Source organism: Amblyomma mixtum, chromosome 10 (genome assembly GCF_055824585.1).
Source record: "Amblyomma mixtum isolate Tamu chromosome 10, ASM5582458v1, whole genome shotgun sequence".
NCBI classification, from domain to species: domain Eukaryota; kingdom Metazoa; phylum Arthropoda; class Arachnida; order Ixodida; family Ixodidae; genus Amblyomma; species Amblyomma mixtum.
The window spans coordinates 163,559,997-163,632,085 of NC_143021.1; the positions used below are offsets into that span (position 1 = coordinate 163,559,997).

Here is a 72,089-nt window from a genome sequence, read left to right on the forward strand (position 1 = left end):
CTTTGAAAAAGCATGCATTTCCCCTATTTATGTGAGGCTGGTTTTCTCGTGCTTTAACTTGCATCCAATAGCTCTAAACTGGATCCAAGCTTAAACAGCCAGCCTTCGGCAAATTTCCCTTGCCAATTCTTGTGTATCTTGCCTTTTCCTGCAATCTCGGACGTCCGCCAAGGCACTCCTTTGGGCCTCAGCTTTTCATTACTTGCATTATTACCGTCCCTTCAGTGTTTTGTCATATGCCTTCACTGACAGCCATATGGTGTGTGCCATATTGCAATCAATACCAGCATTTCAGTTGTTAAAAACAACAATTAGCATGCCCTGGATTGTCCTGTTTGCTAATGTTACTAAGAATGCAGTAATATTGTTTTTTATTGTCAGCATTATATTTTGCCAACTTATAAGGCCTTCCGATAAAGGTATATTCACTGTATACTGGTTCAAATACCTAATAATCCTCATACACCCACCCACAACCTAGGATATTTACACCATGACGTGTTGTTAGTATCACCGTCTTCCAAGTTACTTGCATTCAATTCCCCTGTGTGTCATCAACTTGGGTATTCTAATGGCACATGGCACAAATCTAACTTAACTAGAATCCTTGAATTAGTTCAGTCCTGAGCCGCTTGTTTTATTTTCTCAGGCCATTTTTGAAGGTCCAGTGTGACAGCACCAAAAGTGCATATTTGAATGTCTTCATCTTATGCAGGTTTTTTTTGCTCCTTACCAACACGTCCCCAACTAATCAGTCCCAACTTGTAGTCTCTCGTGCACTAGGTGCACTAACACTCTTGTGCCTCGTTTTGCTCATATGCCACTGAATTTCAAGATTCGTTTTTGTTCGTGCCACAGAAGGCTGTAACGGTCTTGCATCCTACAAGGCTGTGTATCTTACTGCCCTGCGAAGTGGTTACTACAGAAATAATGCTATAAATTACGAACTCACTGAGCTCCTACCTGGCACACCATTTTAAAGCTCGCTACTAAAGTAACGTCATTTAGGACCATTGAGGTGTGATAAATATGAAAACAAATAGATCTGATATAGTGCTCAGTCACTCGGTCACCTCGGCAAACCAGTACAATGCTCTCTTATGCATAACGTGTTCATTGAGAACTATCGGGGCAGATTTACACAATAGTAGCATTTGGGCTAACTTTGCGCAAGCTAGCTCTAGCTACCTATATTCGCTCACTGCAAAGCTAAACATGCATTAGTGCACCCACCTGTTGTTGACCGGGCTTCTCTTTGTGCTTGTCTGTTCTGCTCAGCTGAGCAACACACTGACTTCATGATGTGGCTCAGTGAGAATTCTACATCTGTATGCTTATGCATGTAACTTGTATATAGTCACATGTACTAAGGATAGTATTAACTGGGCAATTGGTTCAGCTTAAAAGCTCTCATCATCAGATTGCAGCAAAGAGATAGCAATAAAAGACAAAAGTCATCACTGCCTTTCTGTTTTTCTTCGTCATCCTTCGGCCTGACTTCAACTTGGTTTTTTTCCAACTTCCTTATGACTACTGATGGCTCAGTTAATTCGTTTCCTTGCAACCCAGACTGGCAGTGGAATAAGGATATTTTGCTAAGAAATTGGTAATTAGTAACTAGTACGACATCATTCTATATATAACAAGTGGTGCGGATATCGATTAACAAATACAGATTCTCTCTTTTGCTTGCTGCTTTGGGAATCATAGTTGCCCTTAAAATTTCTCATATTATTTTTTACTGATCAGAAAGGACGTACCTTCAAGATTGCTGTAGAGCTTTACTGGAGAACTTAAGCATCTATGGCCCACACATACTTCAATGGCTTATTTTTCAATTCATGCTGTCCTGAGACATCATAGCTCTTATTTCTGAAAATTAACTTTTTCGCATTCTGCTTGATATGATTGTGTTTGTTTGAGGTAACTGCAAAATATGAAGCAGTTCCCGTTCCCTTGACTATACAACGCATTCTATCCTAGTCTCCGCCAATATTTGCTATGTAAACTTTCCAAATCGGTTCTTGCATTTCCTTAACCTCTAGGCCAGTGTACTTACTCCCTTATCTAATTATGTATGGATTAATGAGGATGGCACATGTATACTTTTCTGAAATATGAAGCAACCACTTTGTTTTAAATTCATGGGAGAGTTATGAATGCTTTGTGGTCGTACGCACAATACGCCACCTTGTTTCTGTGCATGTCAACATTGATTGGCTCTCAACAGAACTTTCCACACTTGTTTACTATGCTGCATACTGGTTTGCACAATGTTCACTGCAATGTCACCTCAGGAAGCACTGGTAAAAGGAAGCGGCCTGCCCACTGTCACTGCAGAACAAAAGCGTGCACTTTAGTACAGTGATGCGCACCATATCCGCTTTGAAGCCACTGAGCGGTATTTCTATTTCGATTTTCGTAATGGTGTGAAAAACATGACGAAAAAAAATCAGAAAAGAAATCAGTATTATTGCGTCGTCATTTTTCTGTGATATTGTAAACACCTGCAGTTGACACTGATCTTCCATATTAGTAAAGGTTGGGAACATTGTAATTTCCTCATGTATAGATGCATTCATATCTGATGGTAACATGCTAAAATATGCTGATTTTTTCATGCATGCATAATACACACATACACATACACCTTTTCTTTAATGAGAGACAGTGGCGTGTTTGATGTCATTTGACCACACATACTATGATGTGGATAGAGTTGAAGTGCGGCGGGAGTGAACAGGGACACAAGAAGAATGATATACAGGTGATGCTGGATTTCCCACAGCTGAAGAACCAAGCTGGGCAGAAATGATCTGGTTTGGTTTGGTTTATGGGCTTTAACATCCCAAAGCGACTAAGGCTATGAGAGACGCCGTAGTGGAGGGCTCCGGAAATTTCGACCACCTGGGGTTCTTTAACGTGCTATGACAGAGCATTGTTAAAGGCTGTGAACAAGCAGTCCACATCAGCAGCAGCAGATGCCCTCTCTACAGATGCAACAACCAATCTTGTCAAGGTCACCTTGACGTCAGAAGCAGTAGCATGGACTAAGCCTCGGTACTATTCCCTTTTATCTAAGAGCACACAGAGGCATCTGCTCTACGTCACCTCTTGTGTAGGACAGTCCAGCATACACTGTTCGTGATATCGCTTTGGACAGTTGGCAGTATCAGTGAGGTGTTTGTTGCGGGTTGTCTCTTTTTGTTTCATGTTAACTATGCGTATCTATTCCTACAACAAATATTTTTGTTTGCATTGAATTGGCATCTAAGCTCAGTCAACAACCAATGTTCAGTTTTGGTTTTTGGCTGTCAGAACATGTTATCACCGAACACAATAGTCAGATTCAATTTAAGTCTGCAGTTAAGCTCTGCCATCTGGACCACCGCACAGAATTCTTCTGCGCCAAAAAAAGTAGTCCGCTGTCAAAACTTTTATTGTATACTACCATAAGAAGCTTATTACAAGAAAAAATGATAACTTCTAGAATTCTGATACCTGGATAGATTAATAAAGTCAAGCATCGAACAACTAATTTTGTTTACTGTTATTGGTTAGTGGAGTAATACAGGATGCCTCGGGCCATGACCGAGTGCTAACAACTGCTGTTTCTTTTAAGTTTTATCCTACTATACATGAGGTAAGCGGTATGTGAACCAGAATCATAAAATTTCAGTCACAGCAATTTCATCTTGCTCAGATGTTTGATGTGTGTTCCACAAGGTCACCATCCTCAAATCCAGCAAACCATTGTAATGAAATGCACCATTATTTTTTTACTTGCAGTTATGTTGTAGGTAGGTAGCCAACGTCTGTGTTAAGGTACTCCACTCAGGATGTCGGTTTGCTTCTGCAAACAATGGAAACTCACTAAAAGCATGTGTTTGATTTCACAGACGGTTACCAGTTGAAAATAATAACAGTCATATTCACCCGACATCACTGCTATCATTCAGCAGCACAGAGAACCCTATGCAACAATTTTGTGGCAACAAACGACAGAGTGCAGGAACCACTGTGTATACGCATGTATGGAGTGCATGCTGCACGTACTGTTTCTTACTTCAGAATGCTGGCCTTTGCCAGTTACCACCCAGCAGCTATTGCCCCATTTCCATCACTATGCAAGATCAATGCTCAAATGCATGTGCGGTAATTAGTATCCAACTGTACAGCACTGCATACAAGAATTCCCAGTAAGTGTCAGCAGTTCACCCATGATGGCTATCATTAATCCTGCTTTTCAATTATAACCTCAGGAATGTCTTCAGGTACTTTCCCTGGGCCTTTTCACACCTCTGTCCCATTATGGGGACAGTGCTTCTAATTAGCCCCCTCAGTTCATCCATCAATAACTGTTCCCTCTTGAGGCTGTTCACTGGTACATGTTCCTCCATAATGTCATTTTCCACCTGTCTTAGTTGTTTTTTGGGCTTCTCCCAATAAATGCAGACTTCATAATCTCTTTTGTCAGTTAAATTGTTATCCTTTGTCATTGTATGACCGTCGCAGCATTCCTTTCTGAAAATTTGACATCCTTCATTTTAAATACCCCTAGTATGCGGTCTTGACATTGCGCGCATCCATCCCGGCATCCGTGGGATTGGTACGCGTTACAGATTCCGCAAATATGTGCTTCCGAATTCGCTCACGCGGATATGTACAGGTCACAGCCTGCCTTAATTTAGTGCTACCATACTGTACATGCGCCCGTTTCTTCGCCCTCCATCACGTGCCCCAGTAGTACGGAAGCTCTTTCGCAGCGGCTCAATGCGCGGGCACAGCGGGGAATCAAGGCATCAACCCACGAGACGATTCACTTTGAAACCGGTTCGCATCTCCGTGGTTCGCCGCGTGGCGTCACCTTTGCGTGTGCAAAGTTCTTCGTCCTGTTGCCGGCTGAACTTCGGCACGCCATGGCTATGCCGAAGTTCAGCCTAGGTGCCGGTCGCCGAGGAGCAAAAAAAGACCACGTTTTCGCGCCGTCTAGGTTGCCAACAGGAGCATGCTATTGGACAGACGGCAATCCCGGGCGCGCCAATCGGAACGCTTTAAACCATCCGCCTCGTCCGCCAGCTCCAAAATGATCGTACAACACCCATTCCGCCCCACGCCCGAGCGAAGGCCGAAAGCGAGCGGTTCGCTCGCTGGTGGATCCGCCCAAAAACGATCGTACAACGGCCTTAAGCTGCTGAACCATCTATTATCGGATAGAACATTCTTCCGCAGTGTGCTTTGCCTGGCGCTAGGTTAATAAACGGTTTCCTAGCGTACTCTGTTCGTTGCCTACTTCGTCCGAACCCGCCGTGGCTGTGACTCTGCGCCACGGGTTGGGGACACGAGAACACCCGCGCATAGCTGGCACGGAAGCTCGCCTTCCCGGCCGGCTGAACGCGGAGTGACCCCATATCTTGGCACCCGAACGTGGGGCGAACTAGGCATTGAGCAGTGTACTTTGTTGGAGCGAACGACTGTCGACACGCTAACAAAGGATGGCAGCTGATAGGCCTGACTTCCAGTCTTTGTTCATGCTGTCAGAGCTAGCGGCACAGAGCCAGGGCTCCCTACTTGACTTGCCTTTGGAAGGCGTAAATCTTGAGTGTTCCACGCGGAATAGTCGAGTTGCATTCCCGGGCGCGTCGTCAGGACTTAGGCCTGGTACGGAGGAGGGCACCACTTCGGGCTCCTCGCCGCTCCGTGGTGCGAACAATGGGGCACCTATGCCTCATCATTCGACACCATCAGCGGCTGCGCCAAACTCTGGGGGCGTTAGTCCGCAGTCATCCGAGGTGCTCTTGCAGAACGCGATACAAGTTATGCAGAGCTTAGCGGGTATGTTGCAAAACAATTTGCAAGCCCCGGCCTAGGCACCCCGTCTTAGGATAGACGTACCTACCTACACGGGGTACCATGACAGAACAGGGGCTAATGAGTACCTCGACCGTCTGCTAGCGTCATCAGCAAGCGACAGGAATCGCAGACGCCGAACTGCTCGCGCGTGTTCTGCCTGTTTCTTTGACAGAGCAAGCGGCCCGCTGGTACTGACTAACCGGCAACCGAGCGAGGACAATGGAGGAGTTTAGCGCAAGCTTCCGCGACGAATTCCTCCCCGCAAACTACGAGTGGCGTTTGAGGAGAGAGCTGGAACTCCGCACCCAGCACCCCGACGAGTCTTTGTTAGAGTACGTCCGAGCGATGGACGAACTGTATCGCCTCGCTGACCCTCGCGCCACAAACACAGAGAAAGTTGAGCGTGTCACACGACAAGCGCACCCGACTTTCGCGGCCTACCTGAGAGGAGGAAGGTTTAGTGACCTGGTCGAGCTAGCAGCTGAGGCGAAGCGCATTCAGGGAGACATCCTCTCTGCGCGAGCGTATCGGCCGCCGCCACCTGCATCGCAGTCACTTGAGCCGCGCTGCGCGTGGAATGGCAGCTCAGCGCGTAGTCCGTCTAGAGCTGAAGCGACAGCACAGTTTGCTGACGAGCGTGTCCCGAGGGGTTGGGAATTGTCCGACGGCGCTTTGGACCCATTCAGCTACGCGCTGCGAACAACACACGCTGCCGCAGAGCGGAACACCTGTAGCCGTGATCGCGAGGCCGACACGCGGCCGCACGAGCGGCCCCCACCGTCCGCACCGCGAGATCGAGATCGAAACGACCGACCGGAACGTGGCGACCGGCGCCTAGCCCGTCGGAGCCCGAGCAACCGCTGCTACAGGTGTGACCAACCGGGGCACTTCGCCCGCGACTGTGGCCGCCTCCCCGCCCGTGACCAAACACAGTCGGGAAACGGCAACAGCCGCCGGTGATCGACCTGCGATCCCGCGCGGCGTACACAGAGAACCCCGGTTTATTAGCGCCCTTGGCATGTCGCGTAGGAAGTTCTGTTGACTTGCCAGCGCCGTTCATTGAGCTAACGATAGCTCGAAAGAAATTCACCGCGTTACTCGATACAGGGGCAAGCGCTTCTTTGTTCGGTGACGAGGTGCTACACCATCTCCGCCAGAACAAAATCCGGTTGAGAGAGTGCGATACCACTTTTCGCCTCGCGAGCGGCACAGCGCAATCCAGCGGTGCAGCTAGGATAGTGGTTCGCTGGGAAAGACGCGTGCGGCGACAACGCCTCGTTCATCTTCCCTGTTTATCCGTTCCTGTAATTCTTGGGCGAGACTTCCTAGCCAAGACAGGCATTGTGATAGACATAGCCAGCGGAGGCTATCGAGAACGCACCACCGGCGCCTTGAAGCTTTTTGCAAAAGCGCCCGCAGCCTCGCAGTCAATTACGGCTCCGAACGCGGAGCTAGCGGGGAGTGACCATGGAAAATCACCCCCGCCGGCCCGGAAACAAGCATGCGGGCGGATAGTCGCCGCTGAGAGAGGGCCCACAGAGAATGTTGTCGCGGTAGAAAGCTGTTCTACCGTGCCAGGGAGGGCAATGCACCCTTTGTTGTCGAAGGTGAAGAGCGTATCGGAGAGGGAGAACGCACGTTTGTCATCTCTCCTCTACGAATTCAACGCGACATTCACGGACCGGCCTGGCCTCACTACACTAGTGAGGCACAGAATAGACACGGGTGATGCACTGCCGTGGAAGTGCAATCCTAGACCAATCATCTTGGCTAAGAGAAAAGCACTAGACGGCGCCTTAGACGAACTTATCGATACTGGCGTTGTTGAGAGGTCTAACAGCCCTTGGGGCTTCCCGGTAGTCTTAGTCCCAAAGAAAGACGATACATATCGGCTTTGCGTGGACTACCGCAGACTGAATGGGGTTACGAGGAAGGATGCGTACCCTCTACCAACCATTTCTTCTCTAGTGTCCAACCTAGGTGGGGCGAAGTACTTTACTACGCTCGATGCTAGCCGCGGATACTTTCAGGTTGAAATGGATGAGCGTGATAAGGAGAAGACTGCTTTCACTTGTCACAGAGGTCTTTTCCAATTCAAGAGAATGTCTTTTGGCTTGGTAGGAGCACCCGCTACTTATCAGCGCCTAATGGACCGTGTTCTGGGAGATGCGAAGTGGCACCACGCGCTCGCATACCTAGACGACATCGTGGTGTACTCGAAAACGTTCGAGGAACACCTGCGCCACTTGAGGGACATCCTAGAGAGGCTGAGGTCCGCGGGAATCACTTTGAACCCGAAGAAGGCGCAGATCGCCGCGACCCGAATAACACTGTTGGGGTTCACGATCGACAAAGGCCGCATTCTGCCGTGCGAGGATAAACTCGAGGCTTTGCTTAAGTTTCCGTCGCCGTCAGATCTAGCTGGTCTCAGACGCTTCCTGGGAATGGCGAACTTTTATCGCCAGTTCATCCCGGATTGCGCAGCGCTGCAGGCACCTTTGACAAAGATTTTGAAGAAGGGCGAGCGCTGGAGTTGGGGTCACGAGCAAGAGGCTGCACTGCGCAACCTCCTTAAGGTGCTCGCGGACACGGCTGAGTTGCAGCTACCCGACCTAAACAGGGAGTTTGTGATTCAAACCGACGCAAACGACCTGGGCTTAGGAGCCGTGTTGCTTCAGGAGCATGAAGGCGTCCTCCGACCGCTAGCGTTCGCGAGCCGCTCACTGACGCCGGCAGAGAGTAACTACTCGGTGACAGAGAAGGAATGTCTCGCGATAGTTTTTGCTCTGCGGAAGTTCGACTACTACGTCGACGGGGTGGCATTTGTGATCGAGACGGATCACATGGCGCTCACCTGGCTGAGACGACTCAGCGAGCCGAGCGGCCGCCTGGCGCGTTGGGCCCTGTTGCTGCAGCGTTACGACTTTACCGTACGCTACCGCAAAGGGAAGCACGACGCCGTGGCTGACGCACTCTTGCGAGCGCCTGTCCAGAGCGAGGAAGGTCACGCGACCGACCGCCCGACAGAGAGAGAGAGTGAGGGTTTGTCGCCAGCCGTAGCCGATGTAAGGGACACGGGCCGACCGTTGACCCCAGGCGAGAGCGTGAACCACGTGGACTACGCGAGTTCCGTGGGGATCGTGTTCAGCAGAAAGGAGTTGCTCGAAGCTCAGCAGATGGATTCATTTTGTCGAAAAGTGTTCGACGGGCTCCGGGAGCCGGGCGGGCGGCCCGCCGCGCACACGGGGACAGCTGGTTTTGCTGTCGGTGCGGAGCGCTTGGAAACAGCTGGTAGTGCTGTGAGCGCGCTGGATTCTTATCTGCTGGATGCCAACGGCGTCCTGCTGAGGTATATCCCCTCCGAGAACGACACAAGCGAGGCGTTCAAGGTGGTGATACCGCGAGCGTTGAGAGCGGCACTGTTGCGTTACTTTCACGACTCGTGCATCGCTGGGCATGCAAGCGGCCCCAAGACTTACATGAAGTTGTGTCGCTTTGCTACCTGGCTTGGCATGAAAAGGGACGTAACACGCTACGCCCGCTCATGTCATGTGTGCCAAAGCGTGAAGCCCCGGGGTGGACCACCGCCCGGCCTCATGCAGCCGATTAACAGCCAGACTACCTGGCAAATCGCGGCGTGTGACATCATGGGACCCTATCCCACGACACCAAGCAGGAACAAGTTCTTGCTGGTGGTCACGGATCACTTCAGCAAGTGGTTTGAACTTTTCCCCGTTAGAAAGCTGACGGCACGAGCGATCATGGAGAAGCTGATGGACGTATTCACCAGGTTCGGTTTCCCAGAGCAGGTGATAACGGACAACGCGTCCTACTTCACTGCGAAGGTGTTCGTAGATTCGTGCGCTGCACTCGGCATTAAGCACAAGAAAACGACCACCTATCATGCTCAGTCGAACCCCACGGAACGAGTCAACAGCAACATCAAGCACATGCTTGTCGCGTACTCTGAGAGGCACAAAGATTGGGACTCCTATCTGCCGGAGATCGCGTTCGCTTTGCGTTCGACCGTTAACCGCTCGACTGGGTATGCGCCGTCTTCTCTCAATCTGGGTAGAGAGCTGCTAAATCCAATGGACCGGGTTCTAACGGACAGCGGGAAGACGCCAGTCGCTTCGTCAGCACGAGCTGAATACGCGACGCAGCTGCGCGCTAAGATGACGGAGGCCTTACGCAAGGCTCGCCGCAACCTGAGCACCGCTAGGGCGCAGCAGAAAGCACAGTACGACCGCTCGCACCGGGATGTTCACTACGAAGTGGGCGATCTGGTGCTTCGGCGCCAACACGTTCTGAGCGATGCTAGCAGACAGTTCGCGGCCTCGTTGGCGCCGAAATGGATCGGGCCGTTTCGCGTGCGAGAGAAGCTTTCCTCGCTCGTTTAAGGGCTCGAAGACTTGTCGGTCGAAACCGACAGGCGGACCGGTGCACGTATGCGACCTGAAACGTTACGTGCAGCGAGATGAGTGGGTTCAGGACACAGCCCGACCCGCGCCGCAGTCGGAGAACGAGCGCTGCGATCAGCCGGCGAACTCCGCGTCCCGCTATAACTTGCGCCGTAGGCAGAAATGAAATCTGCCTGCGCGGACTAGAGCGAGGGCGCAGGCCGACACGCAGTCTCGTTAGATGCATGAACGTACGGGCCGCTCATGTCGATCAATGTTACGTAAGACTTACTTGCGTTAACCCTCATGACTCGTGAGGGCCGAACAGCTACGTAGCACGCGCTGCGGGAGTTGGTTACATCTGTGTTGACCTTTTTCAGCGCAGATGGAAAAGAAGCAGGGCGCATCAGAACGACATCGTTCACCACTACCACCAACTAGAACCATCTGGAAGCCACCATCCAGCTTCGGCAACGCGCCGCGCCCATGGCCCGCCGCTACATCCAGCCCGCGACCTGAAGCCGCCACTCTGCTGCCACCTGGGCACACCTGCTACCTGCCACACCGCATCGGAGCTAACCGCCTGCCTAACGCCTGCCGACTGTACGCCGCTGCACGCGCCTAACCAAGAGCAAGCTGGCCAAACGAAGACAGAGCAGCCGCGGCCCCCATTACGACCTCAACCCTGAGCCCTCGCCAGCTAACCGGGCACGCCAGGGCAGCCCAACCGCCCGGCCTCTACCATGGAAGCGCTGCGGCCCTCGCCTATGAAGCCACCTGACCCAGTCTCTGAGGGTGGCGCAGCCACGAACCTGGCCTCCAAGCAGTCGAAGCCGGTGCCACGGAGGCGGTCAACCACCTTCACCGGAGCGGTGCAAGCGCGGGTAATCGGAAGACGCCGACCGACAGCAAGCTACCTTTCGACATCGGCATCTCGCGGGTGGTCAAACATTCGGACCAGCTGGTCGGTGCGGGCGTGGCGCGGACATCAACACGTGTACCGGCGGGAGCCGAAGAACTTCGATCCCTGGATGGCGGAGAAGATTAAGTAACGTTGCGCCTGCTTCTCTGTCCGGGAGGCTTGTTAAGGAGGGGAGGATGTGGGATATACAAATATCCTTCATCGCCCCCGCGCCGAGGAGGGGAGAGGGGGGCACCGGCCACTCTCCTCACTCTCAGCTCGGACGTGACGTCACGCCTACGCTCTGGCGTCTTAGGGAAGGGGTGAACGACTCCTCTTGATTGCAACCAGTTGCTCAAGGGGGAGGCAATGTCGGAGGGGTTTAAGGAGAGCTCGCGCGGGAACAAAGGCTCTCGAGTCTCTCTCGCCGCGGTGCTACTGCCGCTCTGCCCCGTCGACCCCGCTCTGCCCGCGCCTGCCCGGACTATCCTACGCCGGTCGACGACGACTTGGTAAGCTGCTGAACCATCTATTATCGGATAGAGCATTCTTCCGCAGTGTGCTTTGCCTTGCGCTAGGTAAATAAACGGTTTCCTAGCGTACTCTGTTCGTTGCCTACTTCGTCCGAACCCGCCGTGGCTGTGACTCTGCGCCACGGGTTGGGGACACGAGAACACCCGCGCATAGCTGGCACGGAAACGCCTTCCCGACCGGCTGAACGCGGAGTGACCCCATAACACACACGCACACACACACACACACACACACACATATATATGTATATGTATATATATATGTGTATATATATATATATATATATATATATATATATATATATATATATATATATATATATATATATAAATTCTATCCTCTATACACAAAAATTTATACAACATGTACCTACTTTACAAATGAAATCAGAAACATAGACAAATGCATTTATACAGAAATTTCTCTTCAATTACAATATGGAATGCCAATCCTTCATCTATTACTTCATACTGTTAGATTCTTAAAATATTTAACGAGTGCGGGTCTTGACGCTGTTCTTATGCCCATGTCTATGTCTTGAAGTCCGTTCAGGAATACTGGCAGGCGATATTCCAATCTACTAAAACCGTTATTTGTGCTCGAAATGGAGACTAGCCAAATCTTTCTGTCTCTTATGTTGTAGGGAACTTCCAAAGATTGTCTGAGATTGCACAGCGAGAGAAAGCATGCATTGTATTTTGTCAACGAGATTTTATACTGCATACTTAGGTTAAAATTGTATAGATGTACCGCAGGGAGTATATTATATGTTGAGAAAAGCTCCGTTGCATGGCCGTCATACGGTAAGCCTGCAATGTGACGGATTGTTTTTTTTTTTGCATTAAAAACAGCCGGTGTATGTTCGCCTCTGATGTCGTCGCCCAAACAAGGCTACAGTAATTAATATGTGGGGTAAATAAGGCATTATATAACTTCGTACAAAAGCTAGCGCAAAACACGACACACACAAGAAAGGTAGACAGGACAATGCGCTAGCTTTTGTACGAAGAAAAATGCACCAACTAGCCCAGCAACAAGTGTTACTTGAGCATTATATAACATCAGCTTAATCTTAGATGGAACAATACAAAGAAGTCTGCACAGAACGCCACAGGCCTTTGCCAAGTTGCGAAACATATTTGTTACATGTGCATCCCAATTTAAATTTTCATTAAATACTGCGCCTAAGGTTTTCACATCATCTACAGTATCTATTTTTTCATGCCCTAGTTTTAAACAAAAACTGTAATCAAGAATATTTTACATAAGTCGAAATAGGACAGCCTTCCTTTTTTTCGTATTTATTTCTAATGAATTTACTTTGCCCCATTCTAACAGTTTACTAAATGTAATATTGTCACTGGTCGTTCAAACGAAGCGAGTCGCGGGGACACTGGAGGACCAGGACCACAGGACAGCAGGCGCCAGAGACAGTCCAAGCGGTCGCGGCCGAGCTCACGAGCGATTCCCTCCGTGCTCCTTTCTCTTTGCCGGTGATCGGCACCCCGCTGGCTGAAGATCACGTGGAGTGGAAAATCACAAATAACACACATGACAAATAACACACAGGCCAGCAGACAGATTCCTCGCCCGTGCCTGCCGTGGTTTACCTCCCTGTCGCTCCTCGTTCAGCTCTCCCGTTCCGTGGCGAAGCCTTCGAAGACATCGACGATTGGCTTCAGCACTATGAACGCGTGGCCCGCCACAACGGCTGGACTGCGGAACATTGCCTGCAAAATTTGTATTTCTGCCTTTAGGGCACTGCCCGTCACTGGTATGAGAACCACGAGAACACCCTTACGTCGTGGGATACTTGCAAGGCACAACTGCGACACACTTTTGCTAATCAGCACCGCCGCCAACGTGCAGAGGACTTCCTGTAAACCAGGTTCCAGGGACCCGATGAAGCCGTCACTAGTTTCATCGAAGACGTGTTGCGGCTTAGTGCCCGAGCCGATCCCCGAGCCATGGAGGACAAGAAGGTGCGCATTCTTATGCGAGGAGTAAAGTCCGACATTTTCAGCGGTCTCATTCGGGATCCTCCCACAACCGTGGCCGGCTTTATATTCGAGGCGACTAACATCGAGCGCGCCCTGGCAGCCAGAGCAAATCATTATCGTCGGATTGCTGGAGTTTCTACTGTTTCCAGTCTTTGGCTGACCACCCGGCGGTTTACCCGGGTGGCTTACCCGTCGACGCCATGCACCTACGCGAGGTCATCCGCGCAGTTGTTAGGGAGGAACTCCGGAAGTGTCTGCCACACACCGCTTGCTCCTCTTCGTCCCGCCTCACGGAGGTCGTCCGAGAAGTGCAACGTGCACTTTTTCGTCGGTGCACCGTCACCCCTCCTCCTGCACAGCCCGCTGTGACGTACGCCTCCGTCGTCCGTCGCTCGTCGCCGCCACCGCTCGACCACCCGTCCCCCCCTCTGCAGTCACTGTCACCTCCTGCGCCTGTCTCCACCCCTCGTCTCCAACAGCGTGGACCAAGCAAGGCCGACGCGTGGAGGACCGCCAATGATCGTCCGCTATGTTTCAATTGCGGGGAAGCCGGTCACATTTATCGCCGCTGCCCTTTTCGTGAGCCCGGTCTTCGCGGATTCCGACGAGATGCGCCCCGCCCCAGGTACGGCGAACAGCCTCGGGAAATTGAGGAATTTCTGCGCCATTCCCCACCACCTGAGCGGCCTTCTCGTCCTGCGTTTCGTTCGCCGCCGCCGCACCGCCTCCATTCCCCTCTGCGCGACCGCCGCGGTAGCCTTTCTCCTCGTCGGGAAAACTAAGCCCGGCGATGCCTGGAGGTGGCGTTCCCGACCAAGAATCTGTAAAAGAGCCTCCACGTACGACGTCCCGCTCCCCCTCACCGATTGACGACCTTTCCGCCGATCCTATAGCCGCCTCTGCTCGCCCGGTGTACAATAATCTTGACGTGCTTATCGACGGCCACGCCACGACCGCCCTCGTAGACACCGGCGCCGACTACTCCGTAGTGAGTGGGGAGCTGTCGCGCCGCCTTCGCAAGGTACTCACGTCCTGGGATGGCCCACAAATGCAAACCTCCGGAGGCCACCTGGTTACCCCAGTCGGCTGCTGCACTTCTCGTGTTGAGATTAACGATCTCACGTGCCCCGTTACCTTCGTCGTCTTGCAGCGCTGCTCGAGAGATATTATTCTTGGTATGGATTTTCTGACTGAGTTCGGCGCTGTTATCGACCTCGCCGACTGTCGTCTCACCCCTCGTTGACCTTGCCTTGACCCGCCGAGCTCCAAGCCGACGTTCACCGAGGCGCGCATCTTAGCGGACCATGCGACTTTGCCGCCTGACTCGAGCGTGTTTCTGCTGGTCGAGTCCGCACCGGTTGCCCCTGGCGAAGTTCTTCTTGAGGGTAGTGTGCAGCTGCTTCTTGACAGGGGTGTTGGTGCTGCTAGAGGTGTCACGCGGCTTCACTCTGGTTGCGCCCAAGTCCTCGTCACCAACTATCGCAGCGTTCTGCAGCAACTCACCAAGGGCACAGTAATCGGCCTTATCGAGCGCCTCAGCGCCACTGTCGACGCTGAGACCCTGTCTGCGGCTCGTTCCTGTCCGCTCTCGCCCCAGCACCCGGTGCCACCTTTAGGTGTCAGCATTGCACCGCAGCTCTCTGCTCAGGAGAGAGACGAGCTCGTCGCTCTGCTGGGTGAGTTCCACGACTGCTTTTCTGCGTCACCAGGGGTTCGCCAGACGCAATAGCAAAGCACAGAATAATTACCGACGACGCTGTCCATCCTGTTTGCCAGTCACCTTATCGGGTTTCCTTAAAAGAACGTGAAACCATACAACATCAAGTGCGCGAAATGTTGGCCGATGACATTATCCAACCATCTCATAGCCCGTGGGCCGCTCCGGTGGTGCTGGTGACGAAAAAAGACGGCACCCTTCGCTTTTGCGTTGACTACCGGCGCCTCAACAGAGTCATGAAGAAGGACGTATATCCCCTTCCTCGCGTCAATGACGCTCTTGGTCGCCTGCACCACGCCCGTTACTTTTCGTCCATCGACCTTAAAAGCGGGTATTGGCAGATAGAAGTGGACGAGCGCGACAGAGAGAAGACTGCTTTCGTCACCCCGGATGGACTGTGAGTTCAACGTGATGCCCTTCGGACTCTGTACAGCTCCTGCGACCTTCCAGCACGTTAGGAACACCGTGCTCGCCGGCCTCAAATGGCAAACATGCCATGTGTACCTTGACGATGTCATTTTTTCAAACACGTTTCATGAACATCTGGTTCGCCTAAAAGCGGTCGTGCAGGCTATCAGAAACGCCGGCCTCACCCTCAAGCCTACGAAATGCCAGTTTGCCTATGACGAACTGAAGTTTTTTGGTCACGTCGTAAGTCACGAGGGCGTCCGTCCTGATCCCGATAAAACAGTGGCCGTCGCTTCCTTCCCGATGCCGTCGGACGAGAACGCCGTGCGGAGATTCCTGGGCCTCTGCGCTTACTACAGACGCTTTGTTCCCAACTTTTCGGATATCGCCGCGCCGCTTACTCACCTCACGAAAGAGTCCGTCCACTTCCAGTGGTGTGATGAAGAGCAGATTGCATTTGACCACCTAAAACAGCGCCTGCAGGCTTCCCCTGTACTAGGTCATTTTGATCAGGATGCCGCCACTAGGTACACGCTGACGCTAGTAACACGGGCCTCGGGGCCGTCTTGATTCAGCACCAGAACGGCGCCGAGCGTGTCATCTCATACGCCAGTCGTGTTTTGTCGAAGGCGGAAACCAATTACTCGACCACCGAAAAAGAATGTCTCGCAGTAATTTGGGCGATCACAAAGTTCCAATCGTATCTGTATGGACGCCCATTCCAGGTGGTCACAGACCATTACTCTGTGTTGGTTGACCAAACTAAGGGACCCTGCGGGCCGACTTGCGCGGTGGGCCCTAAGACTGCAAGAATTCGACGCTACGATCGTCTTCTGGTCTGGTCGTCCACACACTGATGCTGACTGCCTGTCCCGCGCTCCCGTCGAGTCCGCGCCTACTGATACGGAGGACTATGACATCTTCCTAGGAACTCTAAGTCGTGTAGATATCGTGACACGGCAGCAACTCGACCCCGAACTTCGCGACGTGATCTCACATTTGGAGGGTCAAGGAGGCGTATTTCCACGTTCTTTTGTACGCGTACTGCCTAATTTATGCCTTCGAGACAACGTTCTTTATAAGAACTTTGCCCTGAGGCCGAGGTCATGGCTTTTTTGGTTGTGCCCACAGATGTACGCGACGAAATTATGGAAGCGTTTCATGGTGACCTCTCCTCAGGACATTTGGGGTTCAGCCGAACGCTCGCGCGAATACGTTCGACGTACTATTGGCCACAACTCGACAAGACCGTTCGCCATTACACCAGGACCTACTGCGAGTGTAAACGACGCAAGACCCCACCCGTGAAGCCTGCGGGACTCCTTCACCCCATCATGCCACCGCTCAGACAAATCCAGCAGAGACCCCGCCGCGGTGGCTCAGTGGTTACGGCGCTCGACTGCTGACCCGAAAGACGCGGGTTCGATCCCGGCCGCGGCGGCTGAATTTCGATGAAGGCGAAATTCTAGAGGCCCGTGTGCTGTGCGATGTCAGTGCACGTTAAAGAACCCCAGGTGGTCGAAATTTCCGGAGCCCTTCACTACGGCGTCCCTCATAGCCTTAGTTGCTTTGGGACGTTAAACACCAATAAACCAAACCAAACCATTCCAGCAGATTGGTATGGACCTACACAGACATTTTCCTAAGTTGTAGTCGGGGAACCGCTGGATCGTTGTTGCGACGGACTACCTAACGCGGTATGCCGAATCGCGCGCTCTGCCGTCATCAACGGCTTCGGATGCGGCAAAGTTTTTTGTCGAGTCAGTTGTTCTTCGACACGGTGCCCCAGAGGTCCTTATCACTTATCGTGGTGCCGCATTTATGTCGGAACTTCTGTCACAGATACTGAGCTTAAGCCACACCACCCACCGCAAAACTACCGCATACCACCCACAAACAAACGGGCTGACCGAGCGCCTTAACAAGACCTTGGCTGACATGCTCTCAATGTATGTCGACATCGAGCACCGAACCTGGGACGAAGTGTTACCGTACGTCACTTTTGCGTATAACACCGCGGTTCAAGAAACTACCGGATTTTCAGCATTTCGCCTGGTGCATAGCAGGGAAGTCACTACCATGCTCGACGCTATGCTACCCCACCAGCCAGACGTCTACACTTACGCCGGTGCTCAACTCGTCGCCCACCATGTGGAAGAAGCCCGACAGTTGGCCCGCCTTCGCATCCAAGCCCGCCAGCAAGTCGGTGCTCGCCGATACAACCAAGGCCACCGTGATGTTCAATTCAATCCTGGTGATGGCTTGTGGGTGTGGACTCCAATTCGACGCCGTGGCCCAAGCCAGAAGCTGCTGAAAAGATACTTTGGCCCGTACGAGGTGATTCGCCGTGTAGACGAGTTGAACTACGATGTTCTGCCGATAGTAACGCGGGCGTCCCGCCGCGCGGCGGGACGCGGGCGTCCCGCCGCGCGCCTGCCTCTGAAGTTGTTCACGTCGCTCGCCTCAAAGCGTACTGTGACCGCTCGGAGCACATGGCTCAACTCTTCGCGCTTTACACGTTTTTCAGCCTCAATTTTTCGTCGCTGCGCATCGGAACGATGCGCCTTTCGGGAGGGGGGCAGTGTCATGTGTGTTATTTGTGACTTTCCACTCAACGTGATCTTCAGCCAGCGGGGTGCCGATCGACGGCAAAAAAGAAGAGGCTCGGTGGGAATCGCTCGTGAGCCCGGCCGCGACCGCTTGGACTGTCTCTGGCGCCTGCTCTCCTGTGGTCCTGGTCCTCCAGTGTCCCCACGACTCGCTTCGTTTGAACGACCCGTGACAATATTAGCTAAAAAAGATAATTCACTAACGTCCTCTGACTGAATAAAGAAACGTGTCATCGGCATAGACTACAAAGAATGCCTGGTCGCTTATTCTTACTATGTCATTTATATAGATTGTAAAAAGATTGGGTCCTGATATACTACCTTGGGGCACTCCACAAGATATATTGCGTAGAGCTGACGACTCCTCTTTTATTGAAAAGCTTTGTTGTCTCGCGGACAGATATGATTGCTGATAGTCATCAGCAAATGGGTTAACCGCTACATTTTCATCAATGGCAGAGACTAAATCGCTTATATACACCAAAAACGATAGGGGACTCAACACACTTCCCCGCGGAACACCTGAGGTGACCTCGAGTGCAGGGGAACTAAATCCTTCAATCTCCACATAATGTGTTCTGTGCTGTAAGTAAGCAGCAATCCATTTTATGAGTGGTGCAGGTACACTTATTATTTATAGTTTGAGTAGTATTTTATTGTGCGGAACCTTATCAAATGCCTTACTAAAATCGAGGTAAATTACGTCTACTTGTCCGGACTTATCTAATACGGCACTCAGGTATGAATAGCTGTAATTTAATAGTTAATAATAGCTAATAATAATGATTACCTGTAATTTAATCCATTTTCTGAGTAGCTCACCCACTTAGCAGTAGTAACTCGTGTTTAAAGTTTTACTTTCTCTGTATTATCTGCCAAATTTGTTACTGTGTATACTGTTTGTTCTTTTTTTCTGTTATTATTGTTTCCGTCGATTTTTTTAAGGTTGTAATTTTATGCAAATTGATGCAATGCCTTTTGCTGTTTGCGACTTTACCCTACTTGCTTTGCTCTAGGAAGTTCCCCGACTAGGTCGCTCCGACAGTCGTGTACTAAAGGACCCCCTGTTCGGATTTTATTGTACTCACTATTATTGTGTGCTTTACTGAATAAACTTTAAACTTGAATTCTCGATCGGGCCCGGCTGCAGTACAGGCTACTAACCACTGTTCGTAATTACAACCGGGGTAATCACATTTTTTAAATAGGTAAGATGACATACTAAAAATTATATAGCACAATGCAGTGTTTTTGCATTGCTGACAGAGAAAAAAAATGCACTTGCAGCCTTCCCGAAGCATTTGCACAGTAGTCGTCACTGTAATAAGTAAACGGCCTTCTCCTTGGCTCGCTACCGACTGTTACTGCAAAAGACACGCTTACCTATTCAAGATATAACGTGTGTGCGTGCGCGTGTGCGCGTGCGCGGTCGTGCGTGCGTGGGTGGGTGCGTGAGTGTCGGGATTCAGCATGCATTAAACATTCACAATTTAGTAAAACTGTCAAGCACAAATGCTGATGCACATTAGAAGTTGTGCTGTTTATAACTATTTTGAAGAGGTAAAATGGGTTGTAATTAAAGCAGTCCTGCATTTCACAGAACAGCGACAATGCAACAGTAGTGATATAATTTTGTCGTGTTTTCTAGGCCATTATTAAATCAAAAATAGAAATAGCACTGTGTGGCTCCAAAGGGGCTTAGACGTGCATCACTGGGCTAAAGTGCACGGTTTTCTTCTACCTAGTGACAGAGGATCATCAAGTTGTACTTTAGAATTCCTTCCTGAGCTTATATTGCGGTTGCAAGTATGGGAAGTTCTTTTGAAGGTCATGTCATTGTAGCCATGTACAAAACACGCTAGCATATACTCTATGCAACTCCAAAGCATTATCAAATGTCGCTGTGAATGCAAAGTGGGTGCCTTTATATTGCATAATAGTCTGATGTAAACCAGGGTTTGACGGAATCCCGCCTGGTCAGGTAGTGTCACAGTAGAATGTAAACTTGGGTAACTGACCACGTCAAAAAGGCGGTTAGTTTACGTATCGGAACCGCTACGGATTCCTTGTTCACAATCTTCTGAAGAAGGAACCCGTAGCGGTTCCGAAACGTCAACTAACCCCCTTTTTGACGTGGTCAGTTACCCAAGTTTACATTCTACTATGCATAAAAGTCCATACATGCCATTCTCATTAATATAAATATATCGAGATGTGGGAGCCAGTAAACTGGATTACAGGTAGAGTAAGTGCAAGAACCAATTTGGAAGGTTTACACGGCAGCGGCATCGTGCGTAGTCTGCGAAATAATACTTGTACAGTCAGGGAAACAGAATACGATGACCACTTTATTTGGTTATCTCGAGGAAACACTAACATCTCGATCACGATTTGTAAAATTGGATATCGAGTATGGGAGCTATGATGTTGCACAATAAAATGGGATTAAAAATAAGCCGTTTCAGTACGTGACAGGCTAGAAAGCAAAGAAAGCAAAAGTGAACATTGCTAACTGTTAAGTGATGTTCGTACCACTTAACGTATGTTGAATTTTCGAGTGCTGTTACTTGCTGACTATCAACATCTTCAGCAAAATGTACGTATTTCACTGGCAGTCGGCTTTCAAAGAAAAAAAATTAACTGAGGCATCGGCAGGCATCACAAATTTGGAAACGACCAATTTGACGTTATGCTGATCAATGCCGAAGACAAACAAAAGCAGTGATGGCTTTTGTCGTGTCTGGCATATCTTCGCTGCAACTTGAAGTTGACGGCTTAGATGTTCGAGATAAACGAACAGCCCTGTTGCAGAAAGGAAGATTTCAAGAAACGGCAGCATGCTTGGAATCTGCCGACGGCTGACTAAGCTTGGATCCAGTTTAGAGCTACTGGATGCAAGTTATAGCAAAAGAAAAGCAGGCTTACATAAATAAGGGAATCGCATGCTTTTTCAAAGTAACGAAAAAATTCCCGACGATTACTTTACTTCCTAATGCGATATTTGAGCGCAGCTCATCAGCTGTTTCAACCTTTCAGTGGACTGAGGCAAAGAATTCGAGCAAGACAGGTATGTACAATTACAGACAAGTTCTTTTTCCGACACATCCCTTCTTAAAAGAAACACTCCACTAACAGTTCTTGATTGTATAAAGGAAGCTTTGTGGTCGGAGAAATAGATGGATATATGCTCGACTTGCTGCACCAATGCCTGGTTCTCAAAGACGAGGTCTGCCGCCGCGGTGGCGCAGTGGTTATGGTGCTCGGCTGCTAACCCGAAAGACGCGGGTGCGATCCCGGCCGCGGCGGTTGAATTTCTTTGGGGGAGAAATTCTAGAGGCCCGTGACTGTGCGATGTCAGTGCACGTTAAAGAACCCCAGGTGGTCGAAATTTCCGGAGCCCTCCACTACGGCGTTTCTCATAGCCTTAGTCGCTTTGGGACGTTAAACCCCATAAACCAACCAACCAATCAAAGACGAGGTCTGTGTAAATATGACGGGGAAAGCCTTTAGTGCCTCATCAGAAGGTTGTCAGCAGAGGTGTGACGCTTCTGACGGGTGTCCACCGAGATATGTGAGAGTTAGTGCGTAATTTCCTTTCCTTAAATACCATTTAAATTTTCTTCATTACGGCCCTCTTTTTCTTTCTTCTTTCGCTCCCACTTCCTTCCTTCCTGTACGGTGCGGCTCAGGTGTCGAGATGACAGAGAATTACTGCGCCATTTCCTTTCCTCAAAAAGCGTTGTGTTCAAAGGGCAAGGCATCACGCCGAACGGGTAGTGGTGTTCCGTGGACTCCCTGGCAGCGCTACAACACGCTGTCGCGTTCCCAGATGATGAAACGTTTTTGCACCCAGTAGCTCTTTGAGAGCCAGGCATTGATGCAGCAAGTCGAGCATATATCCATCTATTTCTCCGACCACAAAGCTTCCTTCATGACAATCAAGACCTGTTAGTGGAGTGTTTCTTTAAGAAGGGATGTGTGTGAAAAAGAACTTGTCTGTAATTGCACATACATGTCTTGCTCGAATTCTTAGCCTCAATCTACTGAAAGGTTGAAACAGCTGATGAGCTGCCCTCAAATATCGCATTAGGAAGTAACGTAATCGTCGGGAATTTTTTCATTGCTTTGAAAAAGCATGCGATTCCCTTATTTATGTAAGCCTGCTTTTCTTTTGCTATAACTTGCATCCAGTAGCTCTAAACTGGATCCCAGCTTACAGTCAGCCGTCGGCAGATTCCAAGCATGCTGCCTTTTCTTGCAATCTTCTTTTCTGCACCAGGGCTGTTGGTTTATCTTAAACACCTAAGCCGTCAACTTCAAGTTGCAGCGAAGATATGCCAGACACGACAAAAGCCATCACTGCTTTTGTTTGTCTTCGGCATTGATCAGCATAACGTCAAATTGGTCGTTTCCAAATTTGTGATGCCTGCCGATGCCTCAGTTAATTTTTTTCTTTGAAAGCCGACTGCCAGTGAAATACGTACATTTTGCTGAAGATGTTGATAGTCAGCAACTAACAGCACTCGAAAATTCAACATACGTTAAGTGGTACGAACATCACTTAACAGTTAGCAATGTTCACTTTTGCTTTCTTTGCTTTCTAGCCTGTCACGTACTTAAACGGCTTTTTTTAATTCCATTTTATTGTGCAACATCATAGCTCCCATACTCGATATCCAATTTTACAAATCGTGATCGAGATGTTAGTGTTTCCTCGAGATAACCAAATAAAGTGGTCATCGTATCCTGTTTCCCTGACTGTACAAGTATTCTTTCTCAGACTACGCACGATGCCGCTGCCGTGTAAACCTTCCAAATTGGTTCTTGGACTTACTCTACGTGTAATCCAGTTTACTGGCTCCCACATCTCGATATATTTATATTAATGAGAATGGCATGTATGGACTTTTATGCATAGTAGAATGTAAACTTGGGTAACTGACCACGTCAAAAAGGGGGTTAGTTGACGTTTCGGAACCGCTACGGGTTCCTTCTTCAGAAGATTGTGAACAAGGAATCCGTAGCGGTTCCGAAACGTCAACTAACCGCCTTTTTGACATGGTCAGTTACCCAAGTTTACATTCTACTATGACACTACCTGACCAGGCGGGATTCCGTCAAACCCTGGTTTACATCAGACTATTATGCAATATAAAGGCACCCACTTTGCATTCACAGCGACATTTGATAATGCTTTGGAGTTGCATAGAGTATATGCTAGCGTTTTTTTATACATGGGTACAATGACATGACCTTCAGAAGAACTTCCCGTACTTGTTTTCAACGGTGCGTTCTGGCTTGTGCAACTGCAATATAAGCTCAGGAAGGAATGCTAAAGTACAACTTGATGACCCTCTGTCACTGCCGCCGCGGTGGCTCAGTGGTTATGGTGCTCGGCTGCTGACCCAAAAGACGCGGGTTCGATCCCGGCCGCGACGGCTGGAATTTCTTTGGAGGAGAAATTCTAGAGGCCCGTGTACTGTGCGATGTCAGTGCACGTTAAAGAACCCCAGGTGGTCGAAATTTCCGGAGCCCTTCTCTACGGCGTCTCTCATAGCCTCAGTCGCTTTGGGACGTTAAACCCCATAAACCAAACCATAAACCAAACCTCTCTCACTAGGTAGAACAAAGCCGTGCATTTAAGCCCAGTGATGCACGTCTAAGACCCTTTGGGGCCACACAGTGCTATTTCTATTTCTGATTGAATAGCGGCCTGGAAGAGACGACAAAATTAAATCACTACTGTTGCATTATCGCTGTTCTGTGGAATGCAGAACTGCTTTAATTACAACCCATTTTACCTCTTCCAAATAGTTATAAACAGCATAACTTCTAATGTGCATCAGCATTTATGTTTGGCAGTTTTACTAAATTGTGAATGTTTAATGCATGCTGAATCCCGACACGCACCCACGCACACGCACACGCGCAGGCACACACCTTATATCTTGAATAGGTAAGCATGTCTTTTTCAGTAAAAGTCGGTAGCGAGCCAAGGAGGAGGCCGTTTACTTATTACAGTGACAACTACTGTGCAAATGCTTCGGAAAGGCTGCAAGTACAATTTTTTTCTCTGTCAGCAATGCAAAAACACTGCAGTGTGCTATTTTTATTAACCGACTAATAATTTTTAGTGTGTCATCTTACCTATTTAAAAAATGTGATTACCCCGGTTGTAATTACGAACGGTTGTTAGTAGCCTGTACTGCAGCCGGGCCCGATCTAGAGCGCTACGTGCTAACAAAGGGAGGGCGAAGGCAGCACCCCGCTGCTGCTGGCACACTTTAGTCACCCCTGAAGAAGGGAGTGGGTTGGTCCTGAAACGTTGGGAAAATTAAAATATTGGTTGGCGTCAGTTTGCTCTCAACAACCAGCTATTTGTTTTTGTTTCTTGTAACGCTTGAAAAAGGAAAATAACGAAAAATTTTACGAAAAGGCAAGGATATGGAATGAAGGGTTGGTTATGCAGACAAAAAATTAGTGAAAGTCAATCCTTTGACTGCGACGTAGCATCGGAGAGGAGCATATTGCATTATGAAAACTTACTTCCACTTCCGCAAAGCCTGGCGACTTTATGCATAGTAAGACGCGTAAAAATAGTAATATAATGTTCAAAATTAACAGTGATATTCAGAAGTTGAAATATATTTTGTCATCAGCTCACTGTTTGTCGCCTGCGAGGAAAATTGTTTGTTTTTTTGTCTTCACCACTGTATACTTTCCATTACAGGAAGGGGAGATGGTTTAAAAACACAAAATTCAGCATTGAAGCAATTCACACGGGATATAGAAACGTTTTCTTTTCAGCAATTTTGGCGCGAAATGAGAAAAGAGGATTCCGTTCTTGAGAAACGCCTGGAATGCATGACAGTTGCAAGAATTCAGCTCTAGCTCTAAACCACGTTGTTTGGCTTGGTCGCTTTGGGGAACCAAAAACAATAAAGCCAATAATCAACATGATAAATGGCTCAACAGTGTTAAGGTCCGAAACATACCTAAAGAAACAATAAATGAGTGAAATACCCAATAAGTGGCCATTGTTATTTTAGACATAATCACGCGCATTCTTTTTATGTTCACATCTCTGCTATTGCTGCGAATTTAATTTTTTTTTGCGATCGTGCACCCGCTGGTCTACCTATCCACGTTTTTGTGTGAAACGCAAAGCATCATCAATTTTTACTTTTCTATACACCCTAGTTTCTGAGCCAACAATCACATATGCAAAATAACATTTCCTTCAAAACCATTACACCGGAAAAAGCAGAGGTCCCAAACCACATTCACTGTGGTTTGGGACCTAAACCACCTTAAGAAGCTACTTCATCATCGCACACCTGTACCTAGGGAACTGCCTCCTCTGCTGTCCGAAGCTCTGTTCACCGGCCCACCAGAACCCTGCCCGCAGTTATTTCTGAGAAACGCGGCCCGCCCACATCACACCTATCGCTATCCTCGCGAGGCCTCCACCCTGTAGGGGCCCACACAGTAACGGAACGCGAGGTGACGGTCGATTAAGCGTGGCTACGCGAAATGCGAATTAAGTGCGTTCCCACTTCGGTTCTAGCTTTGGTTTCGGTACAAGGCAAGGTTGAAGAGGGCAATGCAACAGCGATGTATTAGGTACCCGCCTCTAGATCACGTTGATGACGACGACATCGAAAGGGTACTGCGAGAGACGCAGGTAATTACGTGGGATGTTCGGCTGCGGTGATGACGTAGTGGCGAAATGCAACGGCAAGCGAAGCTGATCTGTTTTTGCCGCCGCGGATAAGAGACCTACTCGCGGACGTACGGTTTTGCCATAGTTTCGTATAGTTGGCCATAAAACCTGCTGGCCGGTTGCCAGCTGCTCACCGTAGCAAGTGGTCACCTGTCGCAGGCATCGGACGAACACCGGCGAAATATTGACGATGTATTTCAGTGCTATCGCACTAAAAGGCAGATTCGAAGACCATCGGGGACGCCCGCTGCTGTCCATCTGTGCCACCCAGTAGCCACATTCTCAATCACTTCAAAAAAAAAGGCTTCCCCCCCCGCCCCCCCCCCCCACCCCGCCACCATCTAGACACCTGCCCTCTCCCGGCCGCCCTTCAGCCTAGAGAGAAATTATTTCGTCTCTGTGAAGCCAAGGATTAGAGCAAAATCATTCATTGGAGTAAAGGACACAAAATAATCGAGTGTAAATCAAACTGCTTTCGCAAAGCTGTCGGATGAGTTGTCAGATCTTGCGGCGATTTGATACTTAAAAACTGAGGACTGAAACCTAAACTCGCGAAATTCAGTTAAGAATCTCCTTAATCACATTTACACAAGCTTCTTCTAAACTAAACTATAATGCAACACAACTTTTTTTGAAATATAGGAACAGAAAAACACAAATGTTCCAACGATTGAGAGCCTCACAATCCTCGCGAACAAATTCCGTTCCTTCCGCGGTGCAAGGAGCGTCTCGTGGAAGACTTGCTGATTTGTATTTAATATGGAATGTGCACTGATATGTCTCATAATGTTTTCGCTTAAGGTGTTGCACAGTTTTACAGCCACTTCTTATTACAGAAAGAAACGGTATTTTCAGACCAGTTACCGTGTTATACTCACATAAAGTAGAAACAGGCAACATACTATTCAGCAGGAAGAAAACTCGAGAGCAAATTTCAGAGGAATGTGTCCCTTAACTGAAGATGCAGACTCCAGAAATATCTTTAAACAACTCCGAACAAACAATTGCGGTATCCGGCCGTGGGCACATCTAAGAGCTAAAGATCTGCTGTAGCTCTTTGCTCTAACTCAAAGTCCGTACTAGAATTAAGCTAAACTGCAATATAATCAAAGTCGAAGGGAGCTCTGAGAGGAAGTATGGAGCTAAAGAAATCTCTAAAGCTCTTTGTTTCCTCGCTTCGCTCGTTAAACTTTAGTCTGACTGTCGCTCTCTTTTCTCTCGGCCGAATCAACCTGTGGAGTTTGTGACCTAACTGGGCTTCGTCGAGAACAACTAGGCGGAGCATTTTGTCGGCGAAACATGCGCCTGTAATCCTCTGACCGTTCAGAATGTCGTCTCACGTTCATCTCAACACAAGCGGCTGACGGCAGCGACTTTCAGGCGAGCACACGAACACTGGGAGAGCCACCCGAGAACTGGAAGTTGCCCATAGGCACCGCATCTTGACCATATCCCTCTACAGAAACAGTGCTGAAGTTCCATATACAAAAGGGCAACAAGAGAATGGACAAACGTTTTAATTCTATTTACTCCAGGACTACAAGCGCGGCAAAAAGAACAGCACAGGCGATACAGCAAACGTCATATAGCAGAACACAAAATGAAGCAGAGGCAAAACGGAGCAGGGGGGAAATAGAACCAAAGAAAAAAGTCGAACAGAAGGAATAAAAAAAAGTGAATACCAAAAAAACCCTACTCATTCACAGGACAGCACAGGCAGTGTACAGCACTGCTACAGAACAGCAGAACAGCGGAAAGTAATTAAACACCCAAACTCCGTTACACTATTTCATGGTGATTTGAACTATCTGGCAATCGAAGGGACAACGTTATCTTTTGGTCTGCAAAATAAACACCCAGCTCACCCATAGCACGAGCGGCGGACCGACTGTAAATGGACAACCGGCGAATGTAAAAAAAGTAGCGCTTGCATTTTGCGCGCTCCCACCTCGCCACACCGGTAAACTTAGAGCTTATAATAGCCTACCAGGACTGTGTCACGTGATCCATGCCCCAATTGTCCCTAACCCTGGGCTATTTTAGCTCAGTCCCATTTTTTCAGCCTCCCTTTTCTCCTGCCCTGATGTCATTCACTCGCCAAATTTCCATCTTTCTCCCCCAACCTAGCGGTCTTGGCTTAACCAGGACATCCTCGAAAACTAATATTTCGTTGAAATAAAGTGTACTCGCACTCGCGGAGCAGTTTAAAGAGCAAAAGTTTTCGTACAAGAGGAAAAATTGCCTTCGCTGAATCAACAACAAATCATTCAAGGGTACAATTCCGCATATATGTGACAATAGCAATGGCTGTAAAACGATATAAATATTCAAAAGAGTTCATTCAATGCACGTAAAGTCCCTACAAAGACCCTTTCTTCAGCATCAAAGACCATGGGTTTAGAATCGCTTTCCTTGATAAAACTGCGCTCAACGAATGCACACATTTGCGTCGCAAAATAACGCTAATTGGAAGGTCCCGTGTTTGGAAAACTCTCTGTGCGCAGTTTCGCTAAGCACATCACTAACAGTAGCGTTGAACTTGGGAGCGGAACTTGAACAACGCGCGAAAAGGAAACAGCCAAGCAGAAGAGCCTCGAGGAAAGACGGGAGGTGGTCAGTCGAAGAAGGTACATTTTGTCGCCGGGTTCATATTCGAGAATAGGGGACACTCGAAGGCTTTCGCGAATGGCGCAAAGTTGGCCATCGCCTTGTTGCAGTCGCCGCCGTACAGGTTGTCGGCGGTTGTCTTGGAGCAGCTGATCAGGCACGCGGTGATGAAGAAGACCTTCTCTTCTGTCAACTCCTGAAACAGACGGCGGAAACACTTTTTCGAAAATGCGCACTTCCGCAAAAGCTCTAGTAACACTGCATTTACTTCTTTCGACCACGAGAAGAGCTTTGTAGTGCTATCATTGGTTTAGCGCGTCGTGTTAACATCGCCTACAAGTCATCAATAACGTGAAAACACCTGTCGGCTACAGTCCCCGCGGCAGCCATGGATAGCCCGGCAGTATCCCAGTCCTGCGCTAGTACCTTGAAGCCTACCATGCAGTTGAATGATTTTTTTTTCTCTGACATTATATGAGGAGTTAAAGTACCATATAGGTGTAATTGTAGTATCATGTTTTCTCCGCGTAATGCATGGGTCACAGTGTGCAGTTCACCTACGACCGCTAAATAACCTATAATTAATTTTTTTCTCAAAGGGTGTTTCGGTCTCACCATGGCTTGGACCAGTAAAAAGTGTTTGGGTAGGTTAACAAAACCAGACGCGACGTCTGATAATGGATGGCTGATGACGGATGCTCCCAATGACTCGGTTTTGTGCGTCTATGGGTATCTATGAGCCATCCTAGATTATGATACGCCTTTGCTGGAGTGCATTTATATCTACTCTCGTCAACGAGATATTCTTTGAGTTTCCTTTCCAAGGCTTTTAAAATTTTCTTCTGAATATTGCGTTCAGTTTCAATGCATTGTTGTACATTTGCCCCCCCCCCCTCCACCATTAATTTAGCAACGCAGTGTAATCAGTACACTGGGGGTTACTAAGCGGCGCTCGATTCCATTTATCACTAGGTAAGTAAACACCAAAACCACCTTAAACTCACCATCAGACTCGGCGAAATTGTTTAGCGTGTACATTGTTACCGATAATATGGATTCTGCAAGCCTCTCCACGCTACTGGAAAAATTCTCTAATTCTGCGCCTTAAGCAATGCGCGTTACTGCCGTTGTTGATGTGCCCGGTATGAGAGTAATGCTTCTCGTTTTACCCGCCTTATTTTCAACGCTACCTACAGTTGATAGCTGCAGATCATTATCGACGAGGTCTTGCTTAAAGGCAGCGTACGCCACCTCGATCGCCGGCACCTCGGGGAACACGCTGGAGTTGGCGCTCATCAGGCAGCCGAGCACACGCTGCTCGAAGACGGCTTTCACGCCGTCGCTCAGCCAAGAGGACACGATATTGCCGCGCGGGTCGACCTGCGAGGTGAAATAGAATCGCATACTCCTTTTCACTTATTTTGGATTACGGCTGCCAGCAACAGCAATGCGAAGATGCTCATTATGTTTTGAGTGGCCCATGCCTTAACAACACACTCAAAGAAGGCGGGCGCTGGAGCGTTGAGGGGGCCTATGTATTCTACCGTGCAAGTTCGATTTCGGCATCTACTATTTACAGTTAGTGCCTTCCCAGTTCTTGATGCAGCGTCGCGTAAGGCTTGTTTTCTGACCGTTTTCCTCAGTATTCCTCCGCGGTAGGGTGGAGGGATGTGTTGATGTCTTTTTACCTTTACATCGTCATTTTGGAAGGTGCCCGTTTAGTTTGTGGTGGGGCTCTTCCGGTTGTTTCATTAAGGCATTTTATTTTAGCGTGAAAGACAGCGGAAGAGCGCTCCTGCTAGAATAGCAGGCGCTTCACTTATGGTAGCCGTAGGGAAGAGACGTAGGACAGAATGGCTTAACAATTGACAGTTGTAGAACGCCGTCTGGCATGCTTATCGTCGATATCCCTCAAATCACTTTTCATAGGCAGCACCAAGCTCAGCCCTCATATGTGGGTCTTGTTGCTCCCTGAAGTGCGGCGCGAGCCTATAAGCGAAAACATATTTTGGAAATCTTAAAAAGAAGTTTTGGCAAGTAAACGAAGCGACAAGGAGAATTCGGAGCGGTGCAGTGAAAATTTAAAGTGGACAAAATAAAATTTATGCTCACGAGATTAACGTTGCAAAACCTAAGTGTTGGTGTATTAAGGATGTTGTGAGAAACAGAAAAAGAAGAGCTATTATTTGTTCAGAACGACTAGTTCTCAAATTTTCTTCGTCTCACGTGGGCACATAGGTCGCTGCGTGAACCGAGAGACTACGCGAGCACAGGAACATAGAGAGCGTTTCGCATCAGACTTTCTGCAAATTTACAAATTGCAGAACCTTTCCAGTGCACGTACATCGTCGAAATTGGCAGAATTTGTTGGGACACAGCGCGCAAGGTAAAAGCTTTTTAGAAATTCTAAAAAATGATTTCAATCACTGCACTCTACAAGCCTTTCAACAACTCAGGGGCCTAACAGTAATAGCTAAAAAGTTAACTTTGGAAATTAACCAGCCTTCTAGTTAGCGCGTCTCAGCTATATTCTGATGTACCAAGAAAAAGGGCTCTTCCAACTTAAAAAGACTTTTTAAAAATTGCAGAAAACCATTTTCTACGAAATCATCCAAGCAACAAGATTTCCTTCTCACCCGTACAGAGAAGCCTAAGGCTGTGATGTCCCGGAGATGCGGGGCCACTGGAGACAGCGATCACTTTCGTTGTCTAGCCAAAGGTGCGACCGTACGCATTTGGTTTGCCGCGCTTGCGTATATTTGAGTGCACTTTTTTATACGCAAACAATTTGTAGAGGCGTGCGTTCAGGCAGATGGCAAAAGAAGGCAGGCGGAATAAGATTCAACGTGCTTAGCAGTGAAAAGGGGAAAGTTTGGCGACGAATCCGCTTCGTGGCTGTGAATGCTTTTCTCTGCATAATCCAGATTAGTTAGCTTCCCTCTCTGTATCCGCATGGTTGCTCTTGGACCGAGCGGCCAGCAGTGCAACAATTAACTCCTGCAATTCGTTCGCGTTCTTAAGTTCTCTCAACATAAGAAGCTTACAAACGAAGTTCCTTGTGTGTGTGGCCCTAAGGAATACGGGGGTGGGGGTGTTAGCCATCCAAACAAATGTTCTGAGGATCCCGTCGAGCACAAAACACAAAACAACTGCTCGGAGTCGCCGTCAGCGTTAATAGCAAGCGGTCAAGGTCGACGTCTGAAGCAGCACCGATCGCAATCAGTAGCACGACGTGAAGTTTTTTTCCTTGTTGCACTTTCGGCACCTTTAAGAAGTGTCTCGTTCCAACAAGCGTTCTAGAAAGCAGTTCATCATAGCTACGATCTTCAAGACTGACGCAGTCTGCTTTTCTACATTGTCTGAATTTTTCTCACTGCTTTCTCACAGCAAATACAGCAAAAACCGCTGTGATCAAGCAGAAGGAGCGCACTTCTGGTACAATAAGATGTGGAATTCATTGAAATATTTAGATATTTAGTTAAAATTAATTAGCACAGTGAATGTAATTAGCTGCTGAAGCCTAAGGAAAACGTCTATGTATGCGTTAGTGTAGCTCTCCCAATGAAAAGAGAGCAAAAAAGCATTTTTGCGGACATTACCGGTAGAGTAAGAACTCGCATGAATGTCTGTTTCATAAAGTGAAATAAAGCAGTTAAGTTCACTGCGCATTCCAAAAAGTTCCAAAAAACAAAGATCGCATTTGGCTTATTTAAAGAAACTGCATGTTATAAGTGTACAGTAATTTTCCACCTCCTCCGCGAAATTTTCCACCTCCTCCGCGAAACTACGCCGAAATTTGGATTCCATCCAGTCCTGGTGCTCAAAATGGCAAATGTCTTTGAACGCAACAAAATGCCAATTTGTCTCTTTCACTCGAAAGCGTTCCCCATTACAAACAAATTACTCACTACATAATGTTCCCTTGCAAAAAGTACTTGATTATAAGTACCTCGGCGTTTATTTTTCATCTAACCTAACATGCACGAGGCAAGTAAAGTACACTACATCCAAAGCCTGCAGAATGCTTAATTTCTTAAAACCCCAGGTGGTCGAAATTTCCGGAGCCCTCCACTACGGCGTCTCTCATAGCCTTAGTCGCTTTGGGACGTTAAACCCCATAAACCAAACCAAACCTAATTTCTTAAAACGAAATTTCAACAAAGCACCGTCTAATGTCAAACAACTCCTGTATTTCACTTACATCCGACCAATTCTTAAATATGCCTGCCCTGTATGGGACCCCCAGTTTGCTTACTTATGTGATATGCTCGAGCGCGTCCAAAACAATGCTAAGAGATTTGTGTCCAATAATTACAGCTTTTCAACTGTGTCACGTCTCTTAAAAACCACCTTGGCTGAGGATCTTTAACTAACCGTAGGAAACATTTGAGATTACAAATCATGCATCGCATCTATTTTGGAAAGCTGAGCATTGACAAAGACCGGTATCTGCTTCAACCTCACTTTTTTTCTAGACGAGTTGATCATCAGCGGAAGATCAGAGAGATTAAATGTCGCACAGATGTTTACAAAACCTCGTTCTTTCCACGGACGATCAATGAGTGGAACAGGCTACCAGCCGGCGTCACTGAGTGCTGCACGGAAGGTCAATTCCGCGCATTCTTATCTGATGTGTGACGTGTCGCGCAGTTGTCTTGCGCGTGTCTTTTTCATTTCATTAGTGTCATTTTATTTGTGGAGCGTAGTTGTCTTTCTTCAGTGCATGTTTTTTCTCATCTATTAGTTGTGTGATTGTATTTCTGTTATCAGGTGTACTTTCGGCCAAATGAGCAGAAGTTATTGTGTTTCCCCCCCTGCAATAATGTCCTCGGGCGCTGCAGGTATCTGTAATAAATAAATAAATAAACTGGCTCCAAGGAGACAGGCAGCACATCAAGATGTCTTTCGTGTGCTTCGCGTCGTCCATGTCTACATCCTCCACCTTGCACTCCTTGCAAGCCGGGTATGCTGTATCGGCCTGGAACTTGGGAACAATAGCAGATTAATTATATTTCGCGCTTTCTCGGTTTCATTTAATCTCTGATCCCTAGCTGCTGATCCCAAGCTCCTGATCCCAAGGTCACGGAGTCGAATCCCAACGGCGACTGCCATGTTTTGAACCAGGCGAAATATAAAAACTGCCATCTGTTCTGTGATGTTAGCGTGCGTTAAAAACCACGGCCATTCTAATTTACTACGGCGCACTTGAGTACTGCGTCTCTCATAGCCCACGATTGGGCTGGGGGCATTAAAACCACATAATTTATAGTATTTTTCCGGCAAACCGGCAGGCACTATTTGAAGCATTTCAGATAACCGGGAACACTAAAGTGACCGAAAGGAAAAGTAGAAATTTAAAGGAATATGATGTCTCACAAGCGCAAGTTGGAAACTGCGAGAAGTTCTGGGTTAAAACTTTCTCGAAAAGTTGCCGAAGCAGATGTTTTGAAGTCGGTTTTCTTGGAGGTTCTTTCAATAGCTATGTACACACCTAATGCAAGGGTTTTGTCTTCTGATGGCATCTGACACGCTTCTTTCGTCGGACTGTCCCTAACATTTTTTTTCGTTGTGGCCGGAAAATATTTAATTTTTCTGTGACCTGCCTTGTTCCAGCTCCTCATGGCCGCGATATGATAACAGTATTTTCATCGCAGCATCGGGCGTAGCGTACCTTTACGCCTTCGGTGTCCACTGCTCCAACCAGCTCCTTGGCGTAGAAATAGCCCAACCCTCCGTACAGCATCGCCTTGGTGCCGGACTTGTAGTAGAGCGGCGGGACCAGAGCTCCCAGGGACAGGGTGAGCCGGTTCAGTACGTGCACGTACTGGGCGTACGGCTGAGTGATGCCGTCCCCGATTTGCAGCTCTTCCAGTCCGGCGTCAGTACCGACGAGGGCGCGCAGGCTGCGTCGTGTCTCGATCCACAAGTCGGCGAAAGAAGAGGCGTTGTCGGTGAAGTTCACGTACGCCTCTTCGAGACCCTGCGCCGTGAGGAACTTCTTGGCTGGCCACAGTACGGTGCGAACGCCCCTGAGCTTCTCCGCCGCGATTTGCCGGGTTATTTTGTCCAGCCACAACACAGCGGATGCCTTCTCGACGGCCGTCTGCGTGAAGGGCGGGCGCGCATGCTCTTTTTGGTGCAGATCAAAATGGAATCAGGGAACAGGAAATTATTCACGGCAGCAACACTGCCGTGGGCGCCGGATTCATTCTGAATCACAAGCGCGCGTCGAAAACAACCAGTTGGCTCAGAAGAGCAAGGTTCGGGACTAGTTAGTAATGCCCTGATCGCATTATCCATGCGCCGTTATCACCAGTGATGAATCGAGTAATTTGCTGCTGCTGAGCGACAGGTAGGGTGTGGGAATATCGGGCACCAGAGTGGTCTTTGACCACTCGGTGTCCGCGTGACCACTGAACAGGTCACATGTATTGACAGCTGTCAAAAGTGTAATTTTAATGTTCTGCAGTTATCGATTGGTTTGCATCTGTGTCTCGCAGTAATGAATTTTGTGCCTCTCATTGTTTTTAGTGGTTCACTAAAACAGTATTTTTGTGCTGGTTCGGTAAAAAACACCTTGACGAGTTATCCGGGTTTCCACCATCTGAGAAAGGTCCCCAACGAATCAGGCCTCAGTCCATTACAAAAGGAGGAATATTTCTTTACTGCTGAGATTTTGCCGGAGCCAGTATTGGGTCGAATCGTAAGGCTTGGCACGTTACCTAATGCCGTCTTCTTCATTGGTGTGACCTGCTGAGCTGCGAATCTCGTCCGAGTAAACATCCCTCATTCTAAGTGTCACATTTTTCGGTGACATATTTGACAGAAGCGCTCCGTATTATCTCATGCACGCTGACCCTGAAGACTACCTTGACGTTGATTCCTTACGCACGGACAAAACACCTGTCAGCAAGGCGAGCCCCCGCCTCGCGAGGCCTGGAACTCAACTTTCAGCAGATGACAAGGCCGGTGCGGGCCATGACGTCCATCAAGGCCAGTCAAGCATATCAGCACTTCAGAAGTGTCCCCCTCTTTTATACTCTTCACACCTCGGTCAACGCCATCTTTACACTGCGTTAGGTTTGCGGATGTCGAATATTGGTTGGCCAATTTTCACCGTGTGACCGGTTTGAGCCCTAGGGACCACGAACCGCGGAAAGTTTATTTTGCCTCGCAGCACAAGACCAAGACATGCACCAAAAACCACGAAGCTTCTTGTACCAACTCGGATGCTTTCTGCACTTTGTTGCGACCCATATTCAGCACGGCCAAGCGGAAGGGAAACAATGAATTCACTTTGAATCCTGGTGATAACAGTCGAAAAACAGCGCCAGCATGGACATGACGAGACTATTCAGTAGGGCAGAACCTGCCATGCGCGAGTCAAAGACAAAGAGGGTGCCCCACATCATGCATGATGGGAAGGAATAGTTCATTAAAGGCCTCACACACGACCCTCCAGTAAGCACCGCCCACTAAGGCGAAGAAACCACGACTATGATACGTTCTTTGCTGGAACGGGGTGCACAGTCCGGCCATTCAAGGAAATGCAGTAGCCACTTATTACTCCGCCTCAGCGCCATCCAGATCGGACGACGAGGGGCTTCCAGGTCTTTTTCAGTTTTTTTGTAGGCTATGACATGCAAAAATTCCGCTTAGAAGCTCCGAAGAAGGGAAAGCGCTACAAAGCGCAACAACGTTTATTGCAGCGCCAAGTGTATACATTTGCAGTACAGCGCGAATTCGCAGCAAAGAAAAGGAAACACAAAGAGTCACGCTAAAAACTGGCAGCGGCGCCGAACTGCATGAGGAAGCAACCTTCTTCGCTACAAGAAAGGAAACCATAAAGGTAAAATATTTTTAAAAAGCAAGATATCAGGAGGCAAACAACCGCAAAAGCAGAGCTTTTCAAAACTTCATAAGTTGGAGTTCCCAAGAAACGACGCTCTTTTCCCCTCAAGAACAACGATTGTGTGCTGACACAGTGGTCTGCTTTTTCGGCGATTTCACCAGCCTCACCTATCCCTCTGGATGATTTGTTGACACGCCTACGAACTATTGTGATTCTGCCCCAATAAAAGGACCATGTTCTTTGCACTGTTTGCAGTCACACCAGTGCGTGCCAAGATGACGAGATGCCCCGATGACGTTGTTGTTATGTTCCAGGAGCCTCTCATTCAGACATCTTCTCGCTTGGCCAATGTAGACTCGGTCACAGGGAAAAGGCATCAAGTAGACCACGTTTTCTGCGCACTTTACAAACGGTGTTGCAGGTGTCTAACAGTGCAGTTATTCCTCACAGTGCCGTCTTACACTGTTTATATAGCTTTTCTGGGGCGCCAAACAGTACATCTAGGTCTGTTCTTCCTCCTCTTTTTTTAGATAGTGGGTGGTGGCGTACGTGTAAGGTATTAGAGTCACATTTTTTTCTCCGCCCTGTGTCAGCCCCGCCGTTGTTTCGTACTACATTCTTGCTTTCTCTGAGCACGCTCTCGGCAACAGACTATAAGAGTGTGCACGGGTAGCCAGAGCCTATCAACCGAGTCAACATTGTAGAGAACGCACAATCCTGTCGATGCACACACGATTTCGCGAAAGCATTACAAAAGCAAGATTTAATTGCTTGATTAATTAGTCTCGAGTGGGCTGAACCAAAAAGAAGTACGAATTCGTTTCCTCGCGGTTCATAAGCCCAACACGCACGTTCACTAGAAAAGTAAACACCCAGGTCAAGAAATCTGAGGAAGTTTTTTACAGCAACTTCATGCGTCAAGGTTAGTGGTTACAGGCATTCTGAAAACACCGAGAAGATACTGAACATATCTGCCTGATCGGACAGATCTTGTGCGTTGGTTGTAACGAGATAATCATCAACATACCTGAAAATGCCTTCAACACTGGACCCTTAACATTGGCGCTTCAGTTTTCGGTCCAGCTGCGCTAGAAAAACATCGCTCAGAACAGGAGCAACGCAGAAGCGAATCCATGTCCCGTTTCTCTGAGTCACGACGGTGCCTTCCCGAACTGCGAGAGTTGATTTCAGGGTTGTAGCAAGCAATTCTGGAAGTTATTCGCAGACAAACCACCAGTGCTCTGAAACGAAACCACCCATGTGTGTCTATGGAGTTCATGCGGAATATAACGGTAAATGTCTTCAGCATCACCTGAGAAAGCCGATGGGTTGGCCTCGGACCTTTCCTTTAGAAACTGGATCACATCGTAAGAGTTCTTTACTTTAAAAGGGTCGTCAATGACAAGAAAATTTAAATTTTTCTGCAGGAAGTCTGCTAGAGACTTCTGCCATGTTGCACCTTCAGAGGTAACTACCGGCAGAGGGCAGTCCACTTTATCAGTTTTTATACTTTTACACTGCCTTTATACTGGAAAAGGCAGATCAGGAAATTTTTCTATGATAACTCAAGAGGTAGTGCCCTACTTTTTTAAGCTAGGTCAAGGTGTCTTAGAACGCGCAGCTACAAAAAGAAATTTAACGAAGAAGATGACATATGTGCAGTGTGTGGTCGATCTGTGGAAACAATTGAACACCTCATGCTCAAATGTGATGGTATCCATCCGGATGTCGATGCAGGCACAGTCACTCTTCCGGAGGCCTTAGGGTTTAAAGATAACAATGGTCTTGTAAATAAATCTGCAGTAGAAGTTAGCAAAAAGCGATTGGAGGATTGGTGGCTGAAAAGCAGGGATGTTCCATAAGGTTAGAAGTGCATGAAACCGTAGGTAAAGAAGATGGTGAATCTTAATGAGAATTGACAACACAGTTGAACAAAAATAAAGACCGAAAAGCTGAGCATGGTGGCAATTGCCACCACCCCGTTTCAAAGGGTGTGCTCCTATCCATCCATCCATCCATCCATCCATCCGTCCGTCCGATCATCCGTCCGTCCGTCCGATCATCCGTCCGTCCGTCCGTCCGTTCGTCCGTCCATCCATCCATCCATCCATCCATCCATCCATCCATCCATCCATCCATCCATCCATCCATCCGTCCATCCGTCCATCCGTCCGTCCGTCCGTCCGTCCGTCCGTCCGTCCGTTCGTCCATCCATCCATCCATCCATCCATCCATCCATCCGTCCATCCGTCCATCCGTCCGTCCGTCCGTCCGTCCGTCCGTCCATCCGTCCATCCGTCCATCCGTCCATCCATCCATCCATCCATCCATCCATCCATCCATACATACATACATACATACATACATACAGGAATTTTATTGCAAGATATATATACACAGTACATAGCGTGTGCCCGCAGAAGCGCAAGCGCTTGTGGGCGGGCCACGGCAGTCACAACAGCATGCGGTGAATACAAATTTAGCGCTGAAAGTGCACACTTTACAATCCATAAAGAAAAAGAAGAAGAAAGACGAAAAAAAAAGCAATAACACAAAGTCGAAATATTACATATAGTTCAGTCAACAAATTTAACGATTGAGAATTATGTAAAGCAAAGAAAATCTGCAGTTAATAAATGGAACACAAATTTAAAAACAATATAGAAATTACAAAGCAAATCAGTATTTCCTTTCTTTGAAACTTTCAAACCACGCTTGCAGTCCAGATTTCACAGCCGTCAACGAATCACAACCAAACATCTGAGCAGGTAGTTTATTAAAATGGTAGGGTATATAGAACTGTCGTGTCCTTTTACCATAATGTGTGTAAACCCTGGGAACTTTATAACGCGCTATATGCCTAAGTGACTCTGGTTTTTTATCTGGCTGTTTAAACTGTGCTGAAAAGTAATTTCTCAGAACTACCACCTGTAAGTACAAGTCATGCAGAGGAATAACTCCTGCTTTAACCATTCTGGTGTTATGGTCGGACTTCTCGTGAGCAGTGCCATACAATAAATTAGTGGAGATTCTGCACAGGAAACTATCTACCTTCTTAATCTTACAAGGTGCACAAGAACCATACACCGAAACGCCGTATCTAAGGATAGATTCTCCTAGAGATCTATACACTCTGATATTGGTGAAAACAGCGCGAAAGAAGAAGCCCGAAGGCGAAACGAGGAAGTGACAGGAAAGAGCGCTGACTGACAACTGAATTTATTGAGCGAAGGAGGCTTTCTTTATAAAAAGAAAGGGCTTGGAATGTGTCAGTGACGCGTCAAAATCGTTGTACAGGAGTGAACTTGCCTTTTTGGAACAACATTGCTAAATTTTTATTGTTGACTACGCGTGTTTCAATCGTTGAGTGCCACTGTTTCATCGTTTTATTGTTAAGGTCTGTGCATGTTTTAGCCATACGTTGTTACATTCAGTTAGTTTTTATTCTTTCCACAATTCCTTTTCGTCTTTTTTTTTTTATCGGTTTTACCCTTGTTACCTGCTGTGGATGTTTTATCGGTTTTTATGGCTCTTTACACCTTGTGACATTAACTGTTTAAGTTATCATGTATTTTTTTGTTACCATCCCCTTGAGATTCTGCTGACTTTTAGCCTTTTCACCCTGTTATGTTTTTATCGCTTTTATGGCTCTTTACACCATGTGACATTAACTGTGTATTGTCATTGAGTGTAGTTTTCATTTTGTTACCACCACTTTTGATATTCAGTTCACTGTTAGCTTTTTCACCTTGTTTTGTTTTGTTTGTTTTTTTTTCGCGTTTATGGCTCTTTGCACCATGTGACGTTGACTGCATCTGACTATCTTTGGCACTGCCTTCCTATATATTGCGCGAGTTTCGCTCAATAAATTCAGTTGTCAGTCAGCGCTCTTTCCTGTCACTTCCTCGTTTCGCCTTCGGGCTTCTTCTTTCGCGCTGTTTTCACCAATATCAGAATGGACCAACTAGCCCAGCAAAAAGTTCTGCTAGATCTATACACAGTCTGACGCAAGTTTATAGGTGTAGTGTATTTTATACGATAAAGCTGGACAGAAAGAGCACGGAGTCGTTTTAATAAATAGTCAATTTGGGAAGACCAACACATGTTGGAATCAAGATATAGGCCAAGATATTTAACACTGCTCGAGTAGGGTAGTAGCGAACATTCGCAATTGGCACAGTTGCTACCATGCAGTAGAACCGACTGGGTAAGATCAACATTCTTGTGCGGATTTCTGAAACATATTAACACAGTTTTGTTTATGTTGATGTATATTTGATTTCCAGATAGCCAGTCTACTATTTTATTGATATCGTACTGAAGTAATTTCAGTGCGAGTGGGCTAGATTCATGGGATATCACTAAAGCTGTATCATCAGCATACTGAAATAATTTTGCATTTAATGTAAGGTTAACCATATCATTTACATAAATATTAAACAAAAAGGGTCCCAAAACAGAACCTTGTGGAACGCCATACTGAATATCAGAAAAAGCACTAAATGATTCTTTAATTTTCACTACTTGCTTACGCTGTGACAAATAACTTGCAAAAAATTGTTGGTATGGACCACGGAATCCAATACTTTCCAACTTACTTAACAAAACAGAGTGCTCCACGGTATCGAATGCTTTCGATAAATCCAAAAACAATCCAAAAACACATTGATTAACATCCAGGTTACCATTGATAAAATCACAGCAATCTTCGAGAAGCTCAACCGCACCAATATTACGACGGAAACCATACTGTGTAGTACTCAAACAAGAATACTTGTCGCAAAAACATGTCATATATTGGTGCACAATTTTTTCCATCAGGATGCTAATGACCGGTAGTATGGCAATTGGTCTGTAATTTGTTTGATCTGTCTTTTTTCCCGACTTGTAGATGGGTCGTAGTAATGAGATCTTCAGACCTGATGGTATTTCTCCTGTCTTGAAACACCCATTAAGTATATGTAAAAGTACATCTTTAAGTTTGGAGTAATTGTTTGGCAAATCACGCAGTCTAATCTTATCGTAGCCTGGTGGTTTGCTGTCTGGTAGCGTCCTAATAAGGTTCCACAACTCATCTTGATCAACAGGAGGAAAAGCAGCAGAATTAATTGTTTTCTTGCCTTGGTACTGAATGGTAGAAACGACAGTTTGTTTTTTAAGTTCCCTAATGGATGATACAAACGCATCATTAAAAGAATTTGCAATGGTCGAAGGATCTGCTTTTAGAAAAGTACAATGCAACTTCTCATCCAAATTAGATTTCTTCTGTCTACCTAATACTTCATTTAATAGACTCCAAGTTTTCCTCGTATTGCTGCTACACCTAGAAAACTGAGCAGAAAAATATTGCTTCTTTGCTTGCCTCAGCATAGCAGTAAGCTTATTACGATGTGCCCTATACTGCTCTTACAAGGCAAGATTCTCGACATCTTGTTTATAGTCATTCCATAGTTTGTCCTTCTCATGAGAAAGTTTAAGTATATCATTCGTTATCCATTTCTTCTCTGGATTTCTTAACTTGATTTTAACCTCCTTCGTGGAACTGGCATATAGCTCATCAAACTTAGCTACTAACGAGTTATAAGCATCAATGTGGGTTTGACTTAGCAGAGACCTCCAATCAAAAGTTTGAACGTGCTCGTCCAAGCACTTGTTATCAATTATTTTTATCGTTCTAACGGTTTGACCAGGCGTTTCCCTTTCTTGCGCCAGAACACATAGCGCTGTGAAATAATGATCCGCCACCTTTCTTCGTATTACTGCAGCGTTAGCGACATTATTCGGGAGTCTGACTGCTATATGGTCGATGCACGACTGAGTAAGTCTCGTGCCCATGACCTCTTCCCTGGTAAAACTAGAAATCATATTTTCTATTCCATATGAAGCTAGTAAATCTAAATAGCACTCAACACCGGGTTTCTTTATCTCGGAAATGTCAATATTAATGTCTCCAGCTATTATTACATTAATTCGATTGTGGTGAGTTAAAAATTCCGCAAGTTCAGAAAAAAATACTTCGAGTATTGAGTTCGGAGGGCGATAAACTCCTAGCACAATAAATGTCTCGTCTTTGCAACTGAGCAAAAGAGCTACTACTTCCGCCGCAGTAAAAGCACAAGCTACTCTTTCAATGTGCCAGCATTCTTTAACAAATCCTAATACGCCACCACCCCTACCAGAGTCACGGCAACAAGAGAAAGATTGAAATCCTGGAAGAATAAACGTATCAGACTCATAGTCATTAACATTAGTTTCAGTCAAAAGTACAATATCAAGGTACCCAAGCAAATCAGACAAGTAGATATTTAATAAATTCCAGTGCTTCTTGATGCTCCTTATGTTGATATGAATAAGATCTAGTGCAGAATTGACTTGGGAGTTAAACAAACTACTTCTGTGTGTATTCCAGTCTGTAAATGAGCCGAAGTCCTCACTCATGGTTACTCAAGCTTATCAAAGTCACATATGCTCTCAATTCTTATAGCTCCAGAGCCCTCGATCTTCCTCACAAATATTTTGCCATTTTTCAGCCATACAAACTTGTACGACTTCTTCTTTGCTTCCTGTTTAGTTTGCCACAACAACTTCTTTGTCTGGGCAGGTAGGTTCTCATTAATGTAAACATCTTCTTCCTTAAGTGCGTAGCGTTTCTTTATCCACTGTTCCTGAGCAGTATGTGAATGGAATTTCACTAGCACAGCTGGTATCTTTCCCTTTTGGGCAGGTAGTCGATGCGCAACCTCTATGGACTGAAGCGTAGTCTCTGGAATCTCCATCCTACCTGCCAGTGACTTCAGTACAACGTCAAGGTCCTCATTTTGCTCTAGCTTGAGACCATGAATTTCTATGTTGTTGCGCCTTGAGTAGGCTTCCAGGTTATTCAAGGCTGTGCTAAGAAAACTCAGAGTGTCCGCCTGCCCCGCAAGAGATCCCGCCAACTCCTCTGATTTCTCCTTTAAGGCAGAAACCTCAGCTGAATACGAAGCCACAGACACCTTCATTTCTTCATATTTGGAGGCAAGCAGTTCCATCGAAGTCTCAATGCCCGTAATTACCTGCCCTTGCTTCTCAATGTGTTCAAGCACTGAATCACTCTTCGAGCTCTGTGTTTGTATAGCTTTGTCCAGCTTGTCAACTCTAGAACTAACCTTGGATAGTTTCTCATCTAGCGAACGGATAGCCTTCATGAGCTCATTCATAGTCGGTTGCTTTTCTTCATCTTCACTGTCTGTATCAGAATTTTCTGTATCCTTCTGATGTGCAGACCTCAACGACATGCATGTCCGGCACACCCAGATTGATCTGTTCAGTGTTTTCAAGGATTTCTTTGCAATCCCAGAGCATTTCCCAGAGTGATAAGAGCTCTTACATTCACTACACTTCAGACCGTTATCATCAGGCACTAGTTTTGAACAAACACCACAAAAACCAGTAGAATTAGGAGACATGATGAGGGGGGAAAAAAAGAGTACGCCAAAGTACGCTGATCGCAGTCCGACGAGGTGAACAGAATTCAAGCAATTGAGTGGTTGTAAAAAACCGCTTACCTAGAATAAAGCATAGGCGTTAGCATCTCGTTCCGCTCCCCGTCGGACTGCGATCTGTCGAGGATCCGTGGCCGTTTAAGTAGCTTCTGTCCGTTGCCGCCCTCCTTGATATCTGTGGCACCACGTGATGATAAGATAGATGACGCCCGCTGTCTTGCTTCTGGTGACGCACACCGGCAGCTTTTGTGCTGGTTTTCCTAGAAGGGTCGCCAGGCAGCTGCGGTAACCATGCCGTCGTCGATGGTCAGCAGGCTAGAATAAAGCATAGGCGTTAGCATCTCGTTCCGCTCCCCGTCGGACTGCGATCTGTCGAGGATCCGTGGCCGTTTAAGTAGCTTCTGTCCGTTGCCGCCCTCCTTGATATCTGTGGCACCACGTGAAGATAAGATAGATGACGCCCGCTGTCTTGCTTCTGGTGACGCACACCGGCAGCTTTTGTGCTGGTTTTCCTAGAAGGGTCGCCAGGCAGCTGCGGTAACCATGCCGTCGTCGATGGTCAGCAGGCTAGAATAAAGCATAGGCGTTAGCATCATCCATCCATCCATCCATCCATCCATCCATCCATCCATCCGTCCGTCCATCCATCCATCCGTCCGTCCGTCCGTCCGTCCGTCCGTCCGTCCGTCCGTCCGTCCGTCCGTCCGTCCGTCCGTCCGTCCGTCCATCCATCCATCCATCCATCCATCCATCCATCCATCCATCCATCCATCCATCCATCCATCCATCCATCCATCCGTCCGTCCGTCCGTCCGTCCGTCCGTCCGTCCGTCCGTCCGTCCGTTTGTCCATTTTGCAGCGAAGGAAAGCTGCAAGTCCAACTTTTCCTCCCTGTCTATAGACTTTACAAGCTCATCCAAATTCATTGTCCTCCATAACAACTCATTTCTTCTGCTGAACGCCGGGAGAACAGTTTCTTCTGCCCTCGCCTTATAAGCGACCTCAGAAAGCATGACAAAGCCTCCTTTCTTCTCGGCGGACAGAAGCGCTAACCAGTTATCTCGCAAATAATAGAGTTCTCTGGATGGCTAACCTTTGACCATCGGCCCTCTCGGTGTGGCGCAATGAGGCAGACTCTATAATAAGAGCAGCGCCTTTGTTTAATTTGTTCAACTGAAAATTAAAGGCCAATGTTGCGAAAAATGGGTAGGCTTGAGATGCTTATTTTTCGGCGGCGAAATCATCCGCTGGTAATCATTGCTGTTGTTCTGTTCTATTCATTACAAACGTTTTTTCATTCTTGCGAAAGGGCTCCACACAAACTCGGCAGTGAGAAGGCGCATATCATGTCTGTTTAGCAATAATAACTAAATATCGTTAAGATGAAAACGATACGTGTTATTCTTGAAAAATTGAGTTTTGGAACATTGGCAAGTAAAAGAATTGATAAGGAAGTGACCGTTATTCAAAGATTCAAAGGGTTTCCTCTTTATCCGACGAGCCAGAGGAACACGTCCATCAATAATCATCAGCCTGACTAAGCCTACTGCAGCACATAGGTACCTCCCATCAGTTCCAATTAACCTTGTCTTTTGCCAACTGCGGCCACGCTATCCCCGCAAACTTCTTAGTTTAATCCACCCACCGAACTTTCTGCCGCCCCCTGCTACGCTTGCCTTGCCTTGGAATTCACTCCGTTAATCCTACGGACCAGCGGTTTTCTTTCATTTGCATTACATGCCCTCCCCAAGCCCATTTCTTCCTCTTGGTTTCAACTAGGATGTCATTAACCCGCGTTTCTTCTCTCACCCTCTCTGCCCGCTTCCAGTCTCTTAACGTCACAGTTATCCCTTTTTTTTCCATAGCTCGCTGCGCTGTCCTTAACTTAAGTAGAACCCTTTTTGTTAGCCGCCAGGTTTCTGCCCCATAGGTGAGTACCGATAAGATACAGCTGTTGTCTTTTGTTTCTCTTGAGGGATATTGGCAACCTGCCATTCATAATCTGAGAGAACCTGCCATATGCACTCCGCCCTATTCTTATCCTTCTAATTATTGCCCTCTAAAGATGCGGATCCGCGACCACTACCAGCCCCAAGCAGACGTATTCCCTCACCACTTCCAGCACCTCGCTACCATCTGTGAGCTACTGTTTCCTTGCGAGACTGTTGAACATTAGTTTGGTTTTCTGCATGTTGATTTTAAGACCTACCTATTGACCTCCTCTGCCTATTGAACTCATTGATCACGCTTTGAAACTCATCTCCTGAGTGACTTAGGAAGAAAATGTCATCAGCAAATTGATAATTCTTAGGTATTCTTCATTTTTCATTATCCCCAACTGTTCCCAATACAGGCCTCGCAACATATCCTCTAAACAGGCGTTCAATAGGATGGGCGAGGTCGTGTCTAACTGCCTAACAGGCTTCCTTTGTGGAATTTTATTGCTGACTTTATTGCTGCCTTTATGAAGGCTGATGATGGCGATAGAAGCTCCGCAGTCGTTATAGATATTTTATTTATTTATTTAATGCTGCAGAGTCGCTCGACTCCAAGCAGGCATGAGCACGGGCATGAGCACAGATACAAATAAAAAAACAAACACAAGATATGCACAAACTTCATGCAAGAGCAAACGATAATGCGAAAAAAAGAAACCAAAAAGACATGGGTTTCACATAGAAAAGGCTCTGAAATTATCTATCGACAAAGGTTTCCACGTTTGGGCTGTTCACTACACACTTCGGCAATTCATTCCACTCTGCTATTGATTTGAAAAAAAATGAGTGTTTTACTGTGTTAGAGCATGCACGAAATTCTTGCAGCATTTTTCCATGGTTATAACGCGTACTTGCTCGTGAAACAGGAGTAATATAATCATGGGTGTTTATTCTAATAAGATTATTATATATTAGGAACAAAAATTTCAATCTTGCTTCAGTGCGCCTTGTCTGAAGAGATTCTAGGCCAATAGAATTGATCATAGCTGATACACTATCTGTTCGTTTGTATCGATTGCAAATGAAACGGGCCGCTGTCCTCTGCACTCTTTCTAATTTGGAGATATTCTTGGCCGTAAATGGGTCCCATAAACAACAAGCATATTCCAGACGAGGCCGCACCAAAGCCTTATACGCTGCCAGTTTGACATGTTTTGGGGCCTTTGACAGTTTACGCCTCAAACACCACAGAGTCTTCAGAGCTTTCCCGCATGTAATATCGATGTGAGCATCCCAGTTTAGGCAATTAGTTATCTGAACTCCAAGGTATTTCACAGACGAGTTTTCTGGAAGTGGTACGCCAGCTATACAATATGGATGTATCAGAACAGTTTTCTTTTTACAAATTCTAAGTACGGAACATTTATTAGCGTTAAGAAACATACCCCATTGGTTACACCAGTTTGAGATCTTCTGCAGGTTACTGTTAAGCTTAATTTGGTCCGGTGTGGAGTTAACTAAGGAATATAAAACGCAGTCATCTGCAAATAGTTTAACTTTAACTTCGGAATCGACCACATTAATTATGTCATTTACGTAAACTAAAAATAGGATAGGCCCCAGAACTGATCATTGCGGAACACCAGATGAAACCGGAAGTTCATCAGAGTACTCATCGTTAACACGAACATATTGAAATCTATCTTCTAAGTAGGCTCTAATAAGGTCAATAATATTAGGATTGATTCCGGCAGTGTAAAGCTTTTGTATGAGTTTAGTGTGCGGAACCTTATCAAAGGCTTTGGCGAAGTCAAGAAAAACAGCGTCTATTTGTTGTTTGTTATTAACTGCAATAAAAAAATCATGGCAAGTGGTTATCAGTTGTGAGACCGTAGATAAACCACGCCTAAATCCATGCTGCTCATCACATAAAAAATGGGTCGATTCCAAAAATTCCGCCAGAGCTCGGCAGATCACATGCTCGAACATTTTGCAGCTGGTCGAGATCAAAGATATTGGGCGATAATTAGATACGCGAGATGGGTCACTGCCTTTAAAAACAGGTACGACACGTGCGGTTTTCCATTCCGATGGGACTGCGCACTGAGACAGACAAGCGTCGAAAATAATATGTAAGTAATGTGATAATCATTCTGCGTAACGGCGGAGAAAAGCTGGAGGGATGTTGTCAGGCCCACTAGACTTTTTTACGTCAAGTTTCAGAAGAAGATTCAAAATACCTTCGTGGGAGATAGTAACCCTTTGCATCCCGAATTTTTTTGTGGGCGAGAAAAAAAATCGCTGGTGGTTTTTTGCGGTTAAGAAGGTATTAAAGAGCGTGTGAAAAATTATGAAGACAGTAAGTACAGTGGTTTTCAATGGAGAACCATGTCCAGTATACTGGACACTGGGATTTATTTGTTGCACATGATCTGGTTTGCTCGTTGATTGAGCAATGCTGTACGTCATCTCAAGAGCTTAGCTGTTCTTAGAATCACAAGTACAGTACTGCCAGACTTAAGAAAAAGTAACTTGCACTAGGAGCGACATGTTCTTGCAGTATCGTCTTTGTGCTTGATGAAACATCCAAACTTAAGGTCACCTCTGGCGCTTACTTGCTGTGGAAATCGCGAAAACAGTTTTTGCCTGCCTTCGAGCAAAGAAAGACTTTGCATTTTGTGCACTGAACTTATGACTTTGCCTTGCATTCGGAGAGTCGACACCTGGAGGAATTTGCCATCACTTGAGGATCTGGCCAATGGCCTTCTTGATCAAAACGCACGTCAGGGCCTGGTATTTGCACGGCAGCCCTGTGGTGGTGTTCATGTTGAACAGTAGCATCTGTAGATGGCCTACCACGCCGTTTTCTTTCTTGGGAGCCCCTGATAAGAGCTTCTGCTACCTGCATCCTGAAGTCTAGCAGGTGAAGCACTTGACTCTTCGTGTAGCCTGCCTCTTTGGTGTCTTCTTTGTAACTCAGCCAGCTGTTAACCAAGGCGAGATCCGTGAAGTGGAAAATGACTTTTACAGACCATTTCTTAGTTTTCGTTTTTATGCGATACAGGTTGATGAGAAAGTCGTTCAGGTCTACTCCTCCCTTGTGATTGTTGTAGAATCGGACGCTTGCCGGCCTTTCGACTTCCAACGTATTTTTTCTGTTTCTTGTCGTAACGCCTTGTAGAGTCAACTGACTCAGCTCTACAACATGAAGACAGCAGCGTAACTGACCGCGTATCCATTCATTTCACCGGTTCTTTCGATGTCAATCAGCCCGGTAAATGCCTGTGCCGTCCATGACTGTGCTACTTTTTGGCGTGAACTTTGCGGTCGCGTTCCTTTGTCAAACTTTTCGTTTTGGTCAATTTCATCCCCACTTGAAGAATCGTCGATGCTTTCTTCCAGTGGAGATTCTGCCTGGAATTTCTCCACCTCGTCTCCAGAGTCCAAATCGACGTCTAGGTCGGACTGGTCCCCGAACAAAAGCTCTTGAATTTCTTCATTTTTCTGCAAATAAAACAACCAAATAGTGCTGAAAATCATATTAATTGAATGAAAAACCCCATCAAGATATTTTTACCAAGACTATAGGAGTTATGCAATTTTTGCGCCAGAAAATATTCAAAATCAAAAGCAACCTGCTTTGCACGGGAACTTGAACAAAACGCGCCAGTTGAATCCTAGTGTCCAGTACACTGGACATAAAAACATTGTCGCCTTGCGGAAAAACTACCCATAAACAGGGCACACTTTTAACCACATTGTTTCAAACAGAGCTTAGTTATCTCGCACGAATTTATTTATTTGAATTGAGTGAGGACAAAACGGTAAAATAAATTACTTACTTGAGCACGTTGCACATGACGTTGCACATGGCCGTTTGGTCGCGGAGGACGCCATTACTCTGTGCTGCCCTCCTGAGAAGATGCGGCCGAAAGAGGAACTATCTCGATCGAGATATTCCTCGTCTCTTTCGGAAGCCGTGGAAGTGGTTTCGGTTTTTATTTTGGGCTTCGTCTGCTTTTTTCATCGCTTTGTTTCTTATGTCCAGTGTACTGGTCGCTGGGTTGGAAAGGGGTAACATCTGGCATTAAAGAAATGTAGTCGTCTGGCTTAGAAGGAAAACTCGAGGTTTTATCGGTATACACTGATTGGAAGTACTCATTAAACACACCAGCAGTATCTTTTGACCCTGTGACAGGTGAACCATCAACTATTAATGACACATTGCGTTGTTTGTCGCCATTAATGTATCGCCAGAACTTCTCCGGTGCTTCACTCAGAGAGCGCCCAAGCGTAATGTTAAAAAAGGAATCCTTAGCTTGCTTGATCTTGTTTCTTAATAGACTGCCTAGCATGCTCTCATTAGACTCATTCCGATTATGTGAACGCCGCATTCGCTTTAGCCGACGTTTAGTGTGGATAATATCCCGCGTAATCCATGGGTTATGTTTTTTTTTCTTAATAACACTAGGGACATACATTGTCAAGCAGTCGAGGCATATCTTTCTAAACATACACCATAACACATTCACATTCTCCTCAGCTCTAAAGCTGTCAAGGTGGGTCTCTAGAAAATCCAAAATTCCTACATCATCAGCCCTGTTAAAATTTTTCACAACAATGGGACGCTTTTTGCTGTCAACGTAAACTGATAAGGAAAAAACACAGGAAACAAGATTATGATCAGATACACCCTTCAAAACATCAACAGAAATACACTTAACGGCAGAACTAATGAACACTAAGTCAAGAATATCTTCTAGTATTTTCACTGAAGAGTCTTCTGTGCCCTGATTCCGCAATGCCTGCATGACTGCAGGGGTTTCCGCAGAGTCAAATGCTTTATCGTAATCAATGAAGGCTATATATAGGGGTTGGTTATATTCTGCGCATTGCTCTATAACCTGAATAATAGCGTGAATATGGTCTATTGTCGAGTATTTACGAAAACCTGCCTGATCATTTGGTTGATTGGAGTCAAGGGTTGTCTTGACTCTGTTAGCGATTGCCTTAGTAAATACTTTGTAGGAAACTGACAATAAGCTAATCGGTCTGTAATTCTTCAAGTCTTTGACGTTCCTTTCTTGTGAATTAAGATAATGTAAGCGTTTTTCCAAGCTCTAGGTACGCTCGAGGTCACAAGGCATTGAGTATATAGGGTAGCTAGTTTTTCGAGCACAATCTCTCCTGCATCCTTCAACAAATCTGCCGTTATCTTATCCTCACCAGCTGCCTTCCCCTTTTGCATTGCTGCTAATGCTTTCTTTACGTCCTCCTTCGTTACTGGCGGGATGTCTCATTGCTGTGCACTGCTGCCTCTCTCATTAAGGTTCTGATTACATTCGCTACTGAGTAGATTTGTGTAGAGCTCTTCGGCTCCTTAACTATCTTCTGCATATTGCTAATGACATTGCCCTCTTTGTCTCTTAGCACATACATTTGGTTTATAATTATGCCCGGTTTTCTGTGCACTTCTTTTATGCAACCTTTGTTCTTTAGAGAATGATCGATTTTCTTCATGCTAAACTTGAATATGTCGCTTACTTTCCGCCTATTCATTAACTTTGACAGCTCTGCCAGTTCTATTCTGTCCGTAGCCTTAGAGTCTTTCATGCTTTGTCGTTTCTTGATCAGATATTTCGTCTCCTGATATAGCTTCCCGGAGTCCTGTCGAACCATCCTACCGCCTACATTTACTGCGCACTCCGGAGTGAGAGCTCTTATGTTATCGTTCACTGTTTCAACATTAAGGTCGTCTTCTTCTGTTAGCGCCGAATATCTGTTCTGCAGCGATATTCTGAATTCCTCTGCTTTACCACTCAGCGTTAATCCTTTAATAGGCTTACACTTCCCCAATTGCTTCCGTTCCCTGTCTAGCTCTAAGTTAATTCGAAACCTTACCATTCTGTGTCAACTACAACTAACCTGTCCAAAGATCTCCACATCTCACACGATGCCAGTGAGAGCGCATAGCATGATGTCTATTGGTTCTCTTCCACGGCCACTTGCTGTTTGCTCGTTTGCTGAGGAAGGTATTCATCATATTCAAAGGTATTCAAAGGTATTCGCCTTCAGCTTGTGTCGTCGCGTCCTCTGTGTGTGTTTGTAAGCGCTGGTTTTTAATACGATGGACCACCACCAATTCGACCAATCCTCAGTTCTTCTGGCATTGCATCTTTGCTTATTGCCCCACTTTGCTGCTGTGTACGCTGTTAGCGGGTGAAGGGTTTCTCAAGCCTCAAATGCACGGCTTTTCCCTCTTCCTCCTTCCACTTTTTTGTGGAAAATAAAGATGTATGTATGTATGAACGGAACGAACGAACGAACGAACGAACGAATGAATGAATGAATGAATGGATCCGTAAATTATTTCTATCTGCGAAATCAAAAACTAACTCTCCCCTGATATTCCGAGAACCTATGCCATAGTCACCTACAACCTGGTCTCCAGCCTTCTTCTTGCCTACCTTCGCATTGAAGTCGCCCATTACTACAGTGTACTGTAATTTTATTTTGTTCATTGTCAAGGCCTCTCTGAATAAAGTTGTAGCGTTACGCGTTGCTAGGTTCAGCTTCCAATCGCGGCCTGTCCGGAGCCAGAGATTGAGAGCATCCTGCACTCCGTCACAGGTCTGATCGCCGCCGCAGTCAGTTGCTGCGGAGCCGCTCGAGGCTGAGGGCCGAGGGTTAATCGGTTTGTTCATAGGAGGTTGTGCCCAAATACTACATCAGGGAGGCAAAATCCTGCCCTGGTGAGGGAGTGCATTGTCGGTTCTGGTCACTGAGGTCAGGCCAACTATAGGTTGGTTATGCAATTCTATCGACACGGAGGTTTCTTCTTAAACCCAGAAGATAATTGCGCGGAACCAGGCTTCGAACATCGGTCCTACTGTATCAGAGGCGGATGCTCTACGTATACGCCATCCCTGCAGCGGGGCATCACATTAGATGAAACAGGATAGACAGCCTATAATCTGCTTCGCCGAACCCCTACAGGTCAACACACAGTCCAGCCAGACATACCCCAGAACTCAACTGAGCGGAACCAGGATTCGAACGCCAGTACTACTGCACAAGAGGCGGATTCATTACCTGTACGTCATCGCTGCAGCGCTGCATCACATTACATGGAACACGTTACACAGCCCGTAATCAGCTTTGCCGAACACCTACAGGTCTACATATGAGCCAGCCAGACATACCCCACAAGTTTAAACAAGACGGAAAAACACACGCTTCGCCGACTACACACAGACACACTCCTGACACCACTTACACTCCACCAGTGGTACCCATCACTCTACAGACCACAGTTCCCAAACTGTGGAGAAATAGCTACGGCTGTTCCCATGGTGTGGGCATGCTAATTCAATCCCGCTATTAAGAGACTTCCTAATCCCAATCTGGAGCAAAGGGAAGACGTTCTTCACAGCGATGACACCAACCACAACGAGGACTAGTTCGCAGGACCCACGCTGCGGCGCAGGCCAATGGGCGGCCGGAATAGCCAGGCCACCCAAGACTCCGATAATTGGCATTCTTTCAATAAAGCTTTCAATCAGTCAATCAGCTTTTATCGTACGAGGACAAAGTGACTGGCAGTAGGATGCGAATCGAATAATGCCGGGGTAGCACGCACAGGCAATTATTCACCCATATACGTCGCTTCTCTTCAGGATTCTCTCACTTCACCCTCTCGCGAATGATTAACCATGAGAGGTACTCATGATGAAGGCCAGTCCGCAGTCCTAATCGCAGGTTTTATTTGGTGCTGTGATTCTTCTCCTTCCCCCATTTCTATGAATAAATACGCGGAATAAATGTACACTGAGTAGCTACGATGTTGACTTCGAGAAGTGTCCTGTTTTCGCGCCCGACAGCACTAAATAGATGTTGACTAAAACGGAGGCGCGAAAACATCAGTGCGCATAAAGTTACAACACGTGTCCGGTTAATGCTGAGCTTTCAACTTGAGTAGTCGGCACCGAAACGGCATTTTTTTGACACTCTTTTCTATCTCTTCCCAGCGAGAGCACTTGTTTGCACAATTCTAGAGGAGGTGAACCCATAGTCACCTCGTGAACAGGGCATGTTAACTGCGGACAAGAAGAGACGATAACGAGAAATTAAGGCCTACCTGTTGGACTGCGGCTAGATGGCTGTCGACGCGTTCGCGTTCCTCCTCTGAGAATTGAGCAACCGCGGCCATGGCTGACACCAAGAGCTTGTAGCTGGCTTCCACTTGGCCAGAGCAGAAACGCAGCCTCTCTTCTTGTGCTCGGTGTTCGCTGCCGTGGAGGATACGGAGGACGTCCGCAGGGTTGGCCACCGAAGCGTAGGCCTGGAGGAACAGCCACGACAGCTGACGGCGCACAACGTGGTCTTTGACGTTGCTGCAGATCTTGAGGATCCGCTTCAGCAGATCCAGGTCACTAACCAGAAGGAGGTCGTCCATCGTGAAGGGAGGCTCTATTCCCAGCGTTTTTTCGATGGCAGATTTCAGGTTTTTTGCCGTTGGAGCCTCAGTGTGGTTGTCTAGATGACTCAACGGGAACAATACAGGAACGCGGCCTTTGCCCGTACGTGACGCGATGAGGACTTCAAAAACGTTTCTAAACGCATCATAGTCCTCAGCGATTCTCGAAGGCGGCAATTCATTTGCGTCTTTAGCGAAAACCTTGACGAAATTACTGTAGACAGTTTCGTATCGCGTCTTGTTCATCTGCCCGAAGACGGCCCTCCAGGACACTAGGTGGTCGTCGGGAGCAAGGAAAAGGCGTCTTTTCTGGTGCTCGTCCCCAGTTCTGGAGAGAAGTTTTAGCGAGAACCACAGGTTGACGTTCCAGTTGAAAGCGAGGTCGAAGAGCACTTCCAGTGGGCCTGGGCCTCGTACGGGATCCTCCGGCCAAGCGAGGCCGTGCTCCTTCATGAACTCCTTGATGACGTCGACTTGAGAGCCCGTCTGATTCATGCAGCTGGTGAACATGGAGGCCGCTTTTCTTCCCGCGGGAAGGTGTGAAATTCCGCTGCGTAGGGTGTCGGACACGTAGGCCTGCCACGCCATTACCATGTCCATCAACGCGGAACGGGACAGATTAGAGAACTCCTTACGGGGCTCCCAGCGGCTGCAGACGTGGGCAGCAAAGTCGTCGCACGGGTGCACGCTTCTGTTCAGCTGGCTGTCGATGACAATCCTGCCAAAAAACCAGTACATCTAACCACAGCCTTTCGTTCATCATGTTGCAGTATATCTAGTTATGCACTTCCTAATCGTAAGTATTACTTTAGCTGTTTAAAACTACGTTAGAAGTACGAGAAAAGGCAAATGTGCAGGATGGAAAAATGAATAGAGGTTGTGTATGCCTTCCTTAATTTTGGGCTTTCCAATTCAGGTGTGCAAGAGGTGCAAAGGAGTTGCAGACCCATGTTTTTGTTTTATTTATTTTATTTATTTCATAAATACTGCCGACTGCCCTTTGGCGGTCAAGGCAGGAGTGCACAAAGAAAAAAAAAATAAAAAAAATTACAGAGTAGTAACAACAAAATAACAGCAACAAAGGGCGATTACAGTACGAGAACAAAATTCAATAAGACCAACGGGAAGCAAAAAAAGTACAGGCAAATCATCCGACGTCAAACAGACTACGTGAACAGAATAAAAACAAGGAAACCGAAATACACTGTGTACTAGACGCGTTACTGCGATACATGAGCCGAAACAGCAGACAAGAAAGATTCTGAAGATACCAGGTTGGTGATATCGCTTGGCAGTCGGTTCCATTCGGAAATGGTGCGTGGAAAGAAGGAACAAGAATATGCTTTTGTTCGGCATCGTGGCATCAAGATAGTCCGTTCGTGTTTGTTACGGGTGGGGCGTGTTGTGTTGTATTGCATGTAACTGAAAATTCAGTTTTGTTTTATTATGTATGATATTGAACAACATTTCTAGTCGGTGCTGCTTTCGACGGGATTCAAGCGTGGGAAGCCCAGATCTGTTGAGCAAATCAGATACCGAGACCTGCCGACCATAAGCGTGGTAAATAAACCGGAGTGCTTTCCTCTGGACGCCTTCAAGAATTTTTATATCTGTTTTTGTGTGCGGAGCCCATACAGCGTCGGCGTATTCGAGCACTGGACGCACAAGTGATGTGTATGCTGTCAGTTTAGTTTGGCTCGTGCAATGCTTTAGGCGGTGCTTTAATAACCGAAGTTTTTTGGACGCTGCTGAGACAATGGACTGGATGTGTACGATCCAGATCAGGTTGGATGTCATGGTTACCCCAAGATATTTCACCTGAGTCACTGAGTTGATCGGAAGGCCATTGATTTTGTATGTGCATTGGAGCGGTTGTTTCTTTCGTGTTACTATCATTTTTCCGCATTTTGAACTGTTTATACCCATTTGCCAAGTACAACACCAGCTGGAAACTGCTGTTAAGTAGTCGGTTAGGAGTGTCTGGTCTTCGACTGATGTGATACTATGGTATATAACACAGTCGTCGGCGAAGAACCGACAGCGTATGCGTGAGTTGAAGGACAGGTCGTTCAAATAAATAAGGAAGAGAAGCGGCCCAAGGACTGAGCCCTGGGGAACTCCTGAAAGTACCGGCGCTTTTGTGGAGTGAGATTCCGATATCTGAACAAACTGATGCCGCTGTGTAAGGTAGGAATCTAACCATCGTACTACTTGCCGATTATTCAACCACCACCTTATTTTTAACAAAAGATTGCCATGCGATACCCGGTCAAACGCTTTTTCGAAGTCAATGAAAATTAAATCTACCTGTCCATTATTGTCTAGTGACATCACAATTTCATTTGTAATATGAATAAGCTGCGTCACTGTCGACAAGCCTTGCCGAAACCCGTGCTGGCTTTCAATAAAAAAACCGCTTTCCTCTAGGAATGAACTTATGTGCTTGAAAATAAAATGTTCTAATACCTTACTGGACGTACATAACAAAGAAATTGGCCTGTAATTCCTTTGCTTTCAGCAATGTTGTTGAACACTTAAAATTGGTTAATTGGTTTTTGAGGAAAGGAAATAGCGCAGTATCTGTCTCACATATCACGGTGGACACCTGTACCGCGGCGTAAGGGCAGCGAGGAAGGTGGGAGCGAAAGAAGAAAGACTGAAAGAGTGCGTAGTGGAAGCCTCCGAAATAATTTCAACCACCTGGGACGTCCCACAGCACACAGACGCCTTTTGCATTTCGCCTCCATCGAAACGCGGCTGCCGCGGTCGGATTCGAACCCGGGTACTCCGGCTCGGTAGACAAGTGCCTTACACACTGCGCCACCGCGGCGCATTTTGAACAGCCCAATTTCTTAATTTGCGGCGCGAAGTGCGAGGAGGTCAGGACAAAGTTCCACTATGCACCAACGGGTGCGTGCTGCTGGTTCGGGCGAACATCAACCTCTCTGCCGCGAGCGGGTTGTCTGCGATGCAGCCGCCTTATCACGGCCAGCAGCAAAACTAGGCGCGCCGCGATGAACTAGGCGATAGACGAAGTTCGAGGTGGGTAGGTGGGGGGTGGGGGGGTGTATGTATATATGTATGTATGTATGTATGTATGTATGTATGTATGTATGTATGTATGTATGTATGTATGTATGTATGTATGTATGTATGTATGTATGTATGTATGTATGTGTGTGGGGGGGGGGCGACGCGGTGGCTCAGTGGTTATGGTGCTCGGCTGCTGACCCGAAAGACGCGGGTTCGATCCCGGCCGCGGCGGCTGGAATTTCTTAGGAGGATAAAGTCTAGAGGCCCGTGTACTGCGCGATGTCAGTGCACGTTAAAGAACCCCAGGTGGTCGAAATTTCCGGAGCCCTTCACTACGGCGTCTCATAGCCTAAGTCGCTTTGGGACGTTAAACCCCATAAACCGGAACCGTATGTATGTATGTATGTATGTATGTATGTATGTATGTATGTACGTATGTACGTATGCATGTATGCATGTATGCATGTATGCATGTATGCATGTATGCATGTATGCATGTATGCATGTATGCATGAATGTATGCATGTATGCATGCATGTATGCATGCATGTATGAATGCATGCATGCATGTATGCATGCATGTATGCATGCATGCATGCATGCATGTATGTATGTATGTACGTATGTATGTTTGGTTTGGTTTGGTTTGGTTTATGGGGTTTAACGTCCCAAAGCGACTAAGGCTATGAGAGACGCCGTAGTGGAGGGCTCCGGAAATTTCGACCACCTGGGGTTCTTTAACGTGCACTGACATCGCACAGTACACGGGCCTCTAGAATTTCTCCTCCAAAGAAATTCCAGCCGCCGCGGCCGGGATCGAACCCGCGTCTTTCGGGTCAGCAGCCGAGCACCATAACCACTGAGCCACCGCGGCGGCGTATGTATGTACGTATGTACGTATGTACGTACGGACGTACGGACGGACGGACGGACGGATGGATGGGAGCGCCCCCTTTTAAACGGGGTGGTGGCAATTGCCACCATGCTCAGCTTTTCTTTCTTTATTATTTTTTGTCTTCTGTGTTGGCAATTCTCATTGAGAATCGCCATCATCTTTACCTACGGTTTCCTACAATTCTAACCATATGCCACATCTCTGCTTTTCAGCCACCAATCCTCCAATCGCTTTTTGCTAACTTCCTCTGCAGATTTATTTACATGACCATTGTTATCTTTAAACCCTAGGGCCTCGGGAAGAGTGACTGCGCCTGCATCGACATCCGGATGGATACCATCACATTTGATTATGAGGTGTTCCATTGTTTCCACAGATCTACCACATACTGCACATGTGTCATCTTCTTCGTTAAATTTCTTTTTGTAGCTGCGCATTCTAAGACACCCTGACCTAGCTTCGAAGAGTAGGGCACTGCCTCTTGAGTTATCATAGAAAAATTCTTTCCTGATCTGCCTTTTCCAGTATCGATATAGTTCTACACTATGTTTCTTTTCCATTGAATTCATCCAATTTTTAACTTCCGCGTTTTTAACCTGTTGTTTAATGCTCTTTCTTTCTCCGTCCTTATGACCGGCATAATTACTAGTTAGTTTTCTAGTTCTTTTCCGCCACTGTGAGTCAACGCTCTTTCTGTATAAATATTTAAATACCTTAGCTGCCCACCTGTTATCGTCCAATTTCCTCAGGCGTTCTTCATATAGTATTTTACTCTTAGCTTCCCGTGCTTCGAACGATGCCCAGCCCATATCCCCTTGTACTGCCTCGTTTGTGGTTTTGCCGTGGGCACCTGGTGCTAATCTTCCAACACCTCTCTGATTTACGTCTAATCTCGACTGAACTTCTGCCCTTAAGCACAGAACCGCATTGCCGAAAGTAAGTCCCGTCACCATTATTCCTTTCCAAATACCTCTTAGTTTTTCATATTTGTTGTACCCCCATAATGCCTTATGTTTCATTATCCCGGCGTCTTTTCGTCCTTTTGCCCTAAGAGCCTGTTCGTGCTTCTCCGTGTATATCTGCCCTTCGTTTAGACATATACCGAGGTATTTGTATTCGGCCACTTTGGGTATTTCGTGGCGTTGTATTGTAAGCACCTGGTCAGTTGTATCGTTAAAAATCATCACACCGGATTTAGTTGCGCTAAAACTGAATCCTAGAGCGTCTCCTTCGTCTCCACAGCAATTAACCAAAGTTTGTAAATCTTCCTGGCTATCTGCTAACAGTACAATATCGTCCGCGTACATTAAACCCGGGAGTCGTTGCTTAACTACATTTCCGCCTAATCTGTACGACAGATTATAACCTAGATTACTTTCTTCTAGCCTTCTTTCCATATCGTAAAGCATGAACAGCAGCGGTGATAGAGGACAACCTTGCCTGAATCCTTTGTGCACCCCCACAGTTGTGGTACTTTTTTTCCCTTCCCATGTAATTTCAACTTCATTATCTCGGTAGATTTTCTGTAGAAAATAAATTACCTCATGACCGATACCTAAATCTTTCAATATGCTCCACAGGAGTTCCCTGTTCACGTTATCGTGGGCACCGCTTATGTCCAGAAAGGCTAGAAACAGAGGTCTGTTTCCGCCTTAGCTATTTCTATGCATTGGGTAAGCACGAACAGGCTATCATCTAAATGCCTACCCCTTCTGAACCCATTCTGAAGTTCTCCGAGTATCCGATTACCTTCTACCCATGACTGCATTTTTAATTTCACCGCTTGCATTGCCAGCCTGTACATAACAGACGTTATCGTAATCGGACGGAAGGATTTGATGTTCATCTTATCTCCTTTCCCTTTATAAATCAAATTCATTTTACTCTGTCTCCAGCTGTACGCAATTTGCTGATTTGTTATGACTGTCTCCAATGCTTTTGTCAGCGCTTCCTTGCTTCTTGGGCCAAGTTCATTAATCAGCTTAATTGGAATTTCGTCTATATCTGCGGATGTGGTTTTAGGAATATTCGCTTCCGCCTTTTCCGAGTTAAGACTAGTCAGTTCTAAGCTGTTCTCTATTGTGCTGTCCTGTGTTGCCACCTCACTTTGGGAGATTGCCCCATTGTCGTTGCTAAAAGACACAGCTATAAATGACTTAATGTAGTTCACAGCATCGTCTCCCTCTAAACATTTTTCCTCAGCATCTATAATCTGTTCCTGCGTTCTTTGATTTGTTTTTCCCAACCAGCTTATATGGTTCCAGAATTTTCTTGGCCCCCCTTTATTTGCCTCGCGAACTTCAGCCAGCCATTTATCAGATGACTGCTTCATTTTAGCCTGGACTAGGACCATAACTTGCTGTTTCTTTTGTCGATAAGATTCCCATTTTTCGCCTATTTCCTCTGCGCCTTCTTTGCTTCTCTGTGTTTCCTTGAAGCCACCCGTCGTTGTTCGATGGCCTCCTTAATTTCCATATTCCACCAGCTTCGTGGCTTCCTCTTTCCTCTCCAGCGGTTCACTCGTTTCACTTGTTTCATTTTTGTAGCGATGAGCAGTTCTAACTGATTATAATCCCACTTTTCCATGGGGCGTTTCTCGATTACTTCTTCTATTTCGGCTGATATTAGCGCTATTTGTTCACCGTTTAATTTTGCGCTGTCTTTTTGACTTCGCTGCATTTCTCTTTTGACTAGGGCTCCCAACTGTAGATTAATACGTTTGATTACTTCCTAGGCTGTATTTTCCGATGCGAGCGCCTCTTAGTGGCGCGCGCCTCATTCACAGCCGCATGCGTACTTTTGCCGATCGCCGAAAAGCACCGCCCGCAGACTTGGCGATAAGTGCGACGGTCGGCATCTAATGATTTTGGCGCCGATGAGCAGCCCAAACTGTAGTTGTCGAATCATCAACATTTTTGAACCCTCACTCAAGCACAATTGCACCTTTTCTAGTTTCCTTTACTGCATACAAGCAAATACTCAAATGTGACAGAACTAAGGGGAACACCAGCGCCCTCCTGGGCTCAGAACTTGCCTGTCTCGCTCTTCACTTTGAGGGATCGCGATCAAGCCAAGCATGTAACTTCGTGTTCAGGAATGCCTTAGACCAATTTCATTAGAAATATGAACCAATATTGTTTGTTTTTTTTGCCTTTTTCACACCACTCTCCTTAACTCTTTATCTCCCAAACTCCCTTCCCATGCATATTAGCATGCCAGCGATTTTTAAACGCCGGCTAAATTCTAACCTGCCGCGGTGGCTCAGTGGTACGGCGCCCGTCTCCCGAGCTGGAGTACCCGGCTTCGAACCCGACCGCGACGGCCGCGTTTCAATGGAGGCGAAACGCAACGTGTGCTGTGCTATGTCAGTGCACATTAAAGATCCCCAGGTGGTCGAAATCAATCCGGAGACCTCTACTACGGCACCTCTTTCTCTCTTTCTTCTTTCACTCCTACCTTCCTCCCTTCCCTTACGGCGCGGTTCAGGTGTCCGCCGAGATATGTGAGAGAGATACTGCGCCATTTCCTCAAAACCGACGTTACCAATTTAAAGCCTCAATTCTCTGCTTTTTTATTACAGGCTTTCTCTCCACCTCTCTCTCTCTGTCTCAAACAATTTATTATAATTGTTAACCTGCTCATCGTAGACTGGGTCGAGACGCCAGAAATAATTGCGGTTAAGGAAGTTTTTGGTTTTAAATTGGGCCTGAAGAAAACAGAGAGCCTTGAGTAGTAGTCAGGAAGTTCCATGAATTAGCACAGAAAAGCGGGATGCTACTTCCAGCCAAAATATTTGGTTCGATAAAACACTGTATTTAAGGTATGACTTCAGTGATGCTGCTGGTGTTTAGGTTGCTGGTAAATATTAAAAAATAAAGAGATCATTCCATATCGCGTCACTATATGTTGCGTTTACGCTGATTTGGGCGGTGTGGGACATATTCCAGTATCTGCAGCTGCGCGTTTCACGTGGAGGTGGCCACCAGCGATATGCTATAGGCTGTGCAGAACTGAGATTTCACTGAGGTTTTGTTGCGTGACATACATCACATTGCTACCACAATTTTATTGGCGGTTTTTTTTTCTGTTTTCAAGTTTAGTGCGTCCACCAATGCGACAGGTTGAACAATATGGGAGTAAATACGGGAGTCGCGTTGAGCTGACCCAGACTGTAGACCAGAAGTTGAAACTTAAGTTCTTGCTAGTCATTTACCTGGACGTCAGATTTAAGAAGCGCATTACGATTGAAAAAAGCTTGCATCAGTGTACTCAACAACGCTTTGTTTTAACGCATAGCTTATTGTGGCGATTGCTCAAAAGTAATTTCACGAGATGCCCGAGCTGCAATTGCGATGTGGGAGCTGAAAAATTACAGGATTGCACTTAAGTCTGCTTAAGAGCGGATATGCGAACGCAAGGGGGTAATAGACAAAATAAGCGCTGGCTTCAGCTGAAAATTTATTACTGGAAGGGAAGTACATATACATCTTCGGAAAAGCAAACTGAACCGGCATACAAGGCGTGAACTAATGCGCGCGTGTCCAACAACAAAAACAAGAAACCAAAAACACTCTCGCCGGAGGAAGATAACACTGGACGCGTCCTTAATCACGCTAACAATCAAGATGGGCACCCTTGAGGAAATCAAGTTCATTCTGTGACAACACTACAGAAGGCCGACTGACGCAAGTGTTTCCAGAATTATGAAAATGATAGGCTTCCATTATTACTCTAGCCAGTTGGTCTCTATTTCTAAAAAGAATGGCAGCGGCAGAAAAAACAGGAGTGCAACCGCAAGAACAACACTCTACTGCGAGGTTAATAGATGACTTTGGCGAGTTGTTACCGCAGGAATTTGAGTGTTCCTGAAGCCTTTCAATAACGCTTCGTCTGGTCTGGCCGATGGCATCTGGCGATCTGGCATCGTCCGAGCGGCACCGCAATAAAGCGGAAGCTTATAAACACTTGCAACACTGCATGAAATGAACTCTAGTCAATGCTTGACCTGACATCCACCCGTTTTACCACGCAGGCTAATGTCAGATCTCCTTTTTGTTGTGCGCAGATTCCAATGAACTTAGCTGGTGCCGAAAAAACAACCTTCACGCCGTATTTGCCCCCTATCTTCTTTAACCCATAGGGCAACCTATGGACATACGCGACAACAGCAACTTTCTTTGGGTCACTGGGACACTGTCGCCACTCCTCACTGTGTTTTATTTCGCTCATCTTTATGTTTTGTCTTAATCCCAAGCCAACTTTAAGCCCCTTTCTTCGAGCGCACAAACCGGACTCGTCGCCGTTTCTTTTCTTCCTTTATTGTCAGTATTGTGATCAGCCATGAAAACGACACCGGGAGGTTTTGAGGTCTTTGAGAAGGTACTCGTCTCGCTGAAACTTTAAGCGTCACTCCCTGTTCCCCTGCCCCCAGGCAAAAAGGGGATTGAGAACACTGGACGGAGATGCATCTTCTAGCGCTGTAACTATGGCACCGCGCTGCCAACAACATTTTTGGCGGCTCATTATTAAAGTGCAATGGGCCCGTTATTCACCTGTGCCGGGCGCAACTGTTCGTCATACACAGTAGATTCGTCTTTCGCCCCGGCTTCGACTGCAGGAGGACGTAGAAGCAGACCAGAGCGCAGCCAAACACCACAATGCCAAAACACTTCATCTCCAGTGACCGCCCGCGCTGGGAACGGGTGGCTGAAGTCTGGGCGGTGACCTGTGGCAGCGATAAGAACACATGATGTCAGCCAGGTCACCGTAATCGGACGCCCAGATGAGTGGCAGACCATATAAGCCACCATTTCCTGGACACTTCCATTTTTGTTCGATTTCAGAGTGAGCTGTTCAGTTTGGAGCCGGACATTAGGCTTGGCAGGGACAATGTCTCTGAAGAAGGAAATCAAGTTGCATACAAGACACGCAGGCCCGAGGTAATGTCGGTTACAAAAGTAAAACTCACCACCGCTCAGGGCACCGGAGTGGCTTCCGGGCTGCACCGCGGCGCTTTTATCTCGTGCCGTCGCTTTTGGCCAGAGTGCCCTGAATGACGACAAACTTGGCCCTGCCTCTAGCGCGGGCGCTTTTCACGCTTGATAAACTTCTAGTGTGGCGTTAGGCTGCTCTGCTGCTGGCCGCCGCGACAGATGACAGCGCGCATCGGCAGGGGTCGTGAACATCGCGCTGTGGCAGAGCAATCGGAAAACCGCAGTCCATCAAACCGCTGCTGTGTGAAGGAACGAGACGCTGTTTTATTAATGCGAAAGCATTAATTGATTAAGTCGGCGGGGTGTGGCGCCAGCAGTTATGGCGTTCTCAGAAGAGGTAGGATCAAACAAATGGTTGTGATCGATAAATGATGATGTGAGAATTATGTGCAAAAACTTGACGTCAATAGCATGAGTAGTGAATTAAAGCTATAGAGGTATGAAAACCTGCGAAATAGAGTGGACGCCGATATAGTGAGAGGACGGGAAAACAACTGTGGACGGGAAAATGGTGGAAAAATAGTCAAAGGAAGAAAATAAAAGTTGGAATGAATTGAAAAGTGTTTGATGAGTGATAATTAATCGAAGAACAGAGTGATTGCCATAGATTAGTTAATTAAATAGAAGAAAAAGTCGGATGGTCGATTAGGCTGGACGGGGATATGTAGGCGGAACGGAAAGCAGCAATGGCGCCAAATTTAAAAAAATTCAAAAAGCGTGACTGAGGTCAAAATGGGGGTAATCAGAGTGAATGCCTTTAATTAGGAAGATTAATTATGAAAAAATTAAAAACAAAGTTATTGCAGTGATTAGTTACGGTGATTACGAAAATGAGAAACAAAGTGATTGCAATTGATAACTGTAATCAATGAAGATGTCTAATTGATAGCAAATAATGGCAATGAAATAGCTAAAGCGATGGTAATTATGAGCACTGAGGGGCAAATAGTATTAAAGAGGGGCAAAAGTATCAAAGAGAGGCAAAGAGAGGGAACGATTGCAGTGGAGGAGCCGATGCTTTCGCATTCTACCAATGCTGGATGCGGCAGTGACCTAACGTTTTTTTTTTCCTATTGTATTACCCTGACGCTAAACTTTATTCCCTATTATCTGCGTCCACCGCTGCCGGATTTTCGGGCAGCGTGGCCCGAGGCAGCGACTGCCTGGACGTGCGCTTTTTCACGCTGGTGCGACAAGTAACAGCCACAGCCAGCTGTGCTGCAGGCGCATCTTCTCTTACGGGATCGTCATTTGGGATTGTCTCCGCAATGGGTTTAATATTCTGTTCAGGCAGTCCTTCGAAAACTGTTTTAGCTGGATGCTACGATACGTTGTAACTTATGAAATTTTTTTCATGAGATTACCACCACACAAAGATTGTTAGGAAGACGAATCACAAAAGTAATTGTCATCAATTTTTATTGACCAAAATAAATTAAAATCTAATTCACTGGCATAAGAGTGCCCTAGTGGAACGAATAGTTGCCGGCGACAGCGATCCAGTTGTAGAGAGCCGTAAGAGAGAATCTGTAGAGAGAATCAAGTTGTAGAGAGCCGTAACTAGCAATAGTCCGAGCAGGGCTGCCCACTCTGCCTTGGCGGCATGCCGCACTTTGGCCGTTATGTTACCGCAAACGTGCCGTGAGGCGAGCTCTTTCAAGATTCCTCAGATGTTCTTGATGGCGTTCAGGTCAGCTTCGTTCGTTGGCCACTGCAGCTGACGCATGGCGTAGTGTTCCAGGAGGTTGCTCACACCGCGTGCTTTGTGCACGAGGCTGCGGTCGTGCTGGAAGATGTAGCAGCCTAGTACCAACGGCCCGTCCAGAGCGCAGAGAATCAAATGCCTATTGATGATTTTTCACGACCTCGGACCGGTGAATGAGCCCTCGATCCGCACGAGTCGGGCGACGCCGTCCCTAATGATGGATCCCTATACGTTTACCGAGCAGCACCAACTGCTGAGAATGCTGTGGGTGCACTCAGAGATATGCCTGGGCGTTCGGGAGAAGTTGAGCAGCTCTGCCCACTAGTTTGTTGTGAGGTCCGACCTTGAGCACAACGCATATCGGTAGACCTGCCTCTTGAAACCTGACCGTGATGGTGCTGCACTAGCAACTGAAACCAAGAGCGTCGCCAACCTCCCAGGCGTTCATAAAATAAGGCTAATGTGGCTAATAATACGGCTCAGCGCTGTCATCGTCCTACCGACGGGCCATGTGTCGGCGTCGGCTTGTCGGCATCGGTGTTGGGAAAAAGAATAATGGGCATGGCTCTGGCAGGTGGTCCCGAGAGAGTAGCCTATGAGGAAGGTGGGCCACCTTGTTCACGTACCTTGCAGCGTCGTCACAACGCCCAGCTGATGGTGAGCAAACTGCCCGCCTTGGCAGGTGGCTGCTAAATTAATCTTTGGTTGCTCGAAAAGGACAACGTGGGCCGCACAAGGCCGCGCCTGCCATCGCAGGGCAGTGGCGCAAGGCTTAACCGCTGCACCACTGCGCCAGAAGGGGGGTGGATGAATGTAAAGGAGAGAATGACTTTGTGCACATATGAGATTGAATCGATTGCACTATTGCGTCATACAATTAAGGTGGAGCTTACAAGTCCCTTCATATTTTTTATCTGCTTTCGTCAGTAAAATCTATTGAACGACAAGAAGTTTTGTAACTCGCCTTGCTAAGCATTCCTTCGTTACGGTACTGTATCAGAGACAAGTTATCGTAGCATCCAATTAAAACAGGCTTCAGAGGACTGGCTGAACAGAATAATAATCTCATTGTTCACACAGTGCCTAAAACACAGTACCGTTGGAGAAAGAGCACCGGTAGCAAAGCTCGCCGGGTCTGTTACTTGTCGCACAGGCGTGAGAAAGCGCGCGTCAAGGTAGCCGCTGCCTTGGGCCGCGCTGCCTAAAATCCGGCAGTGGTAAATGCAGGCGAGAGGCAATGAAATGTAACATGAGGGCAATATAAAAGGGAAACAAAAAACCAAACTGCACCTCCTTCCTTCACACTGCATCGGTTTTAAGGACTGCGACCGTCCGATTGCTCTGCCACAGCGCGATGCTCTCCATCGACCGCTGCCGATCCGTGCTCCGCTTTGTCGCTACCGTCAACGGGAGAGCAGCGCAACGGCTGGGCAGAAATTTATCAAGCGTGACAAGCGCCCAAGCGAGATCGGGGCCGAAGTTTGTCGTCGCTCGGGGCACTCTGGCTGCAAGCAAGCAACAGCGCCGAGGTGCGGTCCCGAATCCACTCCACTGTCCTCAGCGGTGATCTATTTACTTATGCGGCCATTAGGGCATACTTGAGAGTTGTCACACATAAACAGATATAGTTTTTATAGGATTTTAGAAGAAACAAGAGATATTTCTACTCCCTGGCTACATTTGTAGAGGTTAAATTGTAGTAGATGCATTTACAGCGCGTGAAAGGAAAAAAACAAGAGTGTCGATCAGAAATGCAGGCATCCACTACTATATCAGATCCTGAAATATAGTCACGACAGGGGTCAATTGAAATTGGGGAGTAGTATTAATTTAGGAACCGAAAAACAGTAGATTACCCATTTCTGTATTCACAAACTTTGAGATCAGTGCGGCGACCCGCACCGGAGGAGTGCGAAAGCATCGATACCTTCTTAACACCATTTGTCCCTTGTCCTTGTTCTTTCCTGGTGTCATTTTGACGTCTGTGGGTGTTTTGAAGTCTTCTGACTATTTCGACGTCCATGCTAATTGCTTCGAAGACACTTTGCAGCATTTCTATTCGTATAAATGTACGCAGAATGAAGATGTGATAACGAAATGGGGCTCTTGTTCGGCCAGTCATTTGGCAAGCATTTGTATATTCTCCATTGTACAGCTTGGCCTCTGCAAATGTGATGGAGGCAGCGCCTTCATGACCAATTACAGTGGGTGGGCGTGATGACTTAGAAATAAAAAAAGTGACTTCTACGACACTGGCCTCTGCATCGTGTCTTCTTCTTATTGTGAAGAACGTTCGGAGAGTGAAGGCGTGTACAGGGTCGTTCAATCTTAGTGCGAACACTCGAGACGCTTGTTATAATAAAAGGATTCTAGCACCGATGTGCATAACACGCCAGAAAGAAGACAAACCGGGACGCTTTGCTGCCCCATGTTTTCTACTACGCCACGGGCACCCGACCTTAACAGTTGGCGGCATACAGTGGCTGACAACAAGAGATAATACAGTGCGTAAGGGTACGATAGACAATTATATGGTGTTAGGAAAAATTGTAAAATATCAGATAAAACAGCACAAATCGGAAGGAAAAGCATTACTTCGTTTTACACAGTTCTAAGTCAAGATAAAACAAAAAATAAGGCAAGATCCAAAGTTAGTCAAGAGAAAGAAAGTACTGCTTTAGTTCACGATACGTGATGAGTTCAAGGGCAATATTGTTATTGCTATATTAACCTACCATGGAGGGCGCCACTGGTGGCCCTGGCTGTGTACATATAGCTGCGACTAATCTAATAAAGGATGTTTTTCGTTAGGCTACAGGCATCGTGCTTGCTTGGCTGGCTGCGTATGCGAGCCGGCGATACAACAAATATTATTTGCACACCGGTTATTAAGCAATCGTGGTAATATACTTTCTAGTGTTTCATAATCGTAATTAGTTATATATATTTTAATGTCCTATTGGCCAATACGTCTCGCCTTGTACACATGCGTGCGTTTTTGTACGCGAGGCAATTCATGGAGGAGATACGTTGTGTTAGTATGTACGCGTTTAGTCGCACGACGTAAGAGAAAGTCATATTGCCACGTATCGTTGTAGCGTCCGTTCGCTCGCGCAAGGTAGCAGAAAAGGGGCGTTATCATTTTTGTTCGTGACGCGAGAAGCGACCGGTCTAATCTCGATTGTTCACAGCCATGAAGAGCTGCATCTACGTGTTTCCTGATTACTCTAGATGATCTCGACTTATTATCTCAAAGTTTCCTTGCCGGCTTTAAATTGAACTATGCCGCGAGCAGCGGGCATTCGTAGATCGACGACCAACGAGCACGTTTGTTGCTTACGCCGCCGCCGAGTGATTCAGTTCTTTTGAGAGCGCAAGTCAGCCCAAATAAAGAGCTTCGTTTCCAAGTCTTGTTGGTGTATTCCTGACCGCTGGACTGCCGTCACTACAACGTGATATCTGGTGGAGGTGCTGGGTAGCCTTCCATGTTCCGGACACCCCCTACAAGTCGTGACGCCAGCCCTCTGAGTCATCAACCGCAGGGCCTGAGTCCAGTCCACCGCGCAAGCCGACGCCTGCAAGGGGACGCACCAGAGTTCGGGATTCTGCCGGACCCTACCCGGAAGCGGAAGCCAGCAGCAACGTCTACCATGAGCTTGCCCCAGACAATGACTCCAATAATTTTTCAGCAGCCCCGGGTACCACCAACCTTCGGCGCTTCGCCTGGCGCCGATCCCGAAGAATGGCTGGAACAGTTCGACCGTGTGGCTGTCTTTAACAACTGGGACGATGCCATGAAAATTAGGTACGTCTTCTTCGCCTTGGAGGGACGCTACAATGATACGTGGCGTTAAAACGATCAAGTCTTCAGGCCTGACACTGAAACCAGAGAAGTACCACTTGGCCTATGAGGAGCTGCTGTTTCCTGGTCACGTCGTAAGCAAGGATGGAGTTCGCCCAGACCCTCAGAAGAGGGCTGCGATCGCAGAGTTTCCACAGCCTAATGACAAGAAAGCTATACGCAGATTCCTTGGATTGTGCGCTTATTACCGGCGATTCGTCAAGACCTTTTCGCGCATCGCTGAACCTTTGACCCAACTTACCAAGGCTGACATGCCTTTTAAATGGGAAAGGCCGCAAGAGAAAGCTTTCAACGAGCTGAAGCGCCGCTTACAGTCCCCTCCTGTGCTCGGGCACTTTGATGAAAACGCCGAAACCGAAGTTCATACCGATGCAAGCAGCGTGGGCTTAGGAGCGGTCCTCGTTCAGAAAAATGGCAGACAGGAGAAAGTTATCGCGTACGCTAGCCGTTCACTGTCGAGAGCCGAAGCCAACTATTCGACGACAGAGAAAGAATGCCTTAAAAGAGTAGAAAACTGAGCTAGTTCGTTCATACTTCGTGGTGGGAACAGCCGAAATAATAAAACGCAGACACAGAAAGGAACACATAGAACGTAGACGAAGCTGACTGTCAACTAAAATTTTATTGGAAAACCCGCGCTTTTTGTTTCCTTGTCAAAAAAATATCTTGTTTTATCTTGCTTTTATAAGAAATTTCTTTCTTGAACGAACCCCACGGGAGATAAAAGCAAGATATTTTTTTGACAAGGAAACAAAAAGCGCGGGTTTTCCAATAAAATTTTAGTTGACAGTCAGCTTCGTCTACGTTCTGTGTGTTCCTTTCTGTGTCTGCGTTTTATTATTTCGGTTGTTCCCGCCAAGAAAGAATGCCTCGCCATTATTTCGGCCACGTCCAAATTTCGCCCCTACCTATACGGACGACCATTCAAGGTTGTGAGTGATCACCATGGTCTGTGCTGGCTGGCCAATTTGAAAGATCCCTCCGGCCGCCTTGCTCGTTAGAGCCTACGTCTTCAAGAATTCGACATAACTGTAGTATACAAATCTGGCCGCAAGCATTCCGATGCAGACTGCCTATCGCGAGCCCCCGTAGACGCAGCACCGGAAGAGGAAGACGACGACGCTTTCCTAGGACCGGTAAGCGCCAGCAGTTTTGCGCAGCAGCAGCGCTCGGATCCTGAGTTGCAAAGCCTAGTTGATTATTTGAAAGGCAAGACCGCATCGCCTCTCCGGGGGTTCAAGCGCCAACTGTCGTCCTTCTTCCTTCACAATAATGTCCTCCTGCAGAATAACTTCGCGCCCAACAGGACAGGACATCTTCTTGTCGTCCCCAAAATTCTCAGGCAAGAAATTATGCAGGCATGTCATGATGAGCCGACTGCAGGGCATCTCGGGATTGCTCGCACGTTGCACCGCATCCAGGAGAAGTACTATTGGCCGCGGCTAGCTACCGACGTTTCCCATTATGTGAAAACGTGCCGTGAGTGTCAGCGACGCAAAACGCCTCCAATTAGACCAGCCGGACTCCTGAACCCCATACCACCTCCAACTAATCCCTTTCAGCAAATAGGAATGGACCTCCTCGGCCCCTTTCCGACTTCATCATCAGGTAACAAATGGATCATCGTGGCCACCGACTACATGACCCGATACTCCGAAGCAAAAGCGTTGCCTAATGGTACCGCAATGGAAGTCGCAAAATTTTTTGTCGAATAAATTCTCCAGCGACACGGCGCCCCCGAAGTGCTCATCACAGACAGAGGGACGGCATTTACTGCGGAGCTGACGCAAGCCATTTTAAAGTACAGCCAGACAAGCCATCGGAGGACAACTGCCTATCATCCGCAAACCAACGGACTCACAGAGCGTCTGAACAAGACCATCGCAGACATGCTCTCCATGTACATCGACGCCGAACACAAGACGTGGGACTCCATTCTGCCCTACGTGATCTTCGCTTATAATACTGCCGTCCAGGAGACAACCAGGTTTACCCCATTCCAGCTGGTATACGGCAGAAGCCCACGACAATACTCGACGCAATGCTCCCCCACGTTTCCGACGAAGGCAACCTCGACGTCGCCGCCTACCTTCATCGCGC

At 47.0% G+C, this 72,089-nt stretch overlaps 2 protein-coding genes and 1 pseudogene across 2 annotated transcripts in view; 1 reads left to right on the forward strand and 2 right to left on the reverse strand.

Annotated features, from left to right (window-relative positions):
* Positions 1-10,996: 10,996 nt before the first annotated feature.
* LOC149327575 (uncharacterized) lies at positions 10,997-18,127 on the forward strand (annotated as a pseudogene).
* Positions 18,128-27,851: 9,724 nt separating this feature from the next.
* LOC149327576 (endothelin-converting enzyme 1-like) lies at positions 27,852-55,011 on the reverse strand. The gene is made up of 4 exons (XM_089562971.1): positions 54,163-55,011; positions 34,424-34,855; positions 29,947-30,132; positions 27,852-28,948 (listed from the first exon to the last, which is right to left on the reverse strand). Exons 1-4 carry the CDS (start codon positions 55,009-55,011, stop codon positions 28,760-28,762), a joined length of 1,656 nt encoding a protein of 551 aa, XP_089419097.1. The 3' UTR covers positions 27,852-28,759.
* Positions 55,012-66,088: 11,077 nt separating this feature from the next.
* Positions 66,089-72,089, reverse strand: part of LOC149327577 (uncharacterized) — a 16,403-nt gene continuing 10,402 nt past the window's right edge. The window contains exons 3-4 of the mRNA XM_089564917.1: positions 66,754-66,871; positions 66,089-66,225 (exon numbers count right to left, since the gene is read on the reverse strand). Coding sequence (XP_089421043.1) covers positions 66,089-66,225; positions 66,754-66,871 — 255 coding nt within the window. The remainder of the gene's footprint in view (positions 66,226-66,753; positions 66,872-72,089) is intronic.

Excerpts from the sequence above, each read along its gene's own strand:
- LOC149327576 (XM_089562971.1), bottom strand. The coding sequence starts at position 55,011 with ATGTTCACCAGCTGCATGAATCAGACGGGCTCTCAAGTCGACGTCATC. Across the intron at positions 30,133-34,423 it reads TGGACACCGAAGGCGTAAAG|GTCGACCCGCGCGGCAATAT; the intron begins GTACGCTACGCC and ends TTCACCTCGCAG. Across the intron at positions 28,949-29,946 it reads ATGATCTGCAGCTATCAACT|GAGTTGACAGAAGAGAAGGT; the intron begins GTAGGTAGCGTT and ends CGTCTGTTTCAG.